Raw genomic sequence first — 63,694 nt, forward strand, 5'->3', positions numbered from 1 at the left:
TCTCAACAGGTAACAGAAATATGAGGGCATCAAATGTTTTCCTAGCAAGTATCGCTTTCGGAAACCTATGTGTGGCGTTGCACTCAGGGGGTTTTACGGCCCAAAAGAAAACATCTTTGGTGTGCATGGATGCATACTGGATTGTGGCTAAAGTTTAGCTTCTGGGATCTGGAAATACTTCATTTAGGTCTTAGAATGGGATTCCCTATAGGGTTGGCGGTTCGAATCCCCGCGACGGGGTGAGCTCCCATTGCTCGGTCCCTGCTCCTGCCAACCTAGCAATTCGAAAGCACGTCAAAGTGCAAGCAGATAAGTAGGTACCTCTCTGGCGGGAAGCTAAACAGCGTTTCCGTGCGCTGCTCTGGTTCGCCAGAAGCGACTTAGTCATGCTGACCACATGACTCGGAAGCTGTACGCCGGCTCCCTCGGCCAATAAAGTGAGATGAGCGCCGCAACCCCAGAGTCGGCCACGACTGGACCTAATGGTCAAGGGTACCTTTACCTTTACCTTATAATTCTATAGAGACACATACAGAATCTAGTGCTTTCCAAAGGTTGCTAGACTGTGGCTCCCATAATTCTCTTTAAATGGGCACCAAAAGTGCTTTAACTATATGGAGTGGATTTGCCCTTAGAAAGTGTAACTTAAGCTCTCCAAAATGGAAGAATTTGTACACATTCGTCTTTTACGTGAGTCATGCAGAGCAAACGCCTGGGCATATTTACTCAGAAGCAAATCTCACTACATTCAAAACTAATCACTTCCTTTTTACTGTGCTTAAAGCTGCAGCCTTAAGATACCGAAACTCCTATGCATTTTGCATTACTAACTGGGGTAATTATTTCTCAATACTAACTGGAGAAATTAAAACCAGGCATCCTCTGGCCCTTCAGATATAGCTGGGAGTCAGTCTCAGCCAGCCATTTAATACCTACCCTAGGAATCACGATCCTTTTTGCCTTTGCTCTTGACCTGCACATTTCTATTTCTGGCTCTTCTCTTAAAACATCCTCCTAGATTAGTCAAAACAGACATTTCCATTCAAAAAGTACTCTGATCTACGGCCTTAAACAAACTGACCTTGACTCACCGCATTATAAAAAGGGCTGCATCGCTTTTTCTCGCTCTATGTATTTTCACTCTAATAAACATCTTACTGTGTTTTCAGACGCTGACTCATTTCTGTTTATTAGTTTGATTAATAATGTGTTCTGAGTGCAAATGAACTATCCAAATTTGCAGAGTAGTTCTTGTCACGGCACACCCCCCCCCCCGCACTATTGCTTTTTCATTTCCCAAATTTTAATTCTTACTAAGCTGTAAAGGTAATGTACCTGTATTTACTAGAGTCTAATGCACATCTCTCTCTTTTTTTGGCCAAATCACGTTGCAAAAATTAGGGTGTAAATTAGATTTGATGGCGTATTAGACTCGAGTAAATACGGTACAGTATATATTTATTAAGGGCTATGTAAAGTATCCAGACATTGTACTTCTTGTCCTTCTTAATGTATGAGTTGCAGCAAGGTTTTAACCATGTATTCTCCTCAAAGCTTGAGTTGTGAACTCTGCTCTAGAGGTGATCTATGGAACGGCTCACTTGCACGTACGTTAAGGTTACCAGATTTTTTTCAATGAATCCGGAGACACTTATTGTTCACTACATACATGTGAAGTCTGGTAACCTTAGCGTATGTCCTCCATTCATTCCAATGGGACTTTGTGCTGGAGTTGCAAGCTGGCCCCATTGAAATGAATGGAGTAACTGCTGCAGCTGTGCAGTTAAATTCAGTTAGAGAGACCAACTGTCATTCTTGCTTTTTGCCTCCTTCTTGCCTCATGATGTTGTTCAACTTTTTCTGAGACAGTATGCTGTGGTATGACCGTTTTCTTTATTACTCAAGCTTTGTTTGGCATATACGTGAGCCGCTTACTTTGCTGAAAGAAAAGAAACTCTGCGTAAGAATGGTAGAATATCCTAAACGGAGTTATGATTGGGATACGTTGAGAATTCCCTGGGCATATTGTAAATACTGCAGCCGCAAGCAGCGTCTGGTCAGAAATGGGCAAAATCTGGACGTATGGCAGCCCATTTTTGGCAGTGTCGTTTTTGCGTCCAATTTCTTTTCGATTTTGCAGAAACAAAACAAAAAAAGAAAACCCACCTTTGGACAAAACTTTGAAAAGCTAAACAACTCCCCTCCCCCGCCAAGCAGCTCAACAACTTTTCTGTTGTTGCTGGAATTTCACTTTTTGAAATATGGCAACCCCAGTTATATTCTGCTCTAAAAAAAGAACATCAATGTTCTGCAAAGAGAAAAAGATGGAAATCTGCCTCGATTCCCTGAGTTGGCACAGTGAGGAGAAGCCTTCCTGGTTTCTTATTTGATCTTATAATGTCCCACTTTTCCTTAGGATGTCTCCATTTTCCCTTGAGAAATGTTGGAGGGTATGGAGTTATCCAACCCCCGAGCCGTCTGAAGGCAATCATGTATTGGGAAGTTTTGTTTCAATGTTTTATTATGTTTTTATATATGTTGGAAGTTGCCCAAAGTGGCTGGGGCAACCCAGTAAGATGTGTGGTGTATAAATAGTCAAATTATTATTATGGAATGGGGCTTCCCTGTTTTCACTGGAGAGAGGTAGGAGGGTATGGATTTATCTGACCTCCATCCATCTGTAGGCAATCCTGTATAGGGAAAGGGTTTTTAAAACAAATATTTAATGTTTTATGATGTTTTCCTTACATGTTGCAAGCTGCGCAAAGTAGCTAGAGCAGCCCAGCCAGACGTGTGGGATAGAAAGAGTAAAATCATCATTATGGAATGGGACGTCCCTGTTTTCACCAGAGAAAGGTTGGTGGGTATGAAAGAATCCATTAAAAGTTTAGAAAATCAAATATCACTTAAAATGGCCGCCGGGATAATTTAGCATTTTGCTAAAGGAGGGGCAGGTGTCTTTTAACAGGCAGTTTTGATTCCTCTCTTGTGGCCTCCTGCCAGTGTAGTCCAAGTTGCACTGACAAAGGTTGCTTACAGCCAACCACAGTGCAGGCTGCAGGAATGAGCCATGTTGTTTCTAACCTGGGCAGCAAATTCTCCCAACAAGGTAGGCAGCCATTTTGCTGCAGCCAGGACTCTTTGCAGGCCTAATGCATCTTGCTTTTTTGTTCTGTTTTGAGACGTATCATTGTTAGAGGGAAGCAAAATGTGGGCTATGAACCCTAGGGGACAGGGTGAGTATTGTCCTGGCCAGGTTTGGGCCCTAGACTTTGCGTGTGTTTAAATATTTTCTTTGAATATGTCAGGCGGGGGAAAATAATGGGTGCATGCCCTGTTTGGTTTCTGCCAGCTTAGCCCCGCGACCCGGGGCTGTGGGTGCCATGCAGCGTGCATTGGCCCTGGCACCCAAATTTGCGGGACCCCTTTATGGGGAATTTGGTGGGTGCTCGGGCACCTAGGGCCCCAAGGAGCTGGGACTTAGGCAACAGGCAGAAGCATAGCTGTCAACTTTTCCCTTTTCTTGCGAGCAATCCAATTCGGAATAAGGGAATTCCCCTTAAAAAAAGGGAAACGTTGACAGCTATGGGTAGAAGGGGTGGGGGTGCAATTTCGTGGTTGCAGTGAAGGGTCGTGGTGTTTTACACTGCAATCCTAAGCGTGTCTACTCAGAAGTAATTCCTATTGCGTTCTGTGAAGCTGACTCGCAGGTAAATGGGGTTAGAATTTTCATTGTGAAAAGCAGATGGCGTTGAGGGGAAATCCGGACTGGGTTTTTAAAAGAGGGGTGGGGGGAATCTTATGCCTGGTCAAAACTTAGTTCAGCCCTTCCTCTTATCCTCCTCGCTTCATTTGTATGCTGCTTTTCCAGAGCTCAAACCATTGCTCAAGGCGGCTTGCAAGAGGAAATTAATTTCACAATCGCAAACATAACAAAAGTAGTCTTAAACAAAACACATCGAAAAGCATGCAGCCAAACTGATTTCCACATTTAAAAATAAAGATACAAAAAATTAATAATAACGGCAACCAGTGTGGATTTGATTTAAATCAATCAATTTAAATCACTAGTCAGAAAGACTTGATTTATTTATTTTTTATTTTTTTACAGAGACTCCGTCTTGCTGGTATAATCTTAATATTTACAACCAGAGGAAGGTATTGTTTTTGGAATAATAAATTTTCAGAGTAGTTTTTACAGCTATATCAAAAATTACTTATTTGGTTATACTATTAGAATTACATAGACAGATAATTATGAAATTATTGTGAGGTTTAATAAGTTAACTATGTTTGGACAACTTTTCTGCTGTTCTTTATTGGAAGGAGAAAAATAATCATTTCCTCAATAAGAATTTAAACTATTTAACTAAAACAATAACATAATAGCATATGTTTGTTAACTAATGTTGCTAATTTTTATAAAACAAAAACAAAACTTAGACTCGAGTTTTAGCACAAATAAAAAACTTAAAACAAATCCTTATTTCCTGATGAATAGCCTTTGGACTATAATGTAACTTAAATAGAAAACTATATTTAGAAAGATTTTTCCTCCAAAAGCATTTTATTTTAAAAATCTGATTTAAATAAAATAAAATCCCTGACAAATTTTAAAAATCTGTTTTTTTAAAAAAATAATCATTGATTTTTATCCACCCTGACAGCAATAAAAAACCTTAAACAATAGCTCTTCTCCCTTGCTTTCGTTTGTACACCTCGGATGTCTATTTGAAGAGTATTGTTTGCTTATTACTGGAAGAAAATAGCTATAAATTGAATTCTTCAGAGTTGTGTGAGGGCTGATTGCAGTGAGGCAGCTGTAATGAAAAAGGTGCATTGCAAACACTTGTTGGCTCTCTTATTGCATCAAATCTCAGTTTCCATGAGCTTTCCTTATAACAGATACAAAAGGATTAGGCTCATACTCCTGGATGGCTGTCCATTGACGTATTCGATGTGTTTCATTTGCAATAATGTATGTAAATTATCTTCATGTGTACCTTTTTTTTTTTAATGGTCAAGGGCTAAGTGGCCCTGCAGATATATGAGCTGTTGGACTGTCTTGACAGAATGCTGCCAAATATTGACACTGTAAAGTGTGGTGGGGAAGGGAATATATCAAATGGCTGCTTATAAATCTGAATGTCTAAAACGCATTTTCTGCTTGTTCGTAGGTAGTGTCTAGAAATCCCAACAAGCTTTTTTCTCCCAAATATTTTAAGATGATGGTATTTTTTGTATGCCTAACTCTTACGTCTTGTCCTTCGTATTTGGTGAAAATGATGGCATTTCTGAGAACTGTTAGATACGTCCGTTTGTTATGATTAAATTTCTTTAGAATGAATAGACTTCTGTGAGATTGTTATTCTTTTTACAATGGAAGAATCTTAGCTCCATGTGGCCCACTCAAGTGTAACAAAACTTTAATATTTCTTAAAGGTAAAGGTAAAGGGACCCCTGACCATTAGGTCCAGTCATGGCCGACTCTGGGGTTGCGGCGCTCATCTCGCTTTACTGGCCGAGGGAGCCGGGGTACAGCTTCCGGGTCATGTGGCCAGCATGACTAAGCCGCTTCTGGCGAACCAGAGCAGCGCACTGAAACGCTGTTTAGCTTCCCACCAGAGCGGTACCTATTTATCTGCTTGCACTTTGACGTGCTTTCGAACTGCTAGGTTGGCAGGAGCAGGGACCTGGCAACGGGAGCTCACCCTGTCGCGGGGATTCGAACCGCCAACCTTCTGATCGGCAAGCCCTAGGCTCTTGTGGTTTAGACCACAGTGCCATAACCAGGATTGTTTATTAAAGGGATATTTTGTACATAAGGGAATACTCATATTTACCTTCGGTGCTGTGTGAAATTCAATGTATTTTAAAAAATGTATTTTTAAAAAGCATTTTCACAGCATTATTCGATGTGTGTAGATTCTGCCTAAATGGATTTTACTTCAGGACAATTTTTCCAAATCTCTGCCCCGGCCAAATTTAGTCCCACCCAGTTTTAAGTACTAGGTGCAATTCATTTCTGACCCGAAAGCTCCACCAGCTGTATTTCTGACTGGTCGTAACCCCCGCCCCCCTGCTTTTCTGACCTCTTTTTCCAGTATGGCCTCACATAGGGCAGCTTCTTGGTATAACCCAGCCACCAACTCCCCTTTTCTGACTTTACTAAATTTACTCCACCCAAGCCATGTCCAGAAATATTAAAACCAATGATTATTTTATTACAGTTATTCTTTATTTAATTTGTATACAGTGCTGCCCTTCATCCAAATATCTCAGGGCGGTTCGTGGCGTAAATACAAGATAAATGCACAAAATACGTAATGGTTTCTTTCTCCTGCTTCAGACCCTGGACTCAGCTTAAAGGTAAAGGGACCCCGACCATTAGGTCCAGTTGTGGCCGACTCTTACCCAGCTTCAAATAAAAAGTGCTGTAAAGTGCAGTGTACAAATGTGACAGTAGATGGTGATGGTGAGCTATGGCAAATTCAATGTATTTCCCCCCCAAAAAAAACACTAAAAAAAAAAACATTTTCACAACGTGTTTTTTTTAATATGTGTAGATTCCACCCAGTTGCCAGAGCTCATTGTTGAGGAAGGTTGATAAAGTCACTGCGACATGTGCTCCATTGTGACACGTCCCCTTGCCGGGTGACTTGCCAGACATCTTGGGCAAGAGGGGAATAAGGTGAGAGAGTTATTGATTTGCGAGCCATTTTCTTAGTTAGGGGGTTACTTTGTCAGTCAGAGTTAAAGCGTTAGGCAGTTGTTGTGTTGGTAAGAGAGGGAGGGGAAGAGATGCAGAAAGCCACTGTATCTTTTAAAACATAAGTAGGATTCCTTTGTGATTCTGCTACTATCCATGAAGATTTAGCACCACAGAGGACATTCCCCCTCCAATCACGGGTTGGTTTTGTTTTATTATGTATGATGTGTTTTTATATTTTATATGGTGGTTTTATGTTGTGGGTAACATATTCTTCTTATTATTATTATCAAAAGATTAGCCTTATAAAGCTGATTATTATTATGCTTCAAGCAAAGTGCCTCATCTTTTCCTTTGTGGAGCAGTTCAAAGCAAGGTGTTTGCAAGTTTCCAGGGCCTTTTGAGAAAGATGTTCTTGGTGTAAAGTCCTTCTGCTGGCCTGGAAGACGGAGGAGCGGAAAATCCTCATGTTTTTTCGAGCAACCCAGTGTTCTGAGGACGGATGGGACTCGCTCTTATTCTTCAGGTGAGCAAACGATCCGTACTGGCAGGGAATTGTTCCGAGGCCAGTGAGAACCTGGCTAATGGGTTAAGAAGGAAATCGATCTCTCCTTCGAGGAGACTTCCATGGCACCTCTTTCAAAGAAGGGAGACAATCATTTCTCTCTTTTTTTACTTCTGCCCTTTCCCATTGTTTCATCGGCAGGGACTTTCCATTGTGGACCCGCTCACAGTGAACCCCTGCTCGCTGGGAGCAAGAAGTCAAACCTACTGGACAGGACAATTAGAAGTCTTTAAAAAACTGGCCACAACTTTATTGATTCCTGGTGTAGGTTGGACAGGACGCAGGATAAAGAGTTGGCGAGGATAAAGAGTTGGCAAGCTTTCCTCTGTTGCCAGCCTAGGAGTTCCCCAACGGCTAACTGCCTAACCCCAGGCGTTGCTCCTAGGGGGGAAAGGTATTTGGAGCGATGGTCTGCAACAGCCTCCCACCCTGTGACCGGTTGAGCAGCCAATACGCCGTTCCTTTTCTTCCGACGGAACCCAAGAACAAGTCAGCCCTCAAAGGCGTCAAGCCTGTGGGGGAAAAGGTATTGCCGCTACCTTCCTCGCTGCTTTTGAAGTGGAAGTCCAACACTGAGCGTCAGTGTGGCACCTTTCGGCTCACCCGTACCTGCAGAGGCCTTTTCTGGCACCCACAAGGTCCTTTCTCCAATCCTCCAGCCAAAATTAGGCTCAAAACCAGCATTCCGACAGGTGCACTCCAACTGCCTGTCAATCACTCTGTCTCCAAATGAGACTCCATCACAATTCCTCTGCTGTCCAGCATTCTGCTCCTCTTAAAAAAAAAAAGAAGAAGAAGATTGTGCTGAATGCTGCAAATACTTCCATTTTCTTTATTTTGTGGGAGGGAATATTCCCCAATGTCACATCAATCAGTGGCCGGGCAGCATTTCCATAGGCTGCCTTTTAATATGTGATTTTTAAATTTCGTGGGGTTTTTTTTAAAAAAAAATCTGATTCTGAACTGGTTCTCCCTCTCACAGGAACCGAGAAGTTATATTTCCATTGAAAACATGAATGGCAGGAATCAGGCAGCCAGCAAGACCTGTTCACTGCTGACAAAGGCGGCCAGACTCCTCAATCTGAAGGTACATCTCTCACATGTATTTATTAATTTGGAAAACTCAACGTTCCTCTTTCTAGCCCCAAGAGGCTCTCAACTAACATGGTCCCAGGAAGACTCAGGTGGCATTTCCTATCCTCTTCCTTAATGTTGTCTTTCACAATGCCTACTAGGTTGCAGGTCCCAGTGATGTCCTCTGGGATGAGATTGGAGATGAGCATCTCACTCCACCTGAGTTGCAAGAAGGTCATCTCATGGCATCCTTACTTTGGCTTGCTTCTGCTTCTATGTTGTACCCATTATCTGGTGTGCATATTTGGCAACGCAAAAGGCGTGTGACTTTGCCTTTTCTCATCTCTACTGCAGGTCATTGTCTCTCCGGAGCTGTCTGACCCACACCATAGATTCAGAGGAGGTAACCTCCAAACCATAAAAGGAGAGAATGACCCAAGACGACTCACTTTCCATATTAAAGCCATCACCTGTAGCCACAACTTAGTTGCAACATGAGACGAGATATGAATCTCCAGGCTGAATCCAAGTGTTGTGTGGCAGCGATGGAGGGACCACAATTTGTTGATTTTGTTGTTCTTGTTAATAGTTTTCAGAGTTTGTAGGGATGGTTTTTTAGGGCTTGTAGTTTTTCATATTCTATCACATTTTTCTCTTGTGGGAACACCCTTTGAGAGCTATTGAGCTGTGAATAATGAATTTGCAATAAATGAATGATGAATAAACCAATCTCTCATGGCTGATTGACTCTAGGAGTATAAGAGAAGGGATCTATCGCTGAGCCATGGTAAAATCTTTGCTCCTAATGCCTCCAGGTTTACATGGGATCACTCTTTGCAGCCCAGATACATCTTTAAGGTGAGTAGGCAGAAAGAAACTTGGATCGGTACATGGAGAGATCCAAGTGTTCAGAGCCAGGGTGGAGCCAACCATGAAAGGTAGATAAGAATCTTGATTGCTGCATTCCACTATTTTACAGGAAAACACAAAAGGCAGTTTGCTAATGACAACAGATTCTTTGAGCATTTGCAGTGTCACATTTTGAACTCACTTTTTGCAGACTTCCTGCATTAGTCAGCCACCAGCTCTCAGCCTAACCTTGCTCACATGGCTGTCGTGAGGATGTAGAATAGGACTGCCATATGTCTGGATTTTCCTGGACACTACCAGGATTTGGGCAGCAGAATGGCATCCGGGCAGATTTCTGCTGAATCGGCAAAAGTTCCAGCAAAAACCCGGATGTATGGCAAGGGTGTGTGTGTCATTTTTTTATTTTAAAATCCATAAAAATAAAAAAGCCACCAAGCTCAATAATTTGACACCCCACCCCAAATCAAATCATTGAAGGGGGTTGGATGAGATGAGCCTTGTGGTCCTTTCCAGCTCTACAATTCAGTGATTCTCTGAAATCAGTTCAGTTCCAAGGCATCAGCCAGTTTCAGTCGGGCCTGATCATTGCATGTTAATTTAGATGCATAAGTACCACTTAGGTTCAGTTCAGCTTCCTCCCCAGTTTAGTGTGCACAAGGGGGGTAATTGATTCTGAAAAGAAGTTATTTTAGGCCTGTGGCTACTAGAGGGTGCGGTTAAAAAAATGTTTTTTTTTAAATGAATCCAGATCCAGTCTTCATTACTAGGCAATTTGAAAATAAAATAATAAAATTGCAATTACATAAAATATTGTTGGGGAGGTAGGAAATGCAAAAGTGAAAAGCATTGGTTGGAAAAGTGTTGGTTAAAAACAATTGCAGTATGTTGAAGCATCTGCTTGGTTCAGGATCTGATTAAGGGCAAGGGTGGAGCATCTTATGTAAGCTTTTAGTCTTGAGTTTTATTCCTGAAGCAATAGCTCTTGCCCCTGGTCCTAGCTACAGCCTTCCTGGCTTGGGGAGATAGGCAGGGGCTCAAGGAACAGAGCCAAGCTATTGGCAAACAAACAGCTCAATCGGCTCCCACTTCTTCCTTTTGAAAACTTTCTTGACTTGAAGTTTCCTGCACGCACACCTTAATATATTTTTGGCAAGGAATTTTTCTATTCATCCAGTCTTATTGATTCAGTGATGTCATATTTTAAACTAGCTGCTGAAAGCATTCCATACCCTCCAGAATTTCTCGCATGAAAATAGGGACATCCTCTTAAACAACAACAGCAACAATAAATATTATTATTTATACCCCACCCATCCGACTGTGTTGCCCCAACCACTTTGGGCAGTTTCCAACGTATATACAAATGTAATTAAACATTAAAAAAACTTCCTACACAGGGCTGTCTTCAAATGTCTTCTAAAGGTTGTCTAGTTATCTCCTTGTTTGGGGGGGGGGGTGTCACATAACTCCATCCCCTCCGACATTTCTTGGATGCTATTAACTTTGCTTAATGAAGCTTGTGCAAGTTGTGTCTGAAAGGACGCATAATTCAGTGTTTTTTACCAGAAGAGGCAGAATGAAGCTTCTAACTGTCTCACACAAATGGTGATACATATGAATATTTGCACGCTAAGTAATTAGTCTAAAAGCTACTGCTTTGCAAAAGTACTCTGCCTGAAACAAACAACAACAAAGTACTCTGCTTGAAGAGCTGGTGTTCTTTTTTAAAAAAAAAAAAAATAACATGCACCAGTGGGCAATATTTCAGTATTTTCTTGTTTGAAGCGTGCATTATATCAGGCAGTGTCAATGTATTCACAGTGAATTCATTTACTGACCCTTTCTACCATCCCCAACAGCTGCCTTACACTTTGACCTGGATCTTAGGCAAGCCAATCGAAAAATCGCGACTTTTGGGCATTTTTGTAAAAAAGGAAACACTCAACAACTTGGGGGTTTGTCTAAAATAAGCTCAACAATTGGGAGGGGGGTTCCTTTAAAAAGCTCAATTTTCAGGATGTCCATGTTTTTACTTTTTGAAATATGGCAAACCTAGCCCCCTGGGCAAGTATGAGACATAAAATGCATGTTCTCATACAAATCTCGTTCCCTCCTATGGCCACACCAATTTGTACATCTTTAATTTTGCCAAGGTGGGGGGCGGGATTCACTAAATTCCAAGGCCTGACTACCAATCCCATTTGCAGATGGGAAAGAATCCCACCCCCGCCGTCCTAGTTAGATTAGCTAGTGACCCTGGAGGTTTTGCCTTATGTGTGTGGCTTGTTGGGTCATCCCTTTAGTCATCTTTGTGCAACAACGGTTTTCCTGGAATTCTAGGAGCAAGTGAAGATGTGGCCATACCACAATGGATGGAAGCAAGACATTCTGGCATACTTAACATGAACAAGGTGCTCCTTTTAATTGGGCCCTCTGTGAGAACCACTATTTGTGCTTCCACAGCTAGTGTATATTTTCTTCTCCCTCTAAAAACAAAAAAATGAGCGGTACTGACTCCTCTTTTTACAAAAACGCAAAGAAATTGAACGTTTTGGAGCTATCTCTGAGGTAAATCAGCAAAAACGACATGGGCTGCCATACACCCTGATTTTCCTGGGTGTTTTGCAGATTTCCGCTCAGACACTGCTTGTGCTGGTCCCGGGGGGAAGGTCACCATTGGCGTAGTCAAAGTCTGGTCCTGGGTCACTAGCCTGGAAACAGTTCACAAGGAGCGGGGCGAGGTCCGAAGCAGGAAGCCGGGCGGGGACAGGAACACTGGAGGGTCAGGTCTGGGTCCGGGCAGGAACAGGTACTCAACAACGACGTTGCTCCCGCAACCTGGGACCGGGCTGACTGGCCTTTATCTTCTCTGAGGCCAGGGGCGGTCCCGGCCCCCAGGAGACCCGCCTCTCCTGGCCTTAAGGCGAGCACTCCTCCTGGGAGAAACCAGTTCCCTTCGCCTCTCTGCCCTGAGCCTCTGCAGTTCAGGAGAGGCTGAAGGGTTACTGGGCCCAGGGGGAGACTCACCTGTAGGCACTGAGTCCTCAATCACCTCTGGAGCCAGAGTGGATTCGCCTGGTGCCTGCTCCTGAGGATCCGGCACAGGTGCAGGCGCTTCAGAATCAAGGCCCTGCCCCAATTCAGCCGGCCCTGGAGGCGGGGACTCCTGTGCAGGCTGGGATTCCTCCGGTTCAGCCTCTGAATCGGATTCCCAGGCCATCACACCACTTGTGGCTGCAGTATTCCGGGTATTTCCTGGACCCTAGAAAGGTCTTGAAAGTAACATTTACTAAAAAAAACCCAGAAGCTTTTTGACTAGGCTTAACAGGAGAAGAAATACCAAGAAACCTAAAAAGACTATGTATGCGACATGAGTTTGACCAAACTGCGGGAGGCAGTGGAAGACAGAAGTGCCTGGCGTGCTCTGGTCCATGGAGTCATGAAGAGTCGGACACGACTAAGCGACTAAACAACAACAACATGTGACAACAGCTGCAAGAATGTTGTTAGCCCAGATGTAGAAGGAAGAGTTGGTCCCAACAAAAGAAGAGTAGATAACCAAAATGATGGACTATGCTGAAATGGCAAAGATGACCGTGAATATCAGACACCAAGATGACAAAAAAAATAATAATAATCAAGAATGGGAAAAATTTGTAGAATACCTTAAAAACCCCTGTAGTTATTTAGAAATATTAGCAGGACTGATATAACATTTATGAAATAAAATGCACTAAATTTGTAAATAAGGAAATAGAATGGATAAATATAATTATATGCAAAAAAGGGGGGACACGTGGAGCGCTGTGGTCTAAACCCCAGACCCTGGGGCTTGCCGAATGGAAGGTCAGCAGTTCGAATCCCCACGACGGGGTGAGCTCCCGTTGTTTGGTCCCAGCTCCTGCCCACCCAGCAGTTCGAAAGCACATCAAGTGCAAGTAGATAAATAGGTACCACTCTGGCAGGAATGTAAATGGCATTTCCGTGCGCTGCTCTGGTTTCGCCAGAAGCGGCTTAGTCATGCTGGCCACATGACCTGAAAAAACTGTCCGCAGACAAACGCTGGCTCCCTTGGCCTGGAAAGTGAGATGAGTGCCGCAACCCCAGAGTCGTCTGCAGCTGGACTTAACTGTCAGGGGTACCTTTACTTTTATGCAAGAAAAGAGGGTAAAATATGGAAACCGGGGGGGGGATGGGGGAAGTCCGAAGGGTTTGTATAATCCCAGTACTGTATATATGAAAAATGTTTGGAGTGTATGGAAATAATGTTAATAAAAAAGACACCTGAAAACATTTTTTTAAAAAAGTATTGAAAGAGACTGCTGTGCTCCAATAACATTGGACTCCCAACAGCGCTGGAAACATACATTTTTTGAAATAGGGGAGAAAAGGAATGGGGGGGCATTTCAAATGGGTAAAGAACCCTGAGGTTCTGAACTGTTTGCCTTTGCACTTGAGTTGCTCTCCTTGGGATAATAGCAGCCTCCCAAATCGTTATACACAGCTCACCGCCTGAGGTGGGCTGGGGAGAGATGGAGGAGAAAAACAGCAGAGCGTATGGCTTCAAGGTGAAGAAAAAGAATCCCAAGAAAGAGCGTATCGTTTATTTATTCTAGTTGTGTAGATGGAATTTAACATCCACAACAAAGGGGAAGCAATATAGCAATATAGCAAGTTAGCCAGAGAAAGCCCAATTACGAATCTAATGAAAAGCAAGCTACGAAAACCCTCTCTTGAAAGCTGAATTGCTTTAAATAGGGTTACCACATGCCCTCGTTCCCCCGGATCTTATCCAAGCTACGAAATCAAGATGAATATGCTACAATCACCGGTTTCCCAACCCGAACTCCACAGAGCAATTTAACCTTTACCAATCTCCTGTAAACATCTGCCGACTTTAAGAGGATGATTAATTTTAAAAGCGGGCTATTGCCAACACAAAGATAGCTCTCTGAGTGTCAAGTAGAGATTAATATTTTAAAGGGGAAATAAATAAGTGGATAAGGATAAAAAGAACCATTTCTGGCAGGCGAAAGCTCCAAAGAATTTGTGACACTTAAGGAGTTTACACACAAATCTTGCTCTGGGATTGTTTTAGAAAGCAACCAAGTGTGTTCAGAATATAAGATGTCCTCACTGCCCCTTTTAAGAGATACTTATTTCTGATCACAGAGAAGAATGTATATTATATTGATTGCAAAACTTCTAATTGCAAAACATTGCAAATAAGGGCCCCCGTTCTGCAAACCAATTGTCAATCATATGCATATAATCTGGCTGCATCCCCAATTGTGCCTTCTGGGAATAGAAAGGTCCTTTGCTTCTCTCAATGAAACGTTGGGTTGTTACATTTCAAACCTAAATTAGACCTCCATACAATATTCTCTTTTTTCCAAATTATTTTTATTATTTTTCCAAATTATTGCAGATCAAACCAAATTAATTTAAAATCAGGTCCTGTTGACACATATGTCCAAAATACACACCCACCCCATGCATGCTGCTTCGTTTCTGATTTAGTGTTCCTCTTTACAGACAGCACCTCTGTTACATCTTATAAATATAAAATTCCAGTTCATATTTTAGGCTTAAAAGTCAGAAGGTTGCAGTCTGGAAATGTGCATGTCTTTGGACCAGATGGGTCCCTCTGTACTCTACAGTTGTTTCCTGTTTTCATTGGGATTTTAACGATCCTTTGCAAAAAGATCACACCAGTCTTGTAAACTAAGTAACCTCACAACTCCAATTCAGAGAAAACCAGTTGCTGTGGAATCTGAGGCAACTAACTCCCCCACCCCCATCCTCAAGGCTGTGGGAATGTTCAGGGAGGCAGGAGAGGATATATTGTTTGTTAATATCCTTCCTAACTTGAGTTTGCAAGTTCCTTTACTTAGCGGAGTTTACATTCCCCTTTTAAATGCACAGCAGATAGCTGGTTGCAGGCTTGTGTAAGCCTCTCACTATTAGATTCCTGGTAAGTTCCCTTATATCCCTCTTAAAATAGTAAACACACGACAATCTTATTTAAAATCAATTCAGTGGTATCTCGGGTTACAATCACATAAGGTTACAGACGCTTCAGGTTACAGACTCTGCTAACCCAGAAATAGTACCTTGGGTTAAGAACTTTGCTTCAGGATGAGAACAGAAATTGTGCGGCGGCAGTGGGAGGCCCCATTAGCTAAAGTGATACCTCAGGTTAAGAACAGTTTCAGGTTAAGAACGGACCTCCAGAACGAATTAAGTTCTTAACCCAAGGTACCACTGTAAAAAGAAGTTTACTCACATCATCAGTTCACAGTTGGATCCCTGAAGGCAGACTTAGTTACAAAGTTTATACATGTGGATCTATCCCATATGGAGATAATTCCAGTGTCCTCTGTTCTAGCTAAAAAAACCTGCTTCAACGATGGAGGAAGTGAAACTCTGACAAAAGGCCTCCTGTAATGTGCTTTAAATATTCTGATTGCAGGTTTTATAGATGTTTATATAAATATAAACTGTTACCCACCATTCTTGTCTTGAGTCTTTTTGGGTGGGTTGGAAAACTTCTCTAATTCATTCAGGTCCTGTTGATTAAAATCCTGGGTGATTTTTGGAGTGATTCCGATGGTGTTGGGTTTTGGGAGTGATTGCTCCATTTGTGGGGCAGGGCAAAATGCAGGGTTTTCACTGCAAAACGTTTGCCAAAGTTTGGCACCAGTTTGGAACTAATCAGACATTGTTGAGTTTGGGGACTTTAACTACGAACCCAGTTTGGATATATCAATTACTCTGTGGAGTGCTGCAAAACACGGGGTTTTCACTGCAAAACAATTGCAAAACTATAGCACCAGTTTGGAGGAGATCCCAGATTTTGGGGTAGTTCATTAAGCTGAGATGTCCACCCCTGCAAAGGAGGCCTAGTGACTACCCCAAGTTCCACTTCAGAGTGTGAACGAGATTGCAACTTCTGCAAATGCAGAACTGAGGTTGAGAAGTTGCTGCTTGCCTATGAGCTTCTAAAGACTTTCCTACCCTGTTTGTAACACTGAAGCAAAATATGGACCCCATCCCGGTCTTATCTTGGACTTTTAAGTGCAGATCTGTGAGTGTTTCTTTTTTATCCTGGCCATTTCAGACTTTACAAGGATTGAAAAAGTCTGCACTTGAAAGGGAAAAGGTCTGGGACAACACTGGGCTGGGGAGACAGGCCAGTCCGGATCCATATTTTGCTCTGAAGAAGAGTTTGGATTTGATATCCTGCTTTATCACTGCCCGAAGGAGTCTCAAAGCGGCTAACATTCTCCTTTCCCTTCCTCCCCCACAACAAACACTCTGTGAGGTGAGTGGGGCTGAGAGACTTCAGAGAAGCGTGACTAGCCCAAGGTCACCCAGCAGCTGCATGTGGAGGAGCAGGGAAGCAAACCCGGTTCACCAGATTACGAGTCTACCACTCTTCAACCACTACTCCACACTGGCTCTCTGCTGTAGACAAGCCCTTTTAGGCCATGAAAAAAGGTCGAAACAGCTTGGGCCTCCGTGGTGCAATGGACCAGTGCGGCCGTCAGTTAACCAGAAGATTGTCAGTTTGAGCCCATCCAGAGATGACTGTGGGCAGGATTCCTGAATTGCAGGGGGTTGGCCTTGATGACCTTCTGGGTCCCTTCCAACTTTGTGATTCTATGGAATACCAGCTATTATATGCATACAACAATCTATTGTACAATTTGTTGATTCTGTGAGCAGATTTGACAGGACGAAGAGGTGACATTTGGTGACCTTGACATTTTACTGCCATTCTCTCGTTCCTTATAAGCATAGATTGTAGAAAGTTATGTAATGCAAAAGAACAAAATAGAAAAAAGGCCACACATTCAGTTTATTTTGCTCATTCTTATGAAGAGTGACTGAAATAATTGCATGCATTTGATGCAGTGTATCCTTTTTTTTCTTTTTTCACATCTGCTTTGTTTGTTAGGTGATAGGCAGGCTGAAATTAACAGTCAAGGTGAAAACTAAAACAGCTTTGAACACAGATGAATTAAAAAAACAACTAAAAAACTGGATTCCAGGGAACAAAAACATGCCTTCCGCAAAAGTAAATCAAGCAGGAATGGTACATCTTTACGAATATTCTCTCCAAATGTGAACATATGATTTTACACTTGTCCCTCTCTTTTTTCTACGTGCAGCTATTTACCAGTTTTAATAATGTATGTCTGCAAGAAGCAGGTGCCTTGGCCAAAAGGCAAAAATAAAGGCAAGCTTGCGTACGTTGCAAAGGGTTTTAAGCTCTATTATCAGGCAAAGGTGAATGAGAAAGGTTTGTATATTCTATGCCAGGGGTGAGCAAACTTTTTCAGCAGGGGTCCAGTCCGCTGTCCCTCAGATCTTGTGGGGGGCCGGACTATATTGGGGGGGGGGGAATGAACGAATTCCTATGCCCCACAGATAACCCAGAGATGCATTTTAAATAAAAGGACATATTCTACTCATGTAAAAATACTCTGATTCCCGGACCGCCCGCGGGCCGGATTTAGAAGGCGATTCGGCTGGATCCGGCCCCCCGGCCTTAGTTTGCCTACCCATGTTCTATGCTAAAAACAAAATCCCAATTCTGCCCAGAGCTGCTCCTTAAGGTCTAGAGCAGTGATGGGAAATCTGTAGCCCTCTGGAAATTGTATGACTCCACCATTCATAAGCAAGAAGAATGAATGGTTGCCAAATAGATCTGGCAAGAGGCCAAACTTGAGAAAAGATCTTGTTTTCAGCTATGTGCTGAAAGAGCTCCAGAGTGGAATTTTAATGGCGGGGACTGGACATGTACTCTGTGGGTTATTTATGGTCGCAGCCCGTACACTAGTTGGTGAACAGTGGAAGGTATGGAATGTGACCTTGTACCATCCAGATAAACACTGCAAAGAACTGAACAATGGAAGATAGTACTTAATTCTCCCAGCACACCAGGTCTGAAACAACAAATGTATATGAAGGACTACACACATGTAATGGATTTTATACTTATAAGATGTAACAGAGGTGCTGTTTGTAAGGATGAAAATGCGGTCAGCTGCAAGAATAATGTAATGAAGATTGACGGATGACAACTGAACGCTAAATAAGAAATGATGCAGCTATGGGAGGAAACAATCGGCATATGTTCGCAACAGGAGCAGGGAACCTGATTTTTAGGAAATTGTATTCAATTAAAGCAATTTGGTTGGATTTGTACTAATTTGGAAAATTAATAAAAATAATTGGAAAAACACAAAGTAAAAGCTGAGGCTGCTAAAATAGGGCCGCCATATGTCCGGGATTTCAAAGGCAGAATTGACGTCCAGAGAGCAATTCCGAAAGCTGGTACCTTGTCTAGGTTCTTGGGCAAAAAGCTCAACAATTTTAATGGTTTCCTGGTTTTTACTTTTTGAAATACGGCAACCTTAGCCGAACAGATTCTGGAGTTGGGGTATTGTTTAGGGGGTTAACTGTTTTTAAGACGTGAGGTTTTTGTTGTTTTTGTTTTGCTGTTGTTTTTTATTGAGGGAGGGGAGATGTGTCTGGGAGCAGAGAACTGGGGAGAGCAGGAGGGGCCAATCACAGTGGTTCAGGGTCGGAGGAGGTATGGGGAAGTGGGGCAGGCTGAGTAAAGGCCATTAGTGACTGTCTCGTGGGCCAGCCCCTCCTCCTACCTGGGGAATTGAGGTTGCCCTTGTGGGATGTAAGAATCAGGTGCAGTCAAACACAACATTGCTAGAGTAGACATGAAGGTTGTCTCAGTCCTCCAGCCGAAACTTCCTATGTGTAACTTGAGATGGGCGTGGCCTCTCCTGAAGTAATGATCCAGAACCACAGGCTGGCAACCATCTTGTCTCTCTTGTCTCTATTGATGCCATCTTAACAACAGCACTGCTAAGATGCACCCTTGGCTCCAGGCCAAGAGAAGAAAAGGGGGGGCTTTCTCCCATAAGGAGATGAAGGCAAAGGGACCCCTGACCATTAGGTCCAGTCGTGACCGACTCTGGGGTTGCGGCACTCATATCGGTTTATTGGTCGAGGGAGCCGGCGTACAGCTTCCGGGTCATGTGGGCAGCATGACTAAGCTGCTTCTGGTGAACCAGAGCAGCACATGGAAACACCGTTTGCCTTCCCACCAGAGCGGTACCTATTTATCTACTTGCACATTGACATGCTTTCGAACTGCTAGGTTGGCAGGAGCAGGGACCGAACAACGGGAGCTCACCCCATCGCGGGGATTCGAACCGCCGACCTTCTGATCGGCAAGTCCTAAGCTCTGTGGTTTAACCCACAGCGCCATAAGGAGATAGTCAATAGTCACCACATTTAAACTATGTTCTAACCTTTTAAGTCTGCCTTCTGGGAACCTTTGTGAGAACAGATGATTACTTGTGAGTAAATGTTTTATACTTTACGGAAGACTGTGTAGTGTCTTATTTTAGGAGGGATTAAACGGGGAAAATACCAGGAAATATTTACAAAGACTCTAATGAGTCTGAGCAAGCTATCTGCTGTGTGTGTGTGTGTGTTTAAAAAAGGGGAATGTTAACTCTGCTGATTTTGTTGAATTTGTAAAGACAAGTTGGGATAGGATATCTTAGACAATATATCCTCCCCCGCATCCCTAAAATTTCCCACAGCCCTATCAGCCAGCCCTCGGGTCTGTGGCTGCTGTTGCTGAATGCTAGGTCGACTGAGTAAGACCTCCATCATCCATGATCTGACTGTGGATGAGGAGGCCAGTCTGGTCTGTATCACTGAGTGGGTGAGCAGGGTGGAGTTGGTCTGACCCAGTTGTGCCCACTTGGGTACTCGGTGCAGCATCAGGCCAGACTTGGAGGTCAGGGAGGGGGTGTTGCTGTGGTCTAAAGAGATTCCCCTCTCTTCTCTCCTCAGGCTCTCTGTCCAGGTGTGTGCGACAGGAATCCACAGCGTCTGTTCCTAGCACTGGACAAATGGGAGATTCTGCTGGTTTACATCCTGACTTGCTGCCCGGCGGTCTCCCTGCCTGAGCTGACAGAGCTGGTCTCAGCGGCGGTGTTGAGGACTCCCAGACTGCTGGTTCTGGGTGACTTCAACATCCATGCCAAGGCGACTGGCTCTGGGGTGGCTCAGGGCTTTAGGGCTGCCATGACAACCATGGGGCTGTTCCAATATGTTATTGGCCCAAAGCATGTAGCAAGCCACACACTGGATCTTGTTTTCTCAACTGGGCAGGAAGAAGGTGATCTCAACGTGGGGGATCCTGACATCAGGCCCTTGTCATGGTCAGATCACTTCCTGTTGAGACATTTCCCATCATCCTTAACCATTGTCCATGCTGGCTTGGGCTGATGGGAGTCCCATAACAACTGGGGGAACCCCAGCCTCTGTGATATAGAATACAACTATTTTCTACATTTCACTTGACCATAATGCAGTTCACTTATTTCAAACATCATGATTCCAGTTCCTTCCCCCCCAAGGTGCTATTATGTCTCAAGGCAAAAGGAGAAGAAGAAAAGCATTAAGGGCATCTCTACAGCTCCTACTTAAACGGTTTGTCATTTCCACTCTTCAGAGAACCATGGCGGACTGTCAGCGAGTGAACAGAGCTATATAGCATATTTGAAAAGAGGTACTTGAATGCAGCACAATTGAACTAACTCTGGGAACATTGGCGGAGGGGGGGAATCAAAGGCTGATGTATTCCGGAGTCATTACTTCTTGCACTAAAACCTTTGTCTGACCCTGGCATTCCTAATCAAAACAAAGTAAATTCAAACAGAACAGCAGCATCATTGAATAATCATAATACAAAGCCCTAACTTGTAACATCATGTATATTCTTAGAATTTCATTTCCACATCCCATGGAGAATGATGCTGATACTGTTATAAAATCTCAACAAAAATCGAAGGCAGCAAATGAATTTTGCTGTGCTTCTCTGGCGTCTCCCGTAGCTTTGGGGAGCAGCGCAACATCAGAAGCTGTTTTGCCGAGCTGTGTAAAATCCTGAAATGTATTCAGCATGTCCAGCCTACACACATCCCTTTCTCTCTATTGGCTGATCAGTAAATCGGAGGAGGGGCATGTCTCTTACTACCTTTCCCCCCCAATACAGTATAAGAAGCAGTAGCAGCAGGCAGGCAGGCATTGCACAGAAGGCTGAGTAGTAGTTATGGTTTTCAATGATGTATCTCTCTCTCTCAGTAGCAGGGACTAGTGCACTCTAGCCTCGTGCTTTTACAGAGAACAACAGAAAAGTAATTCTTGACGCTCCCGGCTTCCTTGAGAGGGAGGGAGCATTCAGCTACATCATTCCCAGCAGGTACAACAGGCGACTGCAGAGTTGGATAAGCCAGCAATAATTGCAAAACACTGCAGCTTTACCTTGTCTATCAGAGTCTGGTTTCCTGCTGCTGTACACCATCCCACTCTTTGGAAACGGCATTCGACCAGTTCTGCAGCACCTCAGCCAGTGAAAAACCCCAAAGAACTATTCAAAGAGGGGAAACCACTGACAGGTGGATTTCATTACCAAGCAGCAAACTGACAAGCCACCACCAGCGCTTTGTGCGATGAACTTCACACAGCACTATGGAGTTCACGAACCTCTCGGCTTGTGGAATCGCAGCTACGGACTACATGGTGGAGGAGGCACGAATCGATCCCTGGGGAAGGATTACTCTTCGGAAGGCTGCTACGAGCAACTTTTCGTCTCGCCCGAAGTGTTCGTCATGCTTGGCTTTGTCAGCTTGCTGGAGAACGTGCTGGTGATTGTGGCCATCGCCAAGAACAAGAACTTGCATTCGCCGATGTATTTCTTCATCTGCAGCTTGGCGGTGGCCGACATGCTGGTGAGCGTCTCCAACGGGTCAGAGACCATCGTCATCACCCTGCTGAACAACACCAACGCGGACGCACAAGGCTTCACCGTCAGCATCGACAACATCATTGACTCGGTCATCTGCAGCTCTTTGCTGGCCTCTATCTGCAGCCTGCTCTCCATTGCTGTGGACAGGTATTTCACCATCTTCTACGCTCTCCAGTATCACAACATCATGACTGTGAAGCGTGTGTTCATCATCATCACCTGCATCTGGGCTGCTTGCACCATCTCGGGCATTCTGTTCATCATTTACTCCGACAGCAGCGCTGTCATCATTTGCCTCATCACCATGTTCTTCACCATGCTGGTCCTCATGGCTTCTCTTTACGTCCACATGTTCCTGCTGGCCCGGCTGCACATTAAGAAGATTGCCATTCTCCCCGGCAGCGGCCCGATACGCCAGGGCGCCAATATGAAGGGGGCCATCACCCTGACCATCTTGATTGGCGTGTTTGTTGTGTGCTGGGCTCCGCTCTTCCTTCACTTGCTCTTCTACATCTCCTGCCCTCACAACCCTTACTGCATCTGCTTCATGTCCCACTTTAACCTGTACCTCATCCTGATCATGTGCAACTCCATTATCGACCCTCTTATCTACGCATTCCGGAGTCAAGAGCTGAGGAAAACCTTCAAGGAGATCATGTGCTGCTGCAGCTTGCGAGAGCTCTGCGATTTCTCTGGCAAATACTGAGTAGATGTGGCTCTGCTACCACACAGACACACACTTGCCACTTTTAAGGCTGTCTTGGCTACATCCATAACAACGAACCTCTTCCTCCTGTAGTTATTAGTTGCATCTTTCCTCCTTCTCGCTTGTCATGCTTCAAGTGCAATTATTTCAATGTCAAAGCAGTGGTGGTGATTGGAAATGTTCCGACAGACTGCAATTAAAGGAACAATGTCAACTTATTTTTGAAACTGCCAGACACCAATAAATGGATGCTGAGGATTGCAAAGAAACAGTTGCCTTATAAATGCACGTAACTGTGCAGATATAAAATGCACACAGCCATGTTCTTAGACTTGCTCCATTACACTGCATTTGTTTAAGAGCTGGAGCTGGTTTAATGCCTCACACCCATGTTGCTAATTTTAATTAAATACTATGGGCGTTGTTACAGGGCTCTGTTTTTATTCCACACTGAGCTCAAATGTATATTAAAGAGGCATCATTTAATGGCATCAATCTAGCTAAAGTTAGATAGAACTAGCAACCATTGGGTTCACTGAAATTGGATTTTTTGGAGGGGACTGTAAATTATGCTGTATATGCTGTTATGAACAATGTTTTGTTTCCCTGAAAGTGTTCATATTGGATTGTGACAATAAGAAATGTCGTTTGTATTTATTTACTTGCTTGACTTACTTAAACATGTTTGCTCAAGGTAAAATACAGAATTAAAGCACACCTTAAACACAGAATCGAGCGATTAAAGTCACAAAGCTTAAAATGTATGTTGTCAGACGCCCTGTGATTGTTGAATGAAGGGTGGTATATAAATTTAACAAACAAACAAACAAACAAATAATTTAAAAGCATGTTTAAAATTACATAAATAAAGGAAGGGATGAAAGCACTCTGCATTAAATGTTGGATCAGGTTAGCTCCAAACTAGATGTTTAGCAGCAGTCCTAAGGGGTCAGATCTGGCCTCCGAGGAAAACATTGCTCACTGCAGCTGCCACATTGTTGGAAGGGTGCTGGAGGAAAAGCGAGCAAAGACTTTGAGTGAAAAGACCAAGAGGAAGGAAGGGACTTTGCCCTTTGCAACTGTGCAGCAGCCTAGAGACATTGTGGAGAGCATCCATCCTGTACCCTCTCCCCAGAACCCACTTTGTCACGGCACAAACATCCTGACACTGGTGATGCTCCAGGCTAGCCCCTGTGGTTCTGGTACACCTGCATGTGATGACTGAAGGGGACAGGTGGACACACAGACCTGAGAGATGGCATGTTACTCTACGTCTCAGGTGCCCAAACCTCTCGGCACGGCCCTGCAAAGGACATAAGCGGGGGGGGGGGCTTGTAGCACTCCTGGTCAAGGCTTAAAAGTCCTAGGTCCTTTTTAGTACTCCAAGAGGCCTGAGCGTTTAGCGGCCCTTCCTTGTCACTATGCTGCCAAGGGGAGTAAGGGAAATGTCGTGTCTACAAAACTGGGCAGATCCAACGTAAAAACAACTCTGAAAGTGTATACAGTCGTACCTTGGATCCCAGACGCCTTGCGAGTCGAAGGTTTTGCCCCCCGAACGCCACAAACCCGGAAATGGGTGTTCCAGTTTGTGAACGTTCTTTGGAACCTGAACGTCCGACGAGACTTCCACGGCTTCCGATTGGCTGCGGGAGCTTCCTGCAGGAAGCCGTGCCTTGGTTTCCGAATGTTTTGGAAGTTGAACGGACTTCCAGAACGGATTCCATTCGACTTCTGAGGTACCACTGTACTCGATTCTGACCAAACTAAGCCTCCTGAGGTACATTTTGCTCTAGGAGGCTTGGTTTGGCCAAAATCAAGTACAGTGGTACCTCAGGTTAGCTAAAGTGGTACCTCAGGTTAAGAACAGTTTCAGGTTAAGAACAGATCTCCAGAACGAATTAAGTTCTTAACCCGAGGTACCACTGTATACACTTGTAGAGCTAATGCTAAACACATTACTTCTGGTAAATGAGCCACTGTAGCCACAAGAGGGCCATGAAAACTTGTGTCCCAGGTTTTTTAGATTTGTCTACCCATGTACTGTCTGAAACCCAAGGGGTGCATGGGTTGCCAGATGTGAAATATATTGGCTATTTTTCAGCTTTTCTACGTCACTAATCCTGAGCCCTTTATTTCCCCATCACAATAATTTCTGCAACGGTGTTCTTTTTCTGCCTTTCACAAATTTTGACGCCTATAAAATAAAATGCTTTATGACCAATTAAAGCTGGAATTAACATGCCTGTAAGTGGTTGAAGGAACATGCACTGTAATGAGCACCACAATTATTTCCAAAGCAAGTGTCTAGCCCTGGAAAAGTACAAGGAGTGTTCCCATTATATCTATAAAAGAACATTTTGGATCCCCCAAACTATGACTCAGCTAAGCTGGGTCACCGTGATACGATGCCTTTAATTACAGGATATCTGAGATAGTTTCAGCTGCGACAATGTGACAGACACATATTTTCTGAACTCACACAAAGAATGAAAAGCAAGATTTGAGGTTTTCGTCATTCCCTCCCCTCCTTTGATTTATGCTTTGTTCAACTATGACAATTCACTCAGCAACCAAGTGCTCTTTGTGATGTGGCACAGACATTGATACAAAAGAGCCTTATTTTGAAGCAAGTGCAACTGCCGCTCAGAAAGTGTGTTTGAGCATTATCTCATCTGGACGTTTCAGGAAATGAGAGGGAAAAATCAAGGCTGCAATCCTAACCCCAGATCTGGGCTGTCAGAGCAGGTTAGGAGCCAACAGACACCCTTGTATTGCCAGCCCAGATATGGCCAGTAGGTGATGCTTCCTGGTTTCAGCGTTTATTATAGCTATAAATCTTTATATATTTATCCAAATAATGAGGGCCTCATCATATAGCTAACTTACAATGAGGAACTGGTGCTAGATGCCGCTATATATTTGTCAATATAATTAGAACTATATATGATAAGGGCTTGGCGATCACTTTGTTACTTAATGAGAATTTGGCCTGTCTAGTTTGACAAGTTAACATGCCCTAGATGTGAACTCAGTGCCGGATTTACGTATAAGCTAAACAAGCTATAGCTTAGGGCTCCACTCTCTTGGGGGCCCCAAAAAAATTCAAAGGAAAAAAAACCCCAGATGTACATTTCCAAAATATAAGATAAAAAACAAATAAAATAAAACCTACGTACAGCAACAGTGTTTTGTGTTGTGTAGGCTCCTATGATGTAAGTAATGGGCCCCGCCTGCTATATAAAGGGCCCCATTACCTTCAGTAGCTTAGGGCCTCGTCAAACCTAAATCCAGCCCTGTGTGAACTGTACTTGGCTCAACTCGAGGGACAGCTGATGTCATGAACCCTAACTGATCAGAGATAAGGCCGGCACGTGCGTTCACTCCCAAGTAGGGAGGAAGGTTCACATAATGTAGAACACCTGCATAACCTGGCATCACGCCCTTGCGAGGGCTATATAAGCTCCTAGCTTCAGAAGCGGAGTCGAGTCTTCATGTTTGAGTTCTACCAGTAAACATTGGACGCTGGTCCCATCAACGAGGGAAGGCTCTGCTGCTCCTGGGGACTCCGCTGCAGTAGAAACTGTGGACTTCACCTTTGCAATTATCTCCCTAATACCCTTTTGATCTTGTATCTTAAGTGCCACTTGTTAATATGATATATAACTGCTAGACTACTTCTTCTATCTTATTGTCTAAATATACCTGAAGGAGCGTCTCCACCTCCATCATTCAGCCCGGACACTGAGGTCCAGCTCCGAGGGCCTTCTGGTGGTTCCCTCACTGTGAAAAGTGAGGTTGCAGGGAACCAGGCAGAGGCCTTCTCAGTAGTGGCACCCGCCCTGTGGAATGCCCTCCCATCAGATGTCAAGGAAATAAACAACTATCTCACTTTTAGAAGACATCTGAAGGCAGCCCTTTTTAGGGAAGTTTTTATTGTTTGATTCTGTTTTTAATCTGTTGGGAGCCACCCAGTGTGGCTGGGGAAACCCAGCCAGATGGGAGGGGGTATAAATAATATATTATTATTATTATTACTATTATTATTGTCAGTCAATAAGCCATTTTCTTCTTCAACTAACCGTCTGCTAATCCTCCATCTGCTGAGATCCAAAAGAACTCCTTGCTTGCTCTAACTACTAGGCAGCATAGCAAGACAAGCCCCATCCAGCAATCCTTGCAAATGCCCCTGTTTGTGAGGCCTGCTCGTGAGCTCTTGGTCACAAACTCCCAAAAGCTGCAATATCATGGCACTAGATCTGGATCTGTCCATTTTGGTCCTCTCCGTTTCTCATTTTTCCAATCATCCATTCAGTTCTCCACATTTTGCAGCCATTTGCATTTTTAAAAAAATCCTCATATGCTAATCGTCATTTCAGCGTGAATTTCTCCTAATAAACACATTTTTATATGCAGTTGTGACTAATGCACATTTTTTTTGAAAGGCAGTGTCTTTTAAAATGTTATATTCACTAATAGCTTCATTTTTATGCACAATTTTCAAAGGTAGAATAAATGCAAGCGTCAAAGGATAGCTTTGTTCCTGTTCACGTATCGTTTCGGAAAGAGCAAATTTGATAGATTTAGTTTTTACTGTGTACTGAACTGATTGTCTCCTCCATTGCTACATGGCACTCATTACTCTTACTAAACATTAGAGGGAGAGAAAGTGGAACTGGACGTGGGTTTGCTATTTTCAGTGTTGACTTGTTATCCACATCACATCTTGCTCTGCCCTTAGAAACTGAACAGTGCTGGAGATCTCTTGCTCGGAAAAAAACAAATAAGACACTTACAGCATGCACACAATCCCTTGGGCAAACATAAAGTTGACTACAGGCTTTAAATGTTTGTCTTTGATGCTATGGTGTGCCCCAGCACCTCTTCTGGAAGCTAGTAGAGCAGAAACCATTTTAATTACATTATTGAACAAGCCAACCACAGGGGCAGCACCTTGGACAGGGGCAGCAGACCAGTTACAGTTGCATAAATCAGCTAAGAATGAATTGTCCTTCCATACAGGTTAGAGCCTTTTAAAATGTGCCCCCTACCCCCATGATGTACAGAAAACATTATCAAGGATAGGGCAAAATGGGAGTATATGAATCCTGATAGTTGTGGAGCATGGTTTTTAATCTGTGTTTTGTTTGGATTATATTTCTAATTAAAATACGCTTGGAAGAAACAATTGTCACATTACACAAGGTTATTCCGCACCCACAGGGATTGTTTCCTCATCTCCTCCTAGATAAAAAAAACCATGAAAGGAGTAGCATAACAAGCACTGCAGAGTGTCAAATACTTAATGGGATGACTCCATTTCCCCCCCAAGAAGGGGGGCGGAAAGAGAAAATGTAAACAATATATTATTTTCTGGAAACGATTCTGATTGTTTATGTCAATTTTAATCTCCAGCTTTGTTAATATAATGACTTTTGTGGTTCATCTTATCTGGCTTCCAGCTTAGTTGCCAGAGTCCTCTGAGATGAAGTTGGAGAAATTCCATAGTCTGGTTATTTGTATTTAATCCCTGCAGTTTTTCTCACTCTCCCTAGTCTAAGGGCTTGCATAAGATGAATCCTCTGTGGAAAGAATCCACTGTAATTAAATTAACACCCTTCTGGATGAAATATCCCCTTCCCTCTTTGTTTTGAAGAGTTCCAGATTCAGCTAAGTTAACCTGATCCATTGCTTTACATTCTGTCCTCTATTTATGCAAGTAATTTTGCTGTTGATTCTATGCAGTTCACCACCATGACATGGTGATATCTAGACATTTTTGCAAACAAACAAATGGGATTAATTGTTCTTTAGGTTTCAAAGTTAAGCCTTCCCTTTTTTGCCCCACTGCTGCCTCATGGATCCAATAATCTATTTAAAATTCGGATTAATATTATCAACATTTCTTTTCGACAGCAGAGAGAGATATATATTTGCTCCAGAACTGGAAAACCATGGATGTTTCTGGCTACCAGTATAATATCATTTAACATTTATAACAGATTCAAAAATATGATAGATTCAATGGACAATTCTACATGGAAGCTGCCTGTACAATGAACCTTTCTGTTGGAGGTTGATGCCCTGTTTCTGAAGGTAAGCAGCTTTTGAATGGAAAACTATCCCCTTAGACATACAGCAGGTTGCAAATATTCAGATGTGATTTAATGAACAACTCTGCACGGAAAATTCCAAGGACAGACTGGAATCAGACCATTTTCTGCAGGTAAATCAATTCCTCAATCTTTAATCTCCAAAGAGCATTGGTGTGATTAATTTATCTAACTACACAAGTGCACTGTTTCGCTGCTATTTCTTTTTAATTCAGTGAGGATCCTAAACAACGGAACACCCTGTCCTACAGCTACCAACCCTAGGGCAATGAGTATTGTCAGAAGATTTCCCGTATAGTTACCATCTGAGCCAAGCAAAAGTCACTAGAGCCAACCTCGAGATGCTGAGGATGAAGGAACCTCAGTTCAAACGGTCACAAGATCTGTTGCTAGGCAACAGCCGTTAATGCTATGGAATGCATGGCCATCATGCCAAGGTTCTAGGAGAGTCAGTGTGGCCTAGTTGTTAGAACAATGTTAATTCCATGCAATTCAAAGGTGGTGGTATATATATTCTTTTAAATGTACCATTTATTATTATTATTATTATTATTATTATTATTATTATTATTATTATTATCCTGCTTTCCAGACAGATGTTATCTCCTAAAGCATCTGATTATTATTTTTAAAGGTGAGACAAGTCCTGTCCTCAGGTGTGGAAACTCAAAAAGGCAAGACACCCAATGCAAGGGATATGGAGGAACAAGACACACTTTGCAATGCCCAAAGGAAAAGCTTGAGATATGTCCACAGGCAAGTCCTGTCCTGCTGGGGCCAAGCAGACCTTCCCCACCCACAGCTGTACTTAGACAGAGATGCAGCAACTGACCCTGTAGCCCTTTGTGCCCAACTTCAGGGGGGCTGTGGGGCTCCAGCCCCTCTCAGATCCCCCTGGGGGGCTTTTCTGGGCCCCACAGGCTGCAGGCAGTGCCAGGCAAATGCATAAGCTCACCTGAGGGGCTCAGTTGCAACCACGTTATACTATAGGTTCCAGGATTGTGTGTGTGTGTGTTTATTGAGCCTGCCTCAATGGGCCCATTGCCCTCACAAAGGGTCTCCCTTCTGAGCCCTGAGGGAAGAGAGGTGGGTTCCAGCAAGACCCAAGGCAGTAATTCGGCTTCAAGGCTTCATTGACGCCTCTGGAGCAGACTGAGGAATACACTCTTTCAGATAGCTTGCACCTGAGCTGTGTAGACAGCAGCCTAAAAGTACCTTGTTGGCTCAGTCCAGAGGCTGGTCCTCCCTTCTGTTTTCACCGTGATCTGACTAGATGCCTAGGAGTAGCCTGCAAGCAAGACCCGGGTGCCACAACCTTCTTCCCAGCTATGAGCTCTTGAGTGCAGCTGAAAACAAGGCTTGCCATTGGCACCTCTCAGCGGATCCAGGCCAACTGCAAGGAAACACTGTACTATACCCAACGCTGTTCTCTAGATCACTTACGTGCTTCGATACCTGATTGTCTCTTGGACACCTTGCAGGGTGGGCCTGGAAGGGGCAGCCTGAAGGCTTTGACATCCCTGCATGGTTGCAATGATTCCCTTCAAGAACTCACACTTTCCTGCATCTTCTGCAGGAGTTCAGAAAGATCTTGCAGAGCTTTCCTTCAGACCAGCTTCTTCCGACTCGTCATTGTCACAATGATGGCCGTCAGTTCAGCACTCAGCTTCTCCTCGCTGAAGCCTTCGGGAGCAACATCAGCTGCATCCGACACTGTAGGGTGTGTGGTTGGGATGCTGAGGGGAGAGAGGAATGGCACTTTTGTTTTTTAAAAAAAGGTTTGTTATAAGCAACAGCTTCTCTGCAAGAAAAGTTTGACGTGTCACGTGGCCTAATTGTTTTGATTATTTTAAGGATTTTATACCATTCTGTTTGTTTACAGTATTCATTGCCCACTTCTCATTGAATAGTAGAACTGAAACAGGGCAGCTTGTGTCAGAAGGGAAATGGCTGCCTTCTCACACCCAGGGTAGTGATCCCTTAATTCTCTGGAAGTCCTCAGCAGCTTCTTTTGCCTCCCTTCCTACAGAGACTCCAAGCTCCACCACCATAAGCGGGCCTTTGAAAGCAAAAGGAAGATTTCAGAGATTTTGTCTTCATTGAAGTCAATACCCTGTTCATGAGAAAATAGAGCAAAGGAACAGGAAGTTCAGAGACTGGGGAACGGGTGAGGCCCTCAGGCAGGGATGTCATATTTGGAAAGCAGATTTCTCTGACGTATTTCTAGATATGCTGATATGTACACTGGGATATGATATGTAAGCCCAGAGAGGCTTACATGAAATCAAAAGCAAGATACTCCCTATTCGCAGTCTTATATTGTAATAAAAAAGCTAACAAACAGAAATACAACACGAGGAAAGAAGGCAAGGAGGGCTGAGGAAAAGAAAACTTTCCCACTGAGGCAGCCTAATGAAATGGCTGCTGCCAGATGACAATTGAGGGAGAGGAGGTTTGAGGGAGCTGGCCAGTCTAAAGCAGAGCCGATGGTGCCTCTTTCCTCCAGATGTTTCTCATCCTCTTTCTCATCCCTCTTTCCTCCAGATGTAGACCTCCGCCAGGCCTCCTCTCACTCCCTCACCTGCACCAGGGAGCAGCCCTCACCTCCAATGGACTCTGTGGACAGGTGGGCAGCAGGGCTCCCTGCATCAGCTCTGTGGAAAGACCAGCTTCATCCAGCACCTCCTTCCCCTCCACTGGTCCAGCCGCTCAAGCTATATTTTCTTCTTCTGTTTTTCCCTTTCCCTTTCAAACTATAGCACAAAACTGATATCCAAAATGTAGAAATATAAATGAACCCTCTCCCAGATTCACATATGCATATAGCAGAAGGAAGTGCTCTGTTCAAAATAATATTCAATCGACTGCAGTATAGTACACTAAATTTTTCTTTACAGCATTCATTCTCCCCTTCCAAAAACTTGCACAGAGCTCAGCCCTTTGACTTTGGATAGCTCTTTGCCAAACTTGGTGATGTCATTAATCTACATTCTAGAATTAAGTCCACTGGACACAGCAACATCCACTTACCTCCAGGAGTCTTTTGGACACCATCTTCTAATGTAGTGACTGAGCAAAGGTCACTAGAGCCAACCTCGAGATGCTGAGGATGCAGGAACCTCAGTCACAAGCTCCGTTGCTAGGTAACAGCCGCTAATGACATGGAATGCACGGCCATCATGCCAAGGTTCTAGGAGAGTCAGGCAACAACAACAACAACAACAAAATAACCATGAAACATGGGATAAATTTGCTTTGATCTCCAACTTTTCCCCCACAGACTCGAAGCTATCTTTAGAGGGCAAGTGCGGGTGGCGCTGTGGGTTAAACCACAGAGCCTAGGACTTGCTGATCAGAAGGTAGGTGCTTCGAATCCCCGCGACAGGGTGAGCTCCCGTTGCTCGGTCCCTGCTCCTGCCAACCTAGCAGTTTGAAAGCGCGTCAAAGTGCAAGTAGATAAATTGATACCACTCCGGCGGGAAGGTAAACGGTGTTTCCGTGTGCTGCTCTGGTTCGCCAGAAGTGGCTTAATTATGCTGGCCACATGACCCGGAAGCTGTACGCCAGCTCCCTCGGCCAATAAAGCGAGATGAACGCCGCAACCCCAGAGTCAGTCACGACTGGACCTAATGGTCAGGGTTCCCTTTATCTTTACCTTTAAAACACATTCATTTTCAATTCCCTTCCTGTGTGATATGTCTACAGCCTGCTGCTAGCCACATAGGTAAAGGTAAAAAAAGGTAAAGGACCCCTGGACAGTTAAGTCCAGTCAAAGGTGACTATGGGGTTTCAGTGCTCATTTCGCTTCAGGCCGAGGGAATTGGCGTTTGTCCACAGACAGCTTTCTGGGTCATGTGGCCAGCAGGACTAAACCGCTTCTGGCGCAACGGGACACCGTGACGGAAACCAGAGTACATGGAAACACTGTTTACCTTCCTGCCACAGTGGTACCTATTTATCTGCTTGCACTGGTGTGCTTTCGAACTGCTAAGTTGGCAAGAGCTGGGACACAGCAATGGGAGCTCACCCCGACATGCGGATTCAAACCACTGACCTTCCAATCAGCAAACCTGAGAGACTCAGTGGTTTAGACCACAGCGCCACCCATTTCCCCAAGCTACATAGGTAGGTGCAGTTCGGACTGGGTTATACACTCCAGACTTGGCATTTCTAGCATTGACGCTTTCGTTGGAAATGGAATAGATCACATTATGTCCTAAAAATATGATGAATTTAAAATTGTATTTATGGATCTGAAGGCCCCCCCCTGTCTGCTAATTATGCAGCTGTGAAAAGTCAGACTATCTAGAGGGTCTCCCCCAATCTCTATGCCAAACATTTTTAGGGTAAAAGCAACAATCTCCATTGGCCACCTTATTGGAAGCCAGCACCTTTCTCTTCACCTCTTCAGCACTCAGTATTTGGCTTCTTCACGATCTTTTTGAATGCCCCAAAGTTTATGTCTAAGGTCTCATCTGCATTACACATTTAAAGCAGTATCATGTCACTTTAAACAGTCATGGCTTCCTCCTAATAATTCTGGGAAGCGTAGTTTGTTAAGGGTGCTGAGCAGTGTCCGTCCCCCCCCCCCAGATCTACAATTCTCAGAGTGGTTTAATGGTCAATCCCTTTCCCCAGGGAATCTCTCCTAAGTAACTCTTACCAGTAACCCAGGAAGAAGGCTGGGAAGAGCATCAGGGTAGTAGGATGGTGTGCTAGGCTTGGGGGTAACCTGAGCAACGTGGACCAGGTCCGGTCCAGAATCTGAAGGTTCCACTAGGAGTCAGTCTGACAGGGCCAAGGAAGGACACGAGGCAGGAAACCAGGCAAGGACAGGTACAGGATCTCAGGCAGGGTCTGGCATATAGCAATGTTGCTCCTGCAACCTGGGGCGGGGTCCGACAGCCTTTTATCTTTGTCGGGGTAATAGCTGGTCCTGATCCCTCGGCGACTCACCTCCCTGTTTTGCCCAAAGGTGAGCTCCTGCGAGTACTCAGGTCTCTCCTTCTCTCAGACCTTAGTCTCTGCAGCTCGGGAGATGTCGGTGGGTTACTAGACCCAGAGGCTGCCTCAGCCTCTCCTGACCCAACTGGTAGTGGAGCAGCTGTAAGTGATGGCCCAGCTGAAGGCAACGAGGTAATCCCCGCATCTGGAGCCAGGGCAGGCTCAGGCCCCTGACTCGGCCCAGCTGGTGTTTGTTGCAGGGGCACCTGTGCAGACTGGGACTCTTCAGGATCAGGCCCCAGACTTGGTTCAGATGATGCCTGAGGCAAAGGATCCGGTGCAGACTGAGACTCCTCTGGTTCCGAGCCCGAGTCCCAGGCCATCACAGGTGGGCAGATCCTTGCCTTCTGCCACACCAGACCCCAAGGCACTGTAATCAATAAAGTTTGGGCAATTTTTCACTGATTTGGGGGCTCTTCTTGTTTATGGGTGCCATAAACTGTGCCCGCCACCTGTGTTATTCATGGTGGCTTATGAACAATATCCATCAATTGATGGGGCGGTTTTCTCTGTCTCTCCTTTCTTCATCTGTTTTCTTATCTCTGGCTTACAGATATATTTCTCAGCCGCAGGGAAGTACAGATTATTTGCTAACTCTGTTAACGATCTGAGCCTTTGGAGGGAGATTATTATATCCCCCAGTGCTTGATTTAATATAAAGCTCTTCTTACATTACTTCAACGATTTCACATCCACAGACGAACCAGGATTGAAAGTTCACACCATAATTTGTTCCCAACATAATGGAAAAAGAGTCTCTGGATCACAGGTGCATTTGCAGTATTGAATGTATTCAGCCACATGTAGTCAATTCATCTGATTAAGAGTGTTGGGAAAATCCAACGCTAAGCCATCCGACAAGTATTTGTTTCGTTCTCACAGAATTTTCATGCTGCCCCTGTCAATACCAGCGCAGAAAGGTTTATAGGAATAAATTGTCTTTCTTTCTTTCTTTTTATGTATGCATTTAACATGTGTACAATGAGACACACTCCCAGGAATGTCAGGCTGCAACCTAGGGGTACAATCCTGTCCTCAACTTCTGCTGGCTGAGGGGATATAGCAGACATCAGTCTGTGTTGGCTCCTTGGGGACAGGTTGGGATAAAAGAAAAAGTAATCAAGGGTATGAAGCCATGAATTACATTTGAAGAGGAGGAGGCTGGAATCTAGGGACTGGAAGGAGAGCTTTTAAAAAAAAACTTACTAGAAGACGTAGCGCTCTCTCTCTCTCTCCCTAACAGTTTATTAAGACTTTGCATATCAAAGAAAAATAAACAAAGAAACCCAGAGCACATAAAACTACTCATACCTGCTCTACAAAGGTTCTGTGGTGGCCACAGGAGAAAAGAGATTCTAACCCAGGAATGCATAGAGATTCACCTTACCTTACCTTATCTTTTTTTTTTTATAAAAAAATAATTTTTATTAACAGGCCAATCACATCACATTATCCAAATCACATTAGTTCCAAATTATACAGCCAAATTTTAAATTTTGTTGGGGGTACCCATACATCAAGCTCCGCACGAGTCCAAAACTCCGAACGAGTCCAAACATCACTTATATTACTGCTTTAATTAGACAGTTCTATCCAGTTCAATCCAGATAGTCCTTTATTACTTTCTTTCTCTTCTTGTTGTTATTGTATATTCCTTTCTTTGCGATCTCTGATAATTTTCACAAGCAGATTGAAAACAGGCGTCTCTGTGTGGGTTTTGTACTCTTCAAAGATCATATCGCTCAGGGACAGCCTCTGTTCAACGCTTCCATAAAAAAAAAAAAATCTTCAGTCTGTCCTTTACTTTTCTCTGGCTTGACAAATAAATCAAATGAATCAGGAGGCTCTGTCAGGTCAAGCTTGCGTTCCAACATTCCTTCTCTTTCGAATGATCCTGATTCTCCTCCCCCTGTCCTTCTTTCTCCGGCAAGCCTGTCTTGGCGAGACACCATTTTTTAACTGCGTCATAAAAATTTTCCTCTTTCTCACCGTTCACCAATCCTCTCTCCTGTTATAATCCATCCCACACAGTTCTTGAATTCCTGCTTGTGATTAATAAAAACGCAACGATCTTATTTCTATCTGGGGTGAAGGGTTATTAATATCACATCGTGCAAAGGAAAAAACCAGTTTTTTCCTCCACCCCCCCTTCATTCCAAACATACAGTCTCCTAGTGGTGATTCATCAGAAGATTTACTTATCCATCCGTCACTCCCGGTCACAGAGATCCATTAATCAGCAGTCTTATCTCTCGAACATTACTTGATGTATGTGCTTCAGCTTCATTCCAATCATTTGTTTCCAATTATAATTCTGAGCTGAAGCTAACCAGCACGCGCTAATTGGAATCGGCGTCAGGAAGATCTGACTTCACCGAGGGCTCGTGCCAAGTGTTCGGCACCCCCATCTCTCGGATCAGGGGGTGCATTGTGAACACCGCTGGCAAGGCAGCATCCCCCGTCTTCTGGGGGGGGGTAGGAAGACTGCATACTTCCCATAGCAGCCCCTTAATTACCTCGTATGGGTCAGAGAGATGTTATTGTCGGCCATCTTCCAACGCGCCACCTGGTGGCCCCCTACCTTACTTTATCTTAGCAGAGATTTCTAAGACGTTCAAAGCAGTAACTTTATGACTTGGGTTTTCTCTTTGTCAAATATCACCTTTAGGAGGGATAGATATTAAATGTCACAGAGCCGGTCTAAGTGGATGAAACTTTCAAAGTTATTAATAGACAAAGAAATTTCTATCCGGAGTCACGACTTGCTTATTAATGTCATCTCACAGAAAGAAACTTTATTCTAGTGGGAATAATGAATCTCTTTGGGCAGCAGTTCACATCAAGTGCATTGAACTGAAGCATATTAAAACATGTTGATTTGCTTAGGTATTGCTTGCTTCACTCAGGAATCAAATAGGATTAAATATATCCTGGCATCAAATGTAACTTCAGCTGTATTACATCAAATAGTAAAAAACCCATCACAGAAACCCCAGCAGACTTGAATAAGTAACACAGAATACATTCAGGTCAGGAACCCCGGCAAACACTGGCAGAAATAGGAGAGCCTTCACTCTCAGCTGAGATGTTCAGCAGTACACGCTCTAAGGGAACAATTCTACACACAAGAAGCTGGTGTGAAGCAAGCTGGTGTAAATTAAGACGGGGTAAAGCTACACCAGATTTAAGCCCTGTTCAGCAGCAGGGGGTGCTTCTCTGCCTAAGCTTGGAAGATGGAAAACCAGCCTTTGCCATAGTGTACTATGCCAGGTTGCCAGGTCATGTGACTGAACCGAACAGACTTAGGATACAGCCTAAGTTCCCCCTCTTTGGTCTCGCACCTGCCACACTTCTGGATTACCCCTTTTGGGGGAATTAGACTGGACTCAGCTCAGCCAGATGCCAGGATGAATAAGTTATGCTGGTGTTATCTTTGGCTGAATCACGGGTGGGGAATCAGCCAGTGGATCCAGAGATCCGCTGCATCCTAAGCTGCCCATCCCAGCGGATCTTGCCATAGGATTGCCTGCTAAAGCCCAGACATCTCCGTAGCCATCTCTGTTCACAAAGCTGCCTTCAGAAATGTAGCCTATAATGAAGATTTGCTTTTGAAAGGTTAGATCTAATGAAGATAAATGGAATGACTTCCACGAAAGGTCAGATTCGGAGGCCACTCTGCGTGATTTGCCTCGCTGACTAATCCTCACCTCGCTAGATGAGAAAATGATTGCTAACTTGGCATTCGGTCTTAATGTTAACTGTGTAACGCAGAGCACAGGTTGCAAAGGGTGCTCTCGAGTCTTGTACGATTTTTGCTTTCGCAAAGAAACCACTGATAAAAGCAGGGGTGACAATGCGGGACTCCCTCTGCAACAGGCCCCAGCCAGCGTCACAAAGGGTGTAGGATGCTGGGAACTTTAGTCCAACAACTTTTTAAAGGCCACAAGTTGCCCCCTACCCCCCCAGCTTGGAGTAATGACCACTTTGCTTGCTGACTTCGGAATGACTTTAGAAGAAAAATTGGCAGGGAAAATACTGGAAGCGAAACAGCCACTATCCTAAAGCTGCATTGTTGAAACTCTTGAAAAATGCTTTACTTTGCTCTGCAACACCCCCCCCCAAAACCCCATCCCCTTCTGCTCTGAGTGCACATGCTATAATTTATTCTCTGCAAATGCAGCCGCTAAACCTTTTGCTCTCCCTGTCATTGTCTTCTTGCTGAATCTCAAAACGACGTACGTCATCCTGCACCCATTGCTCAACAGAACTCCAAACAAAGAGACGGAAAGCTCAGTTTTATTGAATAATCTTAGAAGAGGGCACAGCTGTGTGGAAGTCTGGTGTGTGACTGTCATGATGGGTCTTGCCCTCTTCTAACTTTGCCGTTACACTACAGACAGACCAAAAGGGTGATGTAACTCAGACCCTATTTTAAAGACTTGCTTTCCCTCTGCCAGGCTTAGGCTGGCTCAGGCAGGAGCAGTCTCACTGCTGACCAGACTTTGGATTTGATATAAATTTATGCTTGCCTCATATACACCGGTTTGCTTTACAACAGTTTTTTTGGGTATTGCATTGCTCCCTTATAATACACAATTGGCTGACTGTTGTAACTGGTGGGTTGCCTCTCATATATATGGGGTAGCCCCATGGCTGTCATAATGCCCATAGCTATTTGAGACAGCATGAATGCTCAAACTCCCTAGCTTCCAAAGCCTTGGGGAAATCTAAGACCACCATCATCAGTCCAGCCAGGGAGATAACTTTGGATGGGGTAGCTTTAGAGACAAGGATGCCTGAGCCAGGAGGTGGCACAGACCATTTTTTAAAGACCACTTTTCATGGGTGGTTGAACTCAAAGGGCACTTTTATGCCATGCAAAGAGGCACTTTTAATGCTACTCTTGATATACACATTTCTTTTGGGAACAAAGCATGATTAATGCACCTTCAAATTAAACAAGAATTGTTATTTCAAGAAACTGATCACTGCTCGAAAAACGGCCAGAATTCTGAAATAATGTTAAACATAAAATCCCACTGGTATAAATACCTCATAAACTTGTACATTAAGAATAGTCTATTTACTCACATCTTACGAGGGCCTGTGAATTCAGCAACTGAGATGTGTGCTTCTTCCCTCTCCTGCAGCCAACTGGCTTTCCTGTTGACTCTAGCAGGGGCACAGAAAATATTGGCATGAACTTTAGGACTTGTAATTCTTAAAAGACCATATCTCATAGGGAGACTGCCTCTCAAACAAGAAGTCTTCAATGAAGAAAGACCATTGCTTCATGCCAGCCTTCAGCAACTTGTTGCTCTCCAGATGTTTCAGCCCCAGCCAGCACAGCTGGGATGGTTGGGAACCGTAGACCAAATAAATTGGAGGGTAACAGGTTAACAACGGCTATTCCATGTTGATTGAGGGGGCCCAACATCCTGAGGTTGCACGCGCAATGTCACAAGGAGCCAGGGGGTGGAGCCAAACATCTTCTAAACATTGAGGAGGTCCGGCCCCCTAAATATATATATATATATATATATATATATATATATATATATATATATTGATGGGCTCCCAAAACTGCCTCAACCCCTAGGAATTGGCATGTATGGTTCCATGTAGACTAACTGGTTCCATGTAGATTAACTTGCAGGTTTTAAAAAGTATAAGTCAAAATACTTAGAGTGTGGAACTGTCAGGAAAAACTCAGAGAAAAGTGGATTTCAGATTTTGGTGTTATTTAACTTATACTATCTGTCAGGGAACTGCCATAGGAGCCAAGAGTGGAGGTAAGGCTCCCCAACGATGCAGGAGAAGGGACCAGCAGGGAGAGAGAGAACACTTCCTTTGGGGAAGGAAATCGGCGTGACACCAGGAAGAAAGGGGAGCAGGGAAGGACTTCGGAGACATGGCTCCAAGACTCTTCCACAGAGGCCAGCGGGGAGAGCCCAGGACCTCCGCTGGCCACGCCCACTCTGCGCAGAAGACTTCCACGCAGGGAAGCTAGGCGGAGACTTGGCGTCAAGCAGCTTTTATGTTGGAAGAAGTTCAGGAAACACCCACTGACGGATTCTGCCAGTGACTGACACAGCCACGGAGAAAGGGCTGTCCAGCCAGGGAAAGGTTTAGCCAGACAACGTTGCCTAGAGCAGCAGCCCCCTTACGCACGAGCAACCCCAATTCCCTTTACACTATCAAAAAACTGTAAGTTAATATATTTTTTAACTAGTCGAAGTCAAACACTAAGAGCTGGAGAAAAAACAATGAAAGTTAAAAATTAGCCATTTCTTTAGCCTTTTAACTAGTTTGTGTCCATGACTGCTCGCCACTGATACAGTACACGGAACATAAGAACACAGCCTCCATTTTTTAAATAAAAAGTCTGCAGTGCTCTGTGAGTAAATAACTCTGGTATGATTACCTTTATCAAGCACAATCCTCTGTTGCGGCATGAAATGAAAGTAACCTTTAGAAGCTACTACCTAATCATATGTTGTTACTTACAAAAGGAACACAGAAAATATCACCTAAGCTCCTAGTGATATTTTCAAATTATACCCCCCCCTCTCTCTGTATAGCATAAAGGTCAGGGCTGGTAGTAAAGGTAAAGGATCCCTGGACAGTTAAGTCCAGTCAAATTTGACTATGGGGTGCAGCACTCATCTCCACTTTAAGGCCAAGGGGGCCGGTGTTTGTCCACAGACAGCTTTCTGGGTCATGTGGCCAGCATGACTAAACTACTTCTGGTGCAACAGGACACCATGACAGAAGACAGAGCACATGGAAATGCCATTTATCTTCCTGCCGCAGTGATACCTATTTATCTACTTGCACTGGTGTGCTTTCAAACTCCAAGGTTGGCAGGAGCTGGGACAGAGCAATGGGAGCTCACCCCGTTGCACAGATTCAAACCGCCGACCTTACAACTGGCAAGCCCAAGGGGCTCAGTGTTTTAGACCACAGCACCACCTGCTCCCTACTCAGAGCTGGTAACCACATAGCACAAGGCGAGCAGGATCCACATTTGCATTACTGGGTGCTGTGGGTTGACCCCATGTTTGATTGCTCATTTTCTACACATCTTCCTGCCACTGACTGCTGATTTTTAAACTTTTTAAGAATTAAGTTTTTGTTTCCAAACTTTTCCCATAAAACAGCTGGGAATTGGGGTAGACATTCCCTTCAACGAGTAAAAAAACCAAAGCAAAAAACCTTCCTTCTCAGAGAAAGAAACCTAAACTCCACAGTGGAAATAAAGAACTAAAATGTAGAAGTGCCATAGCTGAATATAGCACAAGAGAATCAAAAAGCTTTGGATTACAAGAGCTTTGGATGGTATCCAACTTGTTTTGCACCAGTAGCATCCATCGATGGTTTGAGGAGGGAAAACCAGTTTTTGCCTCCTCAGATAGGAACACACCCACCCACTCCAGAGGAGCATGATTTTGAATCCTGGCTTTTCCACAAAGCAAATGAGTCTCACGAGTGAGCGCATCATAACTCATCTTCAAAAGCTTGGTGGGCAGGGCTTGGAGACTGTTGGGACATCTTCATTGCTTCTGTCCAGTTCTGAACATCTTGCTTGATTCCTGAACTCCTGAATCATGACTCCTCAACTCAGTGGCTGTTGCCAAGCTTGTGCTGTTTCTCGATGAAATGAGGATCTCTTTCTTGCTTGTACAGTGGTACCTCGGGTTAAGTACTTAATTCGTTCCAGAGGTCCGTTCTTAACCTGAAACTGTTCTTAACCTGAAGCACCACTTTAGCTAATGGGGCCTCCTGCTGCTGCTGTGCCGCCAGAGCACGATTTCTGTTCTTATCCTGAAGCAAAGTTCTTAACCTGAAGCACTATTTCTGGGTTAGCGGAGTCTGTAACCTGAAGCGTATGTAACCTGAGGTACCACTGTACATAAGAGCTTGTCTCTATATGTTGGGTGTGAGGCAGAACAGAGGGGCGCCAACTTTGTTGCCTTGAGCTTCAATCAGAAAATGTAACTAAGCCTTCACAGAACCGTGAACTTTGTCCATCTAAGATGTAAATCTTGTTAGGCTTGTGTGCAATTACTGAACTTCAAATCTCTCAGGGTGAAGTTAGAGGCCTAAGCAAATTTTTGGGTTTGTTCGTTTTTTGTTGTTGTTGCCTGATCTTGGCTCAAATGGTAACTTTACGGGAAATCTTCTGATAATACTCATTGCCCTGTGGCTAGTAGCTGTTGGATGGAGTGCTTCATTGTTTAGGATGCTCATTGAATTAAAAAGAAATAGCAGCAAAACAGTGTGGTTGTGCAGTAGTATACGGGGCTCTTTGGAAATCAAAGATTGAGGAATTGAATTATGTGCAGAAAACGGTCTGATTCAAGCCTGTCTTTTTCATGAGGGCAACTTAATTAAACTTGGAATTTTCCATACAGAGTCATGAAATGAAAGCAGCAGAAAGGAAAAACACCTCTGACGCATCCACCATGAGCTATTTTCCTCTGCACAAATAGTTGTACTTCGGCTGTGCTAAGACCGCAGCTGGTGTTAGTCACTCTTCAATACCACAATAGAGTTTTGGTAGACCCTATTCCGGCAGTTCATTTTCCTCCAATGAGTGGGCAGGACAAAACAAAACAGTGCACTAGTGTTAGCTGCTGAAATTATGACTCCTGGGTGTAACATTCACAGCTGCAAACTTTAGGAAGGAGCTGCAGTACGGAACTATGGAGCGGTACTATTTATAACTCCTTGGCAATGTTCACATAACAAAATGGCACTGCTCTGGGCTTCTTTCGCTTAGAGAGTGTCACAGAGAACCGTTATTCTCACTGCAACAAATCACAGAACACTTTGGCTCCCTCTTCGAGTTGCATATCACTACACAGCGGAAAACATGTGTGGGTATATCGGTGAAAGAGATGAGGTTGTGGAGAGTGTATTGTCTTTTTCAGGTCTTATGAGAACTGGGCTTAAATAAGTCATGTAAGGGTTGTGGGTTTTGGCAGGCACTGCCCCTGCATCCCAGTGTCCCTGTTGGCTCCTGCCAGTCTTACCTTTGATTGGCAAAGTCTTCCATATTTTTAATAGAGGATTTTGCTGTCTCCAGTTTGTTGGTTTATTAGATTTATACACCGCCCTTCATCGTAAGATCTTAGGAAGGTTCACAGAATAAAATAGAGGATAAAAACAAGTAAGCAAGTAAACCAAGACAACAAAACAATTACCCCCGCCCCACAGAAGCATTTAAAAAGGCTGTAGAATATTAATCAGTGAAAGGTCTGGTTGAAGAGGAATGTTTTTGTCTGGTACCTAAATGAAGGTGCTAGGTGAACCATCCTGGAGAGAGAATTCCATAAGTGGGGAGCCAATACAGAGAAGGCCCATTCTCATGAGAGCCAGTGTGAGAGCCAGTGTGGTGTAGTGGTTAAGAGCGGTGGACTTGTGATCTGGTGAACCGGGTTCGCTTCCCCGCTCCTCCACATGCAGCTGCTGGGTGACCTTGGGCTAGTCACACTTCTCTGAAGTCTCTCAGCCTCACTCACCTCACAGAGTGTTTGTTGTGGGGGAGGAAGGGAAAGGAGAATGTTAGCAGCTTTGAGACTCCTTGGGTAGTGATAAAGCGGGATATCAAATTCAAGCTCCTCCTACTCCTACTCCTCCTCCTCCTCCTCCTCCTCTTCTTCTTCTTCTTCTTCTTCTTCTTCTTCTTCTTCTTCTTCATGTTGCCACCCTCCGGACCTCACGTGGAGGAGGCACACAATGAAGGACCTCTCATGATTGCAGAGTCCGGGATGCATCATATGGGGAGAGGCACTTCTTCAGGTATAGTGGTCCGGAGCCATTTAAGGCTTTATAGGTAAAAACCAACCCTCTAAATTCAGCCCAGAAGCAAATTGGTAGCCAGTGCAATCGGACCAGGAACAGTGCAATGGGCTCAAGACGTCTTGTCCCAGAGGGCTTAGGAAAATTGCAACTCCACTCTCTTTGAAAATTGCTCACCCAGCTTCTCTTTAAAGGTAAAGGGACCCCTGATGGTTAAGTCCAGTTGTGGATGACTCTGGGGTTGCGGCGCTCATCTCGCTTTACTGGCCAAGGGAGCCAACGTTTGTCCGCAGACAGTTTTTCTGTGTCATGTGCCTAGCACGACTAAGCCGCTTCTGGTGAACGCCCTCCCACCAGATGTCAAAAAGAAGAATAACTACCAGATTTTTAGAAGACGTCTGAAGGCAGCCCTCTTTAGGGAAGCTTTTAATGTTTAACATTTTTATACTTTGTTGGAAGCTGCCCAGAGTGGCTGGGGAAACTCAGCCAGATGGACGGGGTATGAATAATAAATTCTATTCTATTCTATTCAGAGCAGCACACAGAATCACCGTTTACCTTCCTGCCGGATCGGTACCTATTTATCTACTTGCACTTTGATGTGCTTTCAAACTGCTAGGTGGGCAGGAGCAGGGACCGAGCAACGGGAGCTCACCCTGTCCCGGGATTCGAACTGCCGACCTTCTGATCATCAAGCCCTATGTTCTATGGTTTAGACCACAGCGCCACCCGTGTCCCTTCAGCTTCTCTTTGTCCGAAGCCCAATGCTTGTGTACGCACATGCATGCACACACACACATACATTTTGAAACTCTTTGTGAAGTTCACTGCTTATCAGAGTTCATTGCTCATCAAAGATCGGCAGTAGTTACAGAAAATTGCCTTCCCAATTCTATGTGATGATACATTATCATGATGATATTTGAAATGACTGTTCCTAAGAACAGAACAGTGAGCAGCCGGTTCCCTGCTCTTCCTTTCCACCAGATATACAATTTTCAACAGAGTTCCAGCTTGATTTAGGCTCTCAAGAGTAGTTTAGGATAGTACAGTGGAGATCCTTTTGCTGGGAATAAAAATGAGCACAAGAAAATTCACCATTGCAATACTGTCCACATCTCCAGGACTTTTTGTTGTTGTTTTTTAAGGACGAGAACTAAAAGTTGATGAAGAAAATTGTCAGTGCATAGAAGCAAATGAATTTAGGAGTTGTGGAAGCCTCTCTTCCTTCTGCATTCCTTTTCAGGTGCCAGCTTCCACAAGGATCGCTGCCCTGGCAAAGGTGGCAGAGCAGCTCAGGCCCATGGTGAGTAGGTGTGGACCAAGGGAGGCAGGCAAGGGGTGACAATGGCCCAGCCCAGCCCGGCCCGGCGCTCCTCTCTGTGGACATTGGGGGGATTCACCCACCAAGGCCTGCATTGGCACCTGTCAGGTTCCCCCCTGCATGTTCAGGCTGGCGGTGCAGCATGGCCCCACTTGGATCTGGTGAAGAGGGGTGTTCTGGTGATGTCGGTGGCTTAGCCACCCCGGACTCTGGCAATCCACGTTACGCCACTGGAGGAATCTCCCTCATTCTTAAAAAGAATAAAAATAATGAGCACAGTGTCTTGAAGGAATACTAAGTCATATTCAGAGTAGACTTATGTCAACCGATTTCAGTGGGTCTGCTCTGACTAATGTTGGATAGAACCAATTTGTATTTCCCTTTCCTCACAATAAGCTCGAGGAAACTAACAACAGAATCAAATCATAATTTAGCAATGCAATTATTATTTTTTATAAAACATGTAAACACCGTAAAGCAACAGAAGCAGTGATCCCTCCCCCTGATCTCATGCCCCCCCCCCTCATGCAGGCGCTACCAGCCAATGTTCCTCCTCCTCTGGCCTGCCTCAGCGAAGGGGAGTTCGCCTATCTCAGCTGCTTGACCCACCTCCTTGATCTTTGCCCCTCCACCCAGTGGGGAAAGGAGAGGTTGAGGAATTGGCGGGGGTCCACCCTCCTTCTCTACCTGGGCATGCCCATGCCCCACTCCTTGCCCTCTCCTCAATGATGGACGCAGCTACCCTCAGTCCCTGCTGACCCAGAGAGACCCCCTCGGCCACAGTGCTGCGCCCCATGGGGCAGGATTCCTCCTCAAATGGGGGGGTGCCCTCCTTGGCTTCACCCCACTCCCCTCCCAAAGAGCAGATTTGTCTTTTTGTCTGATGATGGTAGCAATAAAAGCATCCTCCCTTAAAAAGAAAAAGAAAAACAAAACAATGAATTGTACCTTGGTTTTGTGTTTTTTGGGGGGTTATTCTGTTGTGCCAACTCCATCTTGGTCTCTTCCTTATTAAACCCAATGCATATTATTGAACATCACCACAAGGCATTGCAGTGAATTAAGCAGCCAGATAATTTTTCTGTGCTAGCATTCATCTGAGTCTTTCCCTCTTCAATACAGTGGTACCTTGGTTCTCAAACTTAATCCGTTCTGGAAGTCCATTCCAAAACCAAAGCGTTCCAAAACCAAGGCATGCTTTCCCATAGAAAGTAATGCAAAATGGATTAATCCATTCCACTTTTAAAAACAACCCCACAAACAGCAATTTAACATGAATTTTACTATCTAAAGAGACCATTGATACATAAAATGAAAGCAATAAACAATGTACTGTAGTCACACAATTAGTCAATCAGTAGCTGAACTGGGTTCCACCCAGTCACAAATACAAAAACAAAGAGCTGCAAAAATAAAAACGCAAAATAAATAGCAAAAACAGACAGACCTCAGCATAACACTCAAAACAGAAGTGTGGCACTCAAATCGGAAGTGCAGCACTCAAAACGGAAGCGTAACACTCAAAATGGAGCATGTTCGGCTTCCGAAAAAAGTTCACAAACTGGAACACACACTTCCAGATTTGCAGTGTTTGGGTTCCAAGTTGTTTGAGTACCAAGGCATTTGAGAACCAAGGTACCACTGTATAGGAAAGAGATGTGAAAAGATGCATCTCTTTGGTGCATTATTGCACATCAGTTTCCCTGTAGGGAAAAAGCCATTGCTCTTGTGGGTGATGGAGAAGAGAAATTCCTGTTCTCTCTCTCACTCTCCCCCCCACCCCTTTTAAAAAAGCACAAATGATTACAGCAGAAAGAAAAAACATCTTAGCCATGAGCAATTTGGCGGTTGAAAACATGAGTTTTCAATTGCTTGTCTTGATCACAACCTGTGGCTTATTTCCACGCAGCTATTTATCATTTCCATCTCTCTCCTTATCATTCTTCCATTTCAAAAAGGAGGCAGAAAAGATTCGTTTTGCTAATATGCCCTTTGAGTCAGCTTTACATAACAGCACCATAGCATTTCAGCCAAATGAGTTTCTGCCTTTTTGCAGCACAGTTCATTTCAGCCGGATCTATTTTTTTCCTGCCATGGCCAAAAAATAATAATAGGAATAGGCTTCATTCAAAATAATGGTTTTCTTGCATGTTACACTGAAATGAATGAGAAATGTGAAAGAACGTTACTCTGCAATTCGAATCTTCCTTGAAAAGCGTCTCCTTTAAAATGCACAGCCCAATACTCGCTTGAAGAGTGAAGACAAGTGGACTGAGACTATACAGCCCATTGAGATTCCCTGGTTAAATATGCTGTTTCAAATGTCCATTTTATATCTGACTTCCTTTAGGAATGTTTTCTTTTGAAATGTTGGTTTTTTTGGTTAACTTTGCTGCATTAAATGTGCACTCTGCAGTTGACATCCGCTGTAATGTTTTATTCTGAAATCTTTAACGTTTTCGTTTCCTGTTAATAAGTTTCCTTTGAATGTATCCTTTATAATTTGACTTTGTTCTGAAATATTTTCTTCTGTGTTGTTTTATTTCATGTGTGAATGTAGCCTGTAAACCGCTTAGAGATTTTTTAATGAAAAAATATAAAGTGGAATGAATATGAAAATAATAATAATAATAATGTCCCTTTGTGCATTGAACGTGCCCTTGTGCAGCAAGAAGCATCAGTTATCTGTGGAGACTTTCTTCATGACTGAGAACCCTGGAAGGTTTGATTCTCAGTTGCCCAGAGAGCATGCACTGATTTTCTGTGCTTCCAAAGTATCCGAAAGGAGCTTTGCAAACCACCTTTGACCCAGCCGTGTGTTTACTTGTCCCATATTTGACATCACATATGCCATCATGTGTTGAGCAGATAGGTGTGTTGTGTCCAAAATGGCCCAGTGATGCAAATCAGGAGACTCAGTGGGCCAGAGGATCTGCACCGCTGCCAGGGCCAGATTTCGATTAATAGAGACCCTAGGCTACTCCACTTGTGAGGTCCCACCCAATCCCCCACCCTCACGACTAGAAGAAAAAATTCAGAAGTGAACTGTACAAGCTTGCACAAGAACTCAATAAAGGTCTGACTTCTGAAGGGCTTTGCTGACCCTCTGAAAATGACCTAACGCACGGGTCCAAAAATGCAGCATAAACACAAATTCCAGTTCTTCCATTTTCTGCAAAAAATGGTTAGCTTGGAGCCTAGTTTGCCCTTCCCATTAACATCAGAGTACAAATGACTGAGGGTATCAATGATAGCACTGTAACTTTCCAAAACAGCTTCTGTGGTTTTTGCATGTGCTTTGCATCCCACCTGTTGTTGTTGTTGTTGTTTAGTCGTTTAGTCGTGTCCGACTCTTCGTGACCCCATGGACCAGAGCATGCCAGGCACTTCTGTCTTCCACTGCCTCCAGCAGTTTAGTCAAACTCATGCTGGTAGCTTCGAGAACACCGTCCAGCCATCTCATCCTCTGTCGTCCCCTTCTCCTTGTGCCCTCCATCTTTCCCAACATCAGGGTCTTTTCCAGGGAGTCTTCTCTTCTCATGAGGTGGTCAAAGTATTGAACCCTCAGCTTCAGGATCTGTCCTTCCAGTAAGCACTCAGGGCTGATTTCCTTCAGAATGGAGAGGTTTGATCTTCTTGCAGTCCACGGGACTCTCAAGAGTCTCCTCCAGCACCATAATTCAAAAGCATCAATTCTTCGGCGATCAGCCTTCTTTATGGTCCAGCTCTCACTTCCATACATCACTACTGGGAAAACCATAGCTTTAACTATACGGACCTTTGTTGGCAAGGTGATGTCTCTGCTTTTTAAGATGCTTTTTAAGATGCGTCCCACCTAGTGTCTGACAATTATTTAGGCACTTTAGACTGAGGTGGCAAAAATGATTTTAGAACTCCCCATTTCTTTGTGGAGCATGAAAAGAAGGAATAAATTTCGTTGATAATGCCAAAACAGTTTACTGCATCAAGGCAGCCATCCACAGCTGAACGGCCCAACATATTTAAAAAGTGACCTGCCAGCTCTTGTTGCTTCAATGAGTGGTTGATGCACGAAAGCAGTGATTGGTCTTAACTTCATTATCATAGCATTTTCGAGTTTCTGTCTCTAGCACCACTTTCAAATCTTTTACTCATGCTTAGATTAGAATCTAAAAATTAAAATTAAACTTGGGCTTCTGTCACTCTTCAGTAGCTGCCACCACTCACTGACTTCCCTGTGCTGTTGAGGGGTCTGACTCTGGCTAACTCCTGGGGTATGGAGATGAAAACCCCTGATGTTGGGTTTCTCCTGGAGGGTTGGCACCTGCACATTTTTGGGATTTTTCCCTCCCAGGACCCTTCTTAAGGCATTGGTAGTGGGCAGAGCGGGGGAGACTGTGTGGTCACAGCACCACACTAGGCTTTTAAACAAATAACAAATATTTTCTTGACTTTCTACAAGTATGGTGCTGGAGGAGACTCTTGAGAGTCCCATGGACTGCAAGAAGATCAAACCTCTCCATTCTGAAGGAAATCAGCCCTGAGTGCTCACTGGAAGGACAGATCCTGAAGCTGAGACTCCAATACTTACTCCCTGGAAAAGACCCTGATGTTGGGAAAGATGGAGGGCACAAGGAGAAGGGGACGACAGAGGACGAGATGGTTGGACAGTGTTCTCGAAGCTACCAGCATGAGTCTGACCAAACTGCGGGAGGCAGTGGAAGACAGGAGGGCCTGGCGTGCTCTGGTCCATGGGGTCACGAAGAGTCGAATACGACTAAAGGACTAAACAACAACAACATCTACAAGTAACAGGATTTTAAACACAAAAGGCACTTTAAACATAGAAAATTCTGGGGTGCGAGGATACTCAACAGTTCAGTTCGTCGGGGTGCATGTCCCTGCGGGTCTCTGCGGTTAGCAGAAGAAGGAAGTTCCAGCCAAATACAGGAGCAAAATAGTGGTCAGTAGACGATGATCTTTATTGTTGTGCAACAGGTCCCCACACAGAGTAAGAACCCCGAACATGGGTTACAAGCTCTTTGAAGACCTTCCCTCCCTACCAGAATACATGTCCAGAACCATCATTGATACATCACTGATACATCATCATGATGTCACAAGGAGGGAGGGGAGTCGTGAGGTTACCCAAGTTCATCAACTTGCCTCGTGTCATGAATGAGCCAGCTGCCAGGGAAGGTTTGCAGCCAGCTCCCAGTGAAGGAAGTAGCCAGGAAGAAAGAGGGTTAACTGCCAGATAAGATGAGCATAGCCTAGTGCCAGCTCCCCCACCCTTAGGACTGGCAGTTGATAAGAGAAGGACACAGGCCTAGCCAGGACGAAGAAGGCCTGGCCAGGACGCTGAAGGCTTGGTCAGGATGAAGAAGGGCTTGTGAGGCCCCTTAGATTTAGAGGCCCTAGGCTTCAGCCTACTTAGCCTATACATAAATCCGGCACTGACCGCTGCAATAAAACCCTGAGACACTGCTGAAGTAAGCTATTTTGGGGTTCGGTTTAGAACTTCATTACTACAAGATATCCAGATGAAGACTCCACTCTCACTCTTATCCATTCTTTCTGGTTCCTGCCCAGTTCGTTTCATCAAAAAAATAACCCATTTCCTTTCCATTGTGCATGCCACCAAAAGTCATCCCAGTGTTTCTTGTGCATTCTGGTGGACAGTGCCTGATGGGATGCATTCATGTTGCATGTTGCTGTCCCCTTCTCTCAGTTAATGCTTCCCTGCCCACCAGAAGTTCAAGAAACCTGAGGTCCATAGTGAACATGAGTGTGGATGTTTGTTTAACTGTGTGTGTACAATTTTTCTTTAAAAAATTTACACACACACACACACACACACGGAATGGTACCTTGATTCTCAAACTTAATCCGTTCCAGAAGTCCGTTCCAAAACCAAAGCATTCCAAAACTAAGGCGTGCTTTCCCATAGAAAGTAATGCAAAACAGATTAATCTGTTCCAGACTTTTTAAAAACAACCCCTAAAACAGCAATTTAACATGAATTTTACTATCTAATGAGACCACTGATCCATAAAATGAAAGCAATAATCAATGTACTGTACTATAAAATAAATAAGACATTATTGTAGATGATAAAAAAAAATTAAAAAAATTCTTTCCTGCACTGATGATGGTCATTGTTTAGATGGGGGACTTTTATCCATTTCCGTAGTCACTCAACCAACCAACCAACCAACCAACCAACCAATCAATAGCTGGACTGGGTTCCACACAGTCACAAAAACAAATTAACTGAAAAAGCTTCAAAAACAAAAACGCAAAATAAATAGTAAAAGCAAAAGTGCCAAACGTAATCCATTCTGGAAGTCCGTTTGACTTCCAAAATGTTAGAAAGCCAAGGCACAGCTTCTGATTGGTGCAGGTGTCCCAGGAACAATAGCCGACAGCCACATCGGACATTCAGCTTCTGAAAAACATTCAAAAACTGGAACACTTACCAGGAAACAACCAATTCATTGTGAGCACACTTACGGGTAATTGTTTACCTGTGTGCATATACAGCTTTAATTTAATTTAATTTTTTAAAAAACAAACAAGTTTCTCACTCTACCAGATTTGCACAAAACAGCAGCCTTTCTCTTTCTTTTAAAAAAGTGTGTCGCTCCAAGCTAGGCAAGGATTTGTAGTCCCTTACATCATAGGTGCCGTCTTGCTCCAAAGATTATGAGTGCCCGTAATGAAGGGCTTCAACTTTGCCCTTTGACTTTGTGGGGGCCCAGCCCCACAAATATATTATTGTGGGTACAGAAGCACCCATGGCCCCCCCTGGAGTTGGCTCCAGTGCCTTAATTGAAAGCCTGCTTCTTTCTTTCCTCCCTGCCTTCCTTTCCTTCCTAAAAGAGCACCTTTTGTTTTTAATGCAACAGTTTTGTGCAAGACGAGCTCTGTTTTCAAAATACAGCAGACGTGCTTCCGGCGACAGCTGTCAGAAAAGGGCAGGCTACATGCTTTCCTTTGGACTGATGGAGAAAAAAATGCATGTGAGGCTAGAAGGCACCAAGCAAAATATCCCCACACGAGTTAAAAAACAACACACACCTCCCCACACAATGAGCTTCAGTGCATCCACAGTTATACAGCCATACCTCATGTTACGTCCGCTTCATGTTACGTTCTTTCAGGTTACGTCCCGTGGCGACCCGGAAGTACTGGAAAGGGTTGCTTCCGGGTTTTGCCGCTCGTGCATGTGCAGAAGTGCAAAATGACATCACGCGCATGCGCAGAAGCGGCGAATCGCAACCCGTGTGCGCGTAAACAAGCCGCTGTAGGTTGCCCTCTTTTCATGTTGCAAACGGGCCTCCGGAACAGATCCCGTTCGCAACCAGAGGTATCACTGTATCGGATTTTCTTCCTTTATCCAATGATCTGTGGATTGGGAAGATCCAAATTTCCCAGGGAGGAAGTATTGGTTGCTGCCTGGATAAGGATGTCCTGTGGATGTCACAAAAAGCCAGCAACAACCCAGATAACAAGCAGCTGCAAATCTACATTAAACTCCAGTGTGGATGAGCCTATAATTAATATAAAGGTAAAGGATCCCTGACAGTTAAGTCCAGCTGTGGACGACTCTGGGGTTGTGGCGCTCATCTCGCTTTCGAGGCTAAGGGAGCCAGTGTTTCTCTGCAGACAGTTTTTTTGGGTCATGTGGCCAGCACGACTAAGCCGCTTCTGGCGAAACCAGAGCTGTGCACGGAAACACCGTTTACCTTCCTGCCGGAGCGGTACTTATTTATCTACTTGCACTTTTTGGCAAGCTTTTGAACTGCTAGGTTGGCAGGAGCTGGAACCAAGCAACGGGAGCTCACCCTGTTGTGGGGATTCGAACCGTCAACCTTCTGATTGGCTAGCCCAAGAGGTTCAGTTGTTTAGACAACAGCGCCACCCACGTCCCTTGTAATTACGTAATATAGATATGTGCTGTATTGCCATGTCTGGCTATCAATACCAGTCGGGCTGCCAGAAATGTAAACAACTTGCAACAAAGGGAACTGAAAGAAGCTAAAGGACACCAGTCAGTTCTCCAGCTTTTCAAAGGAGGTCAGGGTTTTATTTTCAAAACAGACCAGTAATTGGAAGTCAGGAGGAGGGACTGTGTTATAAGACTGTACCAGAGATGCAGAGAAATAATGCATGACCACGGACGGCAAAGGAAGTAAAGCAGTAAGAGGCATTAAAAATAAAGGGGGAAAGTGGTCTCACGAGGCCAGAAGCATTTAATGGTCTAGCATTCAGTAAGAAGAAGAAAAGGTTTATGGCTATACTGCCAACTTCCTTTTCAAGGTGCAGACTTGCTCTATTATTTTTTCAGCAGAGCATCTAGCTGAATCCTTATTTGCTCATTTATTATTTTGTGTACCGCATTCCCCGCTACAAGCTAGATTCTGACTGCAATTTCTGAGAAATGTTTTCATATAAGGACCACGTGACGATGTTTATCTCAGCTCCCGTTTGCAGGAACTTTCTGTGCAGTGCCTTTCTGAGCCCGAGGTCATGGGCTCTCCTGTTCTGCTCTACTTTATATCTTTGATTTGTCAATAAAAGAGTAATGAATATGTGCCAGTACTTTCTCCCTAGCTGCTTCCACAGAACACAAAATCTGGTCCATCCCCCCCAGCATAGTGCAACAATCTACATGCTCAGGAAAAGCAAATGGCCCAGAACTTTTGGAACCATGCCATCTTAAAAAACATGACCTCTTTCCTGGGTCAAGGTTGTTTTTGGTCTCTCACCTCCTTATGACAAATAGCTAACAACAGCCACTTGCCGGAAAGAGAAAAGTTGAAAGGGGAGTAGTATTATATCGAAAGATGCAGGTTGATCACTTTGCAGCTTCTCCATTATTTTCTTATTATCCAAAAATTGACTTGAACATCACTGTGACCCCTTTTGACTGCTGGATGGAAAGAAACTCCATTGGCAAGAAATGGCAATGTTAAAAACATCCAGCACTAAAACATGGCATAGATGCATCCATCCTTCATCTACATATTGCAATATTATGCACAGTGGCGTAGCGTGGGTTGTCAGCACCCGGGGCAAGGCAAGTAATTTGCGCCCCCTAACCCGTGGATTTGCACCCCCTAACCCGTGGATTTGCACCCCCTAACCCTAACCCCCAGATGTTGCGCCCGGTGCGGCCGGCCCCCCCTGCACCCCCACGCTACGCCACTGATTATGCATGAGTCCCTCCCGCCAATCCACTTGTTTTCTCACTTTCCTTCCAGCCACTCCCTTTCTTCCTGACAGAGGAACAGCAAGGCTAGGAGGGAGTGGAATCTCTCAGGCTGGATCTACACAGCTATTTAAAAAAGCTCTGGAAACGCTCTGGGGTGGGGGTGGGGTAGAACGTTGTAAAGCTCACAATGGAAAATTTCATTGTGTTTCAGCTCTACAGCACCATCTGGCATCCCAGTGTTATAATGCTATATTTTTTCTAACGTAGCTGAGTCCTGGGTCTACAAACTCTGAGGGAAGACCATAGATCTAAATAGGGGGCAGTGAGATGAGAGGATGAGTTAAACTTGATAAGGAAGGAGGTCCGACGAGATTTAAGTTGGTTTAAAAAAGCCTTCTGCCAGCCCAGGGAGCCACATGATGTGTCTAAGTACGAATGACGAAGACGATACAAAACCAGACCGCTTTTGAATACTGAGGGACCTTTCCTATCTTATCAGAATTGGAGCTCCCAGACTAATTAGGGAAATGATTAAGAACTAGCCATTCACACAAGAGCAAGTGAACCTTGACTTCCGTTTTACCGCATTAAAATGCAAGTGGAGGTATACGGGATGGATGATTCACCCATACAAAAATAAGTAAAGTATTCTGGTCACACACAAAACTAGATGTCAGGGAAGGTCTATAAATATTTAGACTTTTCTTCAGCTGCCAGCTACCTGTGGGACTGCTAAAGTGAGGTAAAGATACTTAGGCTTCTGCCATGAAGAGAAGGCCTGCAGGAGAAGTGGGGCTTGGAACGTCCTCTGTCTTGAATCTTGAAAAGTCACTGCTAGTTGGTGTTGACGATGCTGAGCGAGATGGACCAATTGCCGGACTCGGTTCCCACACCAAGGAGAAAATAAAGGTTGCCTGGTGCTGAGTTGTGTTTTGAGGTTTGTTGTCTAGCAGAAGCTCATAATCAGGCAAGAGGCAGCCAAGCAAGAGTGTTTCATTCTTGTACAAGAATGGTTTCTCATCCACTTCATGGTGCAGACAAAAGGTCCTGATTACAGGTCACACAAATGATTTTATAGTTTCACATGAGCAGCTTGAAGCCTCATTCCTTCGCAGCTTGTCCCACCTTTATAAACCAATCATCACTTTCGATTAGCAACCTTAACTATGCATTTTGGAGGAATTTCCACCGTCCCCCTCTGTCCCTGCTAAGCCCTTTCCAATTTCCTGCATTCTTCTACTTGCAGTTAGACTTGTTTTTTCTGCTGATAATTTCAAGCTTTGACATCTGGGTTAACCACAAGCTTCATCTGTTAAGAGAGTTCCCTATTGTTGTCTGGAACAAGCAGGGGCGGACTTTGGCAATCTTTGGTAAGATGGCATCCTGAGTCAGGCCAAAATTTGGCGCCCTAAAATGGACCTTCACAATTATGAATCTTCTCAATTTTGCACCCTCTCAGCTTGGCACCCTGTGCAGGGGAACCACCTGTAAATCTGGCGCTGGGAACAAGGTACTACTCAGAGATACTACTGTTAGAAGCTGACAAGCAAGCATTTCATTTTCCAGAAACAGGCCCTTGATTTGCCCAGCTCACTTAGCTTTTATACTTAGCTACATAATTGTTGCTCTTTGCTAAGCCAGAATAACTCCATCGTTTAGTACAGTTGTCCCCACACAATAACAACCCCAGCACTGCTGACTGTTGTAAACTATCTTGGAGATATTTTTTATAGGAAAGATGGAGGTAAACCTTGAACATCGATAAATAAGTAGTAACAGTGCCACGTGACTGTTATTTGAATTGGTACAGCCCAGAAACAGGATTAACACTTCAGTGTGGGTGAGGCCAAGGAAACTAAAACAGTACACAGAATTAAAAGGTAAAGGGACCCCTGACTATTAGGTCCAGTCGCGGACGACTCTGGGGTCGTCTCGCTTTATTGGCCGAGGGAGCCGGCGTACAGCTTCCGGGTCATGTGGCCAGCATGACTAAGCCGCTTCTGGCGAACCAGAGCAGTGCAAGGAAACGCCATTTACCTTCCCGCCAGAGCGGTACCTATTTATCTACTTGCACTTTGACGTGCTTTTGAACTGCTAGGTTGGCGGGAGCTGGAACCAAGCAATGGGAGCTCACCCCGTCACAGGATTTGAACCGCCAACCTTCTGATTGGCAAGCCCTAGGCTCTGTGGTTTAACCCACAGTGCCATCCGCGTCCCTTGTACACAGAATTAGGGTTGCCATATTTAAAAAAGTAAAAACCAGAACACCCCGAAAATTGTTGAGCTCCCGCCCCGGCCGGCATCAATTCTGCCTTTGAAATCCTGGTAATGGCCAGGAAAATCCAGACATATGTCAGCCCTAACAGAATGTACCTTCTTGCTCTCTCAACTTGCTTTGAATGCTTAAGAGGAAGATGTCTGGAAAGAATAGGAAAACTCTGCTGAAAACATGCAATCTCTTCTCATGCATTTGGAGACACAAAAATAAAATAAAGTCGGGGCATAATTAACTTTCCACTGAAACAACAATCAAGCTGAGAGAATGCTTTCCCCTAACTGCACACATGGTGGGTGTTTTGATTAGAACAACAAGCTTCTGCCAGTGTTGAATAATGAATTTCACTCTAAGGGCAGCACTGTGTGAATATTCATACACAACGGTGTGAAAAGATTCTAATGCAGCATTTTTTGGAACACCCTCATTTTTGGGTGAAAAGCGCCTGAGCCATTTGATATCGGGGGACAAATAACTCTAACCCAGAGCATAGTTTGAAAGCAGGGCTGTAACCAGCACTCTGCAAAAGGTGGGATCCCTAGGTGGGGCTTCAAAGAAAAGAATGGGAAATCAGTGATTTTTCTCATAGCTAACAGGAACTTTGACAACTCTTTCACCAACCGGAAAGATTGATGTGCATTTCAGCACTTTATTTTATTTTATTTTTTGATAGATTGCTTGGCCAGAGAACTGCACTGTGAAATGTGGGCAACGGTGGACTTTGATGGGTGGCTGTGTTTCAGTTTGCATCTTGCTTCGGGAATTGCAAATTAGGTAGGCTTGCCTTGAAATGGGAACCGATCAAAATTCTCTCCCAGTCCTTCTTCTGAGAAGCAAACACTCTTCTGAGAGCTCTTGGGCAAAACATTCAATGAGATCAACAACCACAGAGTTGTTGTGGGTCTCACTTTAAGAGAAATGGATGAGGCTGTTTTCTTTCATTATGTCCTATAAAAATTAAAACCAACCTTGTCGGTGCAAGACAAGCCCTTGCTTTAACCAAATCTCAAGTGTTGTATTCTGAGTTGTGCTTTCGTTGCCTATCAGTGTGAAGAATTCATCACCAAAGTGAATCACCTGTCAGATTTTGGTAATGAAACAACATTCCCACATCCACAGGAGCCTAGAAATATCAAAGCACGTTGCACTAAAACGAAAACAAACCAAAATTTTTGAATACTGGGTTTCACTCTCATAATACTCCTATATGAAATTTTATTGGTGAATATTCAGCATGAAGTAAAAGTAAAGTCTGCTGCAATTTTCCATTAAAAAAGAGACAATCTTCCTGTTTTACATATACATCCATGCCAAATGGAGTGGGTGGAGCTATGGTCTAAACCGCTGAGCCTCTTGGGCTTGCAGATTGGAAGGTCGGCGGTTCGAATCTGCACAATATGGGGAGCTCCCGTTGCTCTGTCTTTGTGGTTTGGACAAATGGCAAAGCAAATTTAGAGCAATTCATAAGTTACATCAGCTCTGCTCATCCAGCTATCAACATTCAACAGCACCATTGATAATCCATTCATCCCTTCCCTCACCAATGAGTAACAACAAAATGGCTGCCGAACTCTACAGCAAACTCACTGATGCTCATACCAACCCAGACTGGAAATCCTGCAATCCGAATTGTATCACGAAAGGCATTGCCTACAGCTTATCTGTCATGATCAAACGCATCTGCAAACAAGAAAGATAAATACCAAAGAAGGGTCAGTGAATTTATAGAAATCCTACATGTTTTTGTTTGTTTGCAACATTCACTGGGCTTCCACCCTCTTTGCTGCCCAGCTGTCAACACAGATCCCTTTCTCTTTTGCTATTTGCATTGGAAGAAAGCTTCCACTATAGTTCCAATATAGTTAGCAGACACATGCCTCAGCTTTGAATTAAGACCATACCTGCTATTTACCATGGACAGAATAACCAATTGCATGAATGGCATCTCATCTAATCTGGCTCTTAGTGAGTGGTTGCTATTCTCACTCCAAATTCCCTGTACCTCTGACCTGACACCTTGAGATAACCAAGTACAACAGTGCCATCTGCTTGCCATTAGTTGTTCCAGCAATAGACTAAGCTTATGTTTTTGGATGGGACGCGGGTGGAGCTGTGGGTTAAACCACAGAGCCTAGGACTTGCTGATCAGAAGGTCAGCGGTTCGAATCCCCGCGACGGGGTGAGCTCCCGTTGCTCAGTCCCTGCTCCTGCCAACCTAGCACTTCAAAAGCACGTCAAAGTGCAAGTAGATAAATAGGTATCGCTCCGGCGGGAAGGTAAACGGTGTTTCCGTGTGCTGCTCTGGTTCGCCAGAAGTGGCTTAGTCATGCTGGCCACGTGATCCGGAAGCTGTACACCGGCTCCCTCAGCCAATAAAGCGAGATGAGCACCGCAACCCCAGAGTTGGCCACGACTGGACCTAATGGTCAGGGGTCCCTTTACCTTTTTATGTTTTCGGATGGCCCATGTTGACTCCTAAAAAGAAGACAGGCAAAAGGCATGAAATACCTTGCAAGTTTAAGGACTTACAAGGAGCTTTAGATGGACAAGGAAGAACAGGTTCATCGGTTGCACTTTTGCTTTCCCTGTTGGCTTAAAACAGTGGTTCCCAAACCCTTTTGGGCCACCGCCCCTTTAGTCCCATAAATTCACCCCCTTACTCACCGTCTTATTCCACATGTGCTCAACCAATTCATTCAGTGGAACTGGTACTCCTACAGGTGCCACAGAATACCCATTCCACATTGGCTAGAACTCGATCGTTCAGAGTAGCAACACCTGAACTTCGGAAATTTCTGCCTATTGAGAACAAGCAGGCACCTTCACAGTAGTCTTTTCGGTGCTTGCTAAAAACATTCCTATCTAGTAAAGCAGGGTTGCCATACGTCCAGACATTACAGGGATTTCAAAGGCGGAATTGACGTCCGGGAGGTGGGGTGGGGGAGCTCAACAACTTTTGAGGTGTCCTGGTTTTTACTTTTTGAAACACAGCAGCCCTAAGAAAAGCCTACCCAGATGCTTAGAAAGTTGAGGAATTTTTAATCTATTTTAGTAGTTTACCTTTTGTATGTTTTAAAGTGGGCTTGTGAATTTTTCTTGATTTTACTGTGTGTGTTTTTGTAAACAGCTTTGAGAGTTTTTTCCCCTTTACTGTCAAGAGGTGTAAAAAATAAAAAATGAACGAATGAATGAATGAAATTCACACCTGCAGCATCCTACTGCTGCCCCCTTGCTTCTTAGTGCCACCTAGGTAATCACCCCCAGGGGCAGTACCACTCGATTGGGAACAACAGGCTTAAAATGCCCACTGCTTAAGCCCACACATTTCTTCCCAGGAATGGATATCAATTCCAGATGGATGCCAGGATGATGAACCCCATCAGTGGAAACCCTGTGGAAGGTTTTTGGCTTGTGCAATGGGATTTCCCCCTCTTCTCTTGGTCCTTCTCCCCCAGAAATGGGTTCCTTGAAGGTTGGAAGAACTGCCAGAGTGGTATGCCAGGGGAGAGGGGAAATGGGAATGTCTGTTTGGCCAGCTGATACAGTGGTACCTCGGGTTACATATGCTTCAGGTTACATACGCTTCAGGTTACAGACTCCGCTAACCCAGAAATAGTACCTTGGGTTAAGAACTTTGCTTCAGGATGAGAACAGAAATCATGTTCTGGCGGCATGGCAGCAGCAGGAGGCCCCATTAGCTAAAGGGGTGCTTCAGGTTAAGAACAGTTTCAGGTTAAGAACGGACCTTCAGAATGAATTAAGTTCTTAACCCGAGGTACCACTGTATGCTAGTGCAAACGGATTGCTTGTAATATTGAGGCACCGAATTCCATCCATTTCTATTTCCGAGGATTTCTGGTGAGCTGAATAGATGAAAAAAAAACACGACCCTCTGGCAGGATAAGCAAAAGGCAGGTGACTGTGAAGAGCAGACCTTTCCTCTCTTTCTGTTAACACCACGTGCTTAGGAGTTGTTGGAGAGGAATGATGTTTTGAAAAAATGAAGTCCGGAGCGGAAATCTCAGCTTCTTTGCTTGCTGTTAGAGAACACAGCCCTCTGCTGGCTAAAGCTGACACATCAACGGAGACAAGTTGCCTTGAAGGAACATTCGCTTTGTTGCAGCTTGCCTCAACCAATTTAATTTAGCCATGCAGAACTTTTCTTTCCCCAAGAAAGGTAAGAACAATAACTGCCACCCCTGAGGAGTTTGTCTGGCTCCTGCTACTTAATGCTCCTTTTCCCAAGCACACCCTTGTGATGGTGGAGAGCATTTTCTGTAGACAAGAGAGGCTTTGTGATAGCAGGCCAGATAGCTCAGTTGGTTAGAGTGTGATGCTCATAATGCCAAAGTTGCAGGTTCAATACCTGTGTGAGACAGTTGCAGATTCCTGCATTGCAGGGGGCGGGACTTAGATGATCCTTAGAGTCCTTCCAGTTCTATGATTCGATGACCTTTCCTCTTGGGCTGCATGGGAAATACAATACCCTATGCCTCCTGATTCAACGCATTGGGCCAGGATAGCTGGTTGGCAGCAAACTCAACAGGAAGCCGAGACTGAATTTTGGAAGCAGTTTGAGTTTTGCTCAGATTCGGGGGAAAGATTTTCAGATCCCCCCAGTTCCAGATTTGGCCCCATCACAACACACTGGAGATGTAAGAGTATTTGTTTTATTTGTTTTTGTTATAGATAAGCAATAAAAAGTACTTGGGGGAAAAATTATTTACAGGTATAACTAAATAAAATAATAATGACTAAAAAAAAAAGTAACAAAAAGAGACATTGCACATACTTTTGCAAACCAAGAAATCTTCAATAAAAAATACATTTTAAAAAATAGAGTTTTCTTGTTCTGTCTTTTTGCAGATGCGCAGTGACACATACCTTTCCAATCTTTATTGTGCTTTGCTATTCAGGGTTTGCATTTGCTGGTGCATGTTGTAGTAGCTCTGCACATCAAGTGTCCATTTTCACAACATTCAAGAAGGAAACCTCTGGAGTGAGATCCTATTTCGTTGGGTGTATGAAGTGGTCTATTAAGAGTTAGGAAAAAGCATTTTTTGCTTCTTACATTTATATTTTAAGACATCTGATTTACACTTTATTCAGAGTCATGCTGGCTGGCACATACATTATACACTGCGGGGTGGGGAACTTTTTTCAGACTGTGAGTCACATATTTCAAAAAGTGAAAATCTGGACACAAACGTCATTGAGCTTTTACCCAAACTTGCACTGGCAATTCTTTTGTTTTGTTCTTTTTTATTATTAAAGATTTTCTTGTTTTACAGAAGCACGTGTAATGTCTTTCGTATTTTTCCCATGTAACATTTTTACAAATCAGTTTCATTTGTTGAAACATTGTGGGGGGGAAGGGGGGGAGGTGGGAGGTGGGGGGGGGTGGGGGTCGGGTGGCGATGTTTCTATTTTGCTTAATGTATGTAGGGTTTGGTGTCAGGGTTGCTCATGCTGTTCATTTGTGAGAGAGGTTGGGGTTGGCCTAGGGTGTGGTTGTTTGTTTGTGATTGGCTGTGGTGATCTTTGTTTTCGTCTGTGAGTGGGGTTGGTGGGTGTTTTGGAGCAGGTTAGCCATATTGATTTGTATGCTGTTGGTGGATTATTGTCACTGGAGATAATCTCACAGTAACTGCAGGTGTGTGGCATCATCTTCTCTGATCACCTGGCAACCAGAAGTACAACCTGTTGTCATGTCTACCAGTTGCCCAGCACATGACACAGACCACAAAGACCATTCATATGTGTGACCTGTAAACAGCGCAGCCATAAGCAGAACAAACTGCCCTGCCCCATTAACATGTGGTTTTTTTATGCGTAGCACTGACAATTTGACAATCTTCTGTGATGAATAGATTACCAGGACGAATAAATCACCACATTGAGGTGGCCTCATACAATACTTGCACACACTGCTGCTGCTGCTGCTGTTTCTTGGGCGAAGATGAGGGAAGCAGTAGACTTTAGAATGTAATATTGAATAAGTGAAGAAGAAAAAAGACTTGTTGCTATGGTGAAAGCCAGGTGGGCAGCTGCTCCCAGCAGAGGTCCCTTCACAATTTCTTCATTGCTTCAAGTGAAGCTTCTGTGTTAACTATAAAGCTTTTATCTCTTCAGAGCACAAGAGGAAGCAGTAGGATATTTGTCACCATGCAGAAGGACTTATTGCCTTCCAACGTAGCCATGAGAAATTTCCCCATCTTTGAGTAACTGCATCCATTGGGCTGACATAGCTTCAGGATTAGACGGATTCTCGAAGGTCTAGTAAGATATATAAATCAGGGTAGTGAATGGAATCTCCATGTTCAGAGGCAACAGATTCCCAATGCTGGGGACAAACAAACTGGAGTAGTCACTGTGCAGATTCCATGCTTCCAAAAGCATTTGGCCTGCAGAGGTTGAAAGCACAGTTCCGGATAATCCACAATTTTGATCCGGCAAAGTGCAACCAGAAGAGGATCTATACAGATATAAAAAAAAAAACGCTGCGAAAATGCTTTTTAAAAAAGTTGTAAAATATACATGGAACTTGCCATTAGCTCATCAGCGCCATCTAGTGTCACATTTGTATAATGCACTTAAAACATACATAAAACGTTATATTTGCAGCTGTATAACTACGTCCCAGCTTAGGGATGGGGCTTCCAAGGGTATGATGAGCATCAGCTTCCTTGTCATAGAATCATAGAGTTGACCTACGCAATGGTCAGGAATGAGGCTTCCAAGGAAGTTATGAGTATCGGCCTAGCCAGGACAAAGGCCTGTTATATACTCTGGGCTTTACTAGCTTTATGAGGCATCTGACCCTCACCTGAGACTTCTCCAGCTGAGGCATCACACACCAGGCTAAAGCTCCACCTGGGCTATTTCACTATTCAGGGCAACTTTACAAGGTTTAATTCCATTCCTCTCATCAAACCTTTCTTTGGCAGGTCTGCTATAATTCTGATTCTGTATTATAATAATTAAAATTACAATTATTATTATTATTAAAATTTGTATACTGCCCTTCATCCAAAGATCCCAAGGAGGTTTACAACATCAAGATGCAAAATGAGAACACAAAATGCATAATAAAACAAAAACAAACCAATAACTCCTGCTCCCACAAACATATTTAAAGGCCATAAAATGTTCAATCAGCCTACTCACTAGGAGCGTCCAGAATCAGCCTAAGATCACCTGGATC

At 44.1% G+C, this 63,694-nt stretch overlaps 1 protein-coding gene across 6 annotated transcripts; it reads left to right on the forward strand.

The window, feature by feature from the left end:
- Nucleotides 1-546: 546 nt before the first annotated feature.
- Nucleotides 547-23,508, forward strand: MC4R (melanocortin 4 receptor). Of its 6 annotated transcripts, XM_083624052.1 has the most exons (10): nucleotides 547-1,878; nucleotides 2,759-3,236; nucleotides 4,112-5,101; nucleotides 6,350-6,475; nucleotides 6,567-6,691; nucleotides 7,097-7,235; nucleotides 7,416-7,800; nucleotides 8,257-8,361; nucleotides 8,703-9,286; nucleotides 20,681-23,508. In XM_083624052.1, the coding sequence occupies exon 10, from the start codon at nucleotides 21,776-21,778 to the stop codon at nucleotides 22,775-22,777; it is 1,002 nt and encodes a 333-aa protein (XP_083480178.1). In that variant the 5' UTR covers nucleotides 547-1,878; nucleotides 2,759-3,236; nucleotides 4,112-5,101; nucleotides 6,350-6,475; nucleotides 6,567-6,691; nucleotides 7,097-7,235; nucleotides 7,416-7,800; nucleotides 8,257-8,361; nucleotides 8,703-9,286; nucleotides 20,681-21,775; the 3' UTR covers nucleotides 22,778-23,508. The 6 variants fall into 6 exon arrangements, 5 of the variants coding, with proteins under 5 accessions (XP_083480178.1, XP_083480179.1, XP_083480175.1 ...); XM_083624050.1 differs by lacking the exons at nucleotides 547-1,878; nucleotides 2,759-3,236; nucleotides 4,112-5,101 and having other exon boundaries at nucleotides 5,732-6,691; nucleotides 7,075-7,235; XM_083624049.1 differs by lacking the exons at nucleotides 547-1,878; nucleotides 2,759-3,236; nucleotides 4,112-5,101 and having other exon boundaries at nucleotides 5,726-6,691; nucleotides 7,075-7,235; nucleotides 7,416-8,361; nucleotides 8,703-9,206; nucleotides 20,112-23,508.
- The last annotated feature ends 40,186 nt before the right edge of the window (nucleotides 23,509-63,694 follow it).

Source organism: Podarcis filfolensis (genome assembly GCF_964270895.1).
Source record: "Podarcis filfolensis genome assembly, chromosome: 7".
Lineage (NCBI taxonomy): Eukaryota > Metazoa > Chordata > Lepidosauria > Squamata > Lacertidae > Podarcis > Podarcis filfolensis.

What these genes read in the sequence shown, in the direction of transcription:
- MC4R (XM_083624052.1), top strand. Translation starts at nt 21,776, where the DNA reads ATGAACTTCACACAGCACTATGGAGTTCACGAACCTCTCGGCTTGTGG.